Source organism: Antennarius striatus, chromosome 6, assembly GCF_040054535.1.
Source record: "Antennarius striatus isolate MH-2024 chromosome 6, ASM4005453v1, whole genome shotgun sequence".
NCBI classification, from domain to species: Eukaryota; Metazoa; Chordata; class Actinopteri; order Lophiiformes; family Antennariidae; genus Antennarius; species Antennarius striatus.
The window spans coordinates 19548971-19609918 of NC_090781.1; the positions used below are offsets into that span (position 1 = coordinate 19548971).

The window sequence follows — 60948 nt, forward strand, 5'->3', positions numbered from 1 at the left end:
TGTGTGTGTGTGTGTGTGTGTGTGTGTGTGTGTGTGTGTGTGTGTGTGTGTGTGTGTGTGTGTGTGTGTGTGTGTGTGTGTGTGTTTTGGACAGGAGGTGCCAACACTTCTGATGCTGCCATCGGGCTGTGCTGAGGCTGAGGATGGGCGTCAGGTGATCACCCTGGCGACATTACCTTGGCAACTGGGCTGTCGCTACGGGAGACAGTTGATGCACACCTCTGTCAGTGCAGGATGACAGGGTGTCCCCTCAGGACTGGCAGCCGGGAGAGATAAAGTGTTTGTGTGTGTCGGCTTGTGTATGTCGGAGGACTCTAAATTAGCAGAGACCTCATTATATAATCCACATAGAAACACACACACACACACACACACACACACACACACACACACACACACACACACACACACACACACACACACACACACACACACACACACACACACACACACACACACACACACACTCCACAGTGCTAATGACTTGATGATGTTCTGGGTAATGTACAGACCTCTGTCTTGCAAATACACACACATGCACACACTTTCATCTCAACCTATTGCATTGCCTTTCACGGTTGCTGACAGACCCCATCCCAACGACAAAGATCAACACTTTAACTAAAAATGAAAGTGTGTATTCGTGCATGTGTGTGCGTGTGTTTGTGTGTGTGTATGACAATGAGAGGGGTAGAGATTTTGTTGACTTGACAGTTGATTGTTGAGTCCATGCAAAGCTAACAGCAAAGTGAGGATGATATGAAGTTACCTGACTATACCTGTTACACAAAGGAGGGGAACAAACAGCAACACACACACGCACGCACGCACGCACCCACACAGACACACACACACACACACACACACACACACACACACACACACACACACACACACACTACTATCACTGTCACTGAACCCATTGCTTGTATAATGGGAACATCAGAGGTGACACCTAACGCCACCTCATCCAAAACATTTCCCTATCAATGTCAAAGCAGAAGACAAACATTCGCATTAGCTTAGCCAAGTTCATGCTTGTGAATTACAAAAGATATACAGCGACAAAAGTAGAGCAGAGGGCGAGAGATTCAGTGCCAACCCAAGGTAAAGCCCATCTGACACAAGGACAGAACCTCACACACAGCTGTTATTTTTAACTGACCCATCATATACAAAGGAGAATCAACATTTACAAACCTCCATACACACATCTTACACACACACAGCATCAGAAGTGTTGGTACCTCCTGTCCAAAACACACACACACACACACACACACACACACACACACACACACACACACACACACACACACACACACAGTTTAATAACAAAGTTCTCTCTGAGTCTCCCTCTAGTCAGAGAAAAACTCGAGGGGGTCGGGACAGGAGAGGTACTGACCACAGACCAGAACAAGTCAGACATAGAATCCTATGAGCTGGAACCTGAAAACATTTCACTCCGACATGCAGGTCGCTGGCTGAAACAAGTTCAAGTTAGATGAACAAATCAAACTACAAATGCAATATGAACAAAAGGACAAAAGAGCAGATAAAATGAAAAGCATTGCAAAGACACACTGAAACGAAACAGGTAAATGGGGAACCTCAACTGTACTTTAAGATAAAGCGAGAGCTGATGTCTGTAATCCATGTAGGCCTAAAGACAAAGCTACATTAAATCTGTGATTAGGGCAGGCTGAAAGACACAATGATGTACAGCGTTTGCCCCAACTCGCCGCTCTGGCTTTATTACCGCTTGTGCACTCTTCACAAACTGATTATCACGCACCTTCTCTCAGCCAACTGAATTTGTTTGCCTATTCTTTGTTTGGTGCGTGAGCAAGAGTGTGCGTGTGTGTGTGTTTGTGTGTGTGTGTGCATGCGTGTATGCAGCCCCAACTCAAAGACAAAGATGAACAATTCATCTACTCCAGAAGCTCTGCGATCTGAGAGAAAGGTAAAGCGCGGATAAAAAAAACGGAGTGTTACATAACACAGATGCACAGTGTGCTGCACAGACTGGGCATAAATCACAGCTTGAGGATCTCCAGTTAACACCTGTCAAAGACACTGATATGCACCAATAGAGGAAAAACATGTAAGGGAGAAAACTTAGAGGCTATTCTGGTAACCTTCACATCACAACACAACACCAGAATAACCATCAATGCTTTATTCCATGTCAATCCCAGAAGGAATCGTTCACAATCCATTTGTTCTTTTTTCTTGTAAGTGTACCAATTAATTGAGTCAAGCTCTCAGAGTGTGTCAGACATGAATGCCGTCGTAGCCTGGAGCTGAAGCTACATTAATGTGGGAGATAAACTGTAAAACCCTGGCAGGATGTGTACATCTGTTGTACACCTGATAATAATCAGTGACACACCTCTTCAATCTGAGTGTGTGTGTTTTTTTACTTTCACAATATCTACATATGAATGTTTCATCTACCTTGCATCCTTGTCTTATTACTGTGTTAGCCTGTGTTGGCTAAATGTTATTGAATGACGAGCAGCAGGAAGCAAAATACACAACACAACTTGGGTTTTGAAGTGTGGCATTAATCTTAAAAGGGTGGTTAAATATAAAAAAACAGCACTGATAATCTTCAAACCCATCTTGACTGACAAAAAACAAGTTCCTCTGAGTCTAGGCTTCTCCCACACAGCAGTAACATGAGAGAGCTTGGCTAAGCTTTCCTTGACAACAGCTCTGCAACTTTAGAAGAACAAATAACCAGAGTAATGTATTTAAAACGTCCATTATTCATGGAGAACCGCTATCAAATGATACACACAGGTAGCCATGCACACGTCTATCTAAGGAGTGGTGGAGCGGTAAATGTTGTTGTATTTCAGTGTTCATTGTTTCTGCAGTCCAAATGAGACAGCCCTCTACCCATACTGATGAATGGCTTCTTAAGTTGTGCTGAGAAACAAAGTAGTGCTGTATTCTATTCATGTACAACCCCCACCCCACACCCCCAAAAAATGAAATAAATTAATCCACAATTACATTGTGCAATATGCATTTCCTTATTTGTTTGATGTATGAATTTCAACCAATGGAATTGCATACCATAGAAGGAGCGCCTCTCATCATAGCTCTGCTTTAAATCAAGTGATATGGTAATTAGCTCTGCAGACTTTTAAATGTGCGTGTTGTGTATAATATCATTTTATTCTATTAAGCTCTCCTCCATAATTTCCCATTTGGTAACACAACCTGGAGTTATCAATGAAATTGCTGAAGAGGGAACATAACATGGACCAATCACATCAATAACCAGTGTTTGTTTTTATTCATAGCAAGTCGATGCTCTGCTAACACAAGCTGAGATGCCCCTCTGAATAAACCTGCCGCATAATAGTCACAGTAATGGTCCAGGCTCTACTTTAACATACTCTGTAATTAAAGGAGGAGAGTGTGTATTTGCTTAAGCTAGCAATCTGATCCAGTCCGTGTCAATATGAAGATGTGTGCACAAAATGTTCTGAGTTACTCACACATAAAATAGTATTGGTGGAAGTTTATGGTAGCACCTGCTTGCTCAATTTTAAAAAAGCCTGAAGCGCAATGTTCAATCCTGATCAAAATTAGTCCTATAAACTGCAGTATACTTGTCAACCCATCAGGTTTTTATAAATATTAGATCAAAGCTTCATCTGCTCTCCCATTAATGTCTTTTACATATGGACGACATTGTTGAGCATAAATTCCAGGGAATAGAAAATATGAGTATACCTGCACAAGTGTCTGTAGGGCTCAGCTGACCTTTACAATAGCCCATTATATGAGCATGAGCCTTACTCATCTATGAGTGGCTTTTTCAGTTCTCTAACTGCTCCTTTTTCTTTCCATGGCAACCTTTTCTTGACATTTATAGGTAGGGAAGTCATCAACCTGCCCTCTCTCTCATTTAGTCTCCACCTCCATCTATTTCCATTACTCAGTGTCTCCACTTCCTTGTTGCTTGTTATTTTAGAGCTGCTGTTGTCTTTTTTTTCCCACCGTCCTTCCTCACTGGTGAACCCTTGTCTCTCCATTTGTCACCCACTTTTTTTCCTTTGAGTCTCTTATCTTCTAAATTACAGTATTCATCCCTCACACCTCATTTTCTCTTAGTTTTGTTTAGTGTTTGATATTTCCTATGATACACAGTACAGACCTCCTAACATTCAACACAAGAAATGCTTTTCATTTGTAGAAATGCCACTGCAGACATGGCAGACAAGCAAATTCATCTGAGTTTTTTTTTTCTTGTTTTTTGCTGTCTGTTATTATGAGTGTGTGTGAATGCAGAATTATCAGGACAAAACCAGGATGCAAGAGAAGACATGATGGATGTTTCCAATGTGCATACATTTGTAAAAAGAGACATTCCTGCATGAAGTGAATTGATGATGATAGATATGTAAAATATAATAAATGTCAGGTCAGCATGGTCACAGCTAAAGTTGACACAAAGCTGCGTGTTTGGTAGCTGCTAGCAGGATACTACCATTCTGGATATTTTTCAGTACTATTGCTGAACAGGGACATGTGCAACTATCAGTTGAAGATGAAAGAATGAATGCGGAAAATGATTCAAATAAAAAAAACCACAGCTCCAGTAAAAAATAGTTTTCATTAGTAATTTTCTAACTCATTCTTTTTATCCACCCACAGACAGTTAGAACCCATTCTCCCAGTCCCCTCCAACCCATTTCATGATTCTGTCTCTTTTCTCCACATTTTTTCTCATGATGTTAATCTTGCTAATTTTCAAGAACACCATGTCAGTTACCATATTTATTCTCTACCCCTCTCTCCTCCCTCACTCCCTTTTTAATTAACCCTTTCTCCATCTTCTTCTCCCTACTGTCTTATTTACATTCCCTTCTTTCCACTTACACCCGCCACTCTCTCCATCTTGCTAACTTTTATTCTCTTTTCACTTCTTTGTAGTGCAGTACCTGTAGCACACATACTCACCCTCTCTCCTCCTTCTCTTTACGAATGCTCTCTTTCAGCTGTTGCAGTTTCTCCTCCATCTCTCTGCTTTCCCGGGCCAGAGTCGCCACCTTCATCTGCAGTTCCTGTGGGTTCCTATAGCAACATAGTCACGCTCACAAATATGCAGCCAGTCGGCAACAATCTATCATACAAATTACCTACTCTGTCAAATTGGACAGCAAGGCTTTCATCAATATGTTCAATTCATCTGCTGCAGACGCAGATCCCTGTTGCTATGACTGATCAATACTTTAATCAATTAGTCGCTGGATGAGGGTACCACCATGGCAGACATCAATTAAGTCAAATAACCATTGGCAAATGAGACACTACGTCAGAGAGTAGACTGAATTTGAAAATATGAAGAAAACAAATTACACCGCATTGGATCAGAATTCAGACAGCATGTTTAACTTGCCTGAAACTCCATTTAGCCGAATATCCATTCTCCGGGCAGAATTTGAATGGAAATAGATGAAAATATAGCATGCCAGCCAAGTGTCCCTAATGGGCTCCTACCTATGCCTATCACATTACTGATCTTATCTCGTCTTACCTGGCATTCAGCTTGACGGATTTGGCCTTGCTCTTCGGAAGAACCACAAAGTCATTCAGATTCATGCCGCCTCTTTCTGAGGGCTCAGGTATTCCTCCTGCGTCGTTTGCTGCTTTTTTGCTAAGAGTCTGATCTGCAATAAAACCAACAATAATGGCATAAAATTGGCTGTCAGGCTGGGCCCAGGCTAAATCACACACGGCCATAAATGAATACCGCTGCAACAAAATGAGCAAAATTGCAGGGACAGATTTACTGGAATGTGTGAGAGATGGTTAAAACAGGCAATCATGTGTTTAAATTGTATATGGCAGATACTTGACAAATTGCTGGCAACTCTTTTAAGCAGTAAAAGCCAATTAAGGAAATTAGCGAAGCAGTTGTAAAATATTGTTAGAATAGGAAAGCAGCTACACCTGCCGGGATTGATGATAACAGAGATAAGGTGGCCATCGTTAACTATTTAATGTTCACTTTTTTTTCTTTTCAAAGATCGTATCTCACGATGGTAACTTGAAAAAGTGACCTCGAATCAACACTCAATCAATCAGTCAACAAACAAGAGGAGACACAGAGAGAACAAACCTCTGCTGTGACAGCTCAGTTTTCCTCTTAATTCATCGTGTGTAAAAGTAATAGCCCCATGTTTAACTTTCATAATATCCAATCCAATCCAACTTTATTTGTTAAGCACTTTACAAAAACCACAGTCAACCAAAGTGCTGTACAGACAAATAATAAAAACATTATTGATAAAAGACAAAATGGCTCAATATGACCCTTTAACTATGACAACCTATACAAGAATTTAGAATTACATTATTATTATTATTATTATTACACCCCTGTGGACCCACCACCCGCAGGGCAGACCGATGGGGTCAGGTGCGCTGCCTAGTGGGTGGCAGTGACGACAGGGGGTCACGACGGACCAGACCCGGGCGGCAAAACCAGGTTTTGGGGACGTGGAATGTCACCTCACTGGCGGGGAAGGAGCCGGAGCTTGTGTTGGAGGTGGAGCGTTACCAGTTGGATCTGGTGGGGCTTACCTCCACACATAGCCTCGGTTCTGGATCCAAACTCCTGGTTAGGGGTTGGACCTTGTTTTACTCCGGAGTTGCATCAGGCCTGAGGCGCAGGGTGGGTGTGGGGATATTCACAAGCCGCCGGCTGAGCACTGCTGTGTTGGAGTTTACCCCAGTGGATGAGAATGTCGCTTCCCTACGCCTTAAGGCTGTGGGGGGGGGGGGGACTCTGTTATTTGTGCATACGCACCAAATATCAGTTCAGAGTATTCGGCCTTCTTGGGGTCCTTAAATGGGGTCCATGATGGGATCCCTGCAGGGGACTCCATTGTTCTCCTGGGGGACTTCAATGCACACGTCGGCAATGATGGAGACACCTGGAGGGGCGTGATTGGGAGGAATGGCCTCCCTGATCTGAACCCAAGCAGTGTTATGTTGTTGGACTTCTGTGCTAGTCACAGATTGCTCATAACTAACACCATGTTCGAACACAAGGATGCTCATAAGTGTACCTGGTAACAGAGCGTCCTGGGGTCGGAGGTCAATGATTGATCTTGTGATCGTATCATCTGACCTCCGACTGTGTGTTTTGGACACTCGGGTGAAGAGAGGGGCACAGCTGTCAACTGATCGCCACCTGGTGGTGAGTTGGGTCCATTGGCGAAGGAAACCTTTGGATAGACCTGGTAAGCCCAAACGAGTAGTGTGGGGGAACTGGGAACATCTGGAGGAGGACTCGGTCCGCGAGGCCTTCAATTCCCACTTCCAAAGGAGCTTCTCGTGCATCCCTGTGGAGGCTGGGGGCATTGAACCTGAATGGTTGATGTTCAAAGCTTCCATTGCTGAAGCTGCAGCTGAGAGCTGTGGTCTCAAGGTCTTGGGTGCCTCAAGGGGCGGTAACCCTCGAACACCGTGGTGGACCCCGGTGGTCAGGTGAAGAAGGAGGCCTTCAGGGTCATGTTGTCCCTGGGGACTCCTGAAGCAGTGGCAGGGTACCGACGAGCCAAAAGGACTGCAGCCTCGGCTGTGATGGAGGCAAAACAGAGGGTGTGGGAGGAGTTAAGAGAGGCCATGGAGAAGGACTATCAGACGGCACCAAAGTTGTTCTGGAGGACTGTCCAACACCTCAGGAGGGGGAAACGGGGGACCATCCAAGCTGTATAGAGCAAAGATGGGACACTGTTGACTTCGACTGAGGAGGTTGTCGGTCGGTGGAAGGAACACTTTGAGGAACTCCTGAATCCAACTACCCCTCTGGTTCCTCTTTTTAAAAAGGGGGACTAGAGGGTGTGTGCCAACTACAGGGGCATCACACTCCTCAGCCTCCCTGGGAAAGTTTACTCCAAGGTGCTGGAAAGGAGGGTCAGTTCAACTGAAGAAGTCTCTTGGATGAGAGACAAAACAAAGTCTCTTGGATGAGAGACAAAACAAAGTCTCTTGGATGAGAGACGAAACGTCTTCAAGAACTTTCTTAACGTCCAGTGGATCGACTCAAGAGCTTTTGGATAACCATGACTTGGATGACTGAGAACCTACACAGACATGGATGGTTTTTATTATTATTATTATTAATTTGAAAGAAGAAACATTTGTGTTGGGTTTTGTTTTCATTTTGGATGTAACTCAGAGGCTTCTGAATCCTGCAAATTGAAATATCCTGGATTACCTAACTAATTTTTTTGCTCAGATGCATTTGAGTGTAGTTCCTATACCGATGTCAAGTAACTTTTGTCCGAGCATCTGAGTCATTATCCATCCAAAAACCCTGTAACCGACCAATCCACCACCTAGAAGATGATCCAGATCCCCATCAATCAAAACATAAGTCAAATGAGAACATGGCTTAATTTAGCTGGCTGTCCCAGTCTACATGGACTACAAACGTTAGCTAACTGGAGAGAGGTTAGCAAACTGAAGACACAGCAGTATTCAGACACAATATAACGCGACCTGTAAACTACTGGACTTGCCACGCTACGTTCCTGCGACGTAACAATGACGTGTTAATTGTAAAGGTTGTTACGTTGCGTCACGCCTTACCTTGACACACACTTCTGAAAATACCTACGTCACGCTCCTCCTGATTCTTCTTTCGCTTTACGGTTTGTTACGGGACGACTGACATCTCACTTCTGAAGTGAATACCGACAGCACGCTCCGTCTTCAAAGCGCGTGTGTTGGTGCTGAAGTAACTATGGCAACTGACCCAGATCTCGCGATAGCTCCGCGCCTGACGAGATTAGAACGTATATGGCGCTGTAACGCTGCTCAGCGCTCCCAGGTGTTTGTTGCCACAGCCCTTTCCCTGCCTCAATTTGTAAACTAGTTTTAAGTTTTTAAAAAGAATTAATTGGCTATGGTGTGCTTTTGTTTGTGCAGGGAATAAACATTGGATTCAAATACATCTTGTCCCTTATTGCCTCAGTAATCACAGGCAGTGGGAATTCCTATCTAATTAAAATCCTCACAGCATCAAGATAAATGTTATAGCTCTGATTGGAGCTTTGAACTTGTACTTTTTTTTTTTAACAGACTTCAGAGTCGTCTTTAGTCCTCCAAGATGATTTTGTTTAGATCTTTCATGTTGAAAATCATTAGAGATCAGAAGCAAAATAATTTCCCATTTGAGTCATGAGATAAATGTGCTAGAATGAAGTTGATAAGGCCAAAGTGAGGGACACAGTGTGCATGGTGATCACAAGATGTTCTGTGTGTTTGTCCACAGGAAAACTGAGCCATCATTTATCTGTGTTTCATGATGGTCTGCAGATTATGGAGTGTAGAAAGAGAAATCTCAATCATTCAAAAGTCAAGAGAGCACAGAGGATAGACATTACACTACGAGATGGTTATTTAAACTGACAGAATTTAAAAATTCATTGATAAAATGAATATTTTTTTAAAATATTGAATATTCCAATTAGCAGCTAACACTCATTCTTCTTGGTTTTCTTTTCCTTTTGTCTTATCCCATTAGTGGTCACCACAGCCTGTCATCCTTTTCCATGTCAGCCTATCTTCAGCATCCTTCTCTCAAACATCAACGGCATTCATGTCTTCCCTCACTACATCCATCCACCTTCTCTTTGGTCTTCCTCTTGCCCTCTTGCCTGGTAGCTCCATACACAACACCCTTTTACCAATAAACTTGTGATCTCTACTCTGGACGTGTCCAAATCATTGAAGTCTCTTCTCACCGACTTTGTCTCCAAAACATCTCACCTTGGCTGTTCCTATGATGAACTCATTGCTGATCCTATCTAACCTGCTCACTCCTAGACAGAGCCTCAGCATCTTCATTTCCACCACCTCCACCTCGGCTTCCTGTCTTCTTTTCAGCAGCACTGTCTCTAATCCGTTCTTCACCGCTGTCTTCACCACTGTCATATAAGCTTTGTCCTTCATTCTAGCAGATATTCTGTCACATAAGACACCTGACATTTTCCTACACCTATTCCAGCCCGTTTACATGCGTTTCTTCACCTCCTTACTACATTCACCGATGTTCTGGACTGTTGACCCCAAGAATTTAAAGTCCTTCACCTTCACTATTTCTTTTCCTGGAGCCTCACTCGTCTTTTTCCACTTGTCTCATATCTGCACAAATATTCTGTTTTACTCCAGCTAATCTTCATTCCTCTCCTCTCCAACGCATGCTGCCACCCGTTCCCTGCTTTCGCTGCAGATCACAATGTCATCTGCTCCATGGGGAGTTACAGTCTAACTTCCTCTGTCATAGTCATAGTCATATAGTCAACTTTATTGTCAAATGTACCATATATGCACAACATACAGCACAGATGCAATTACAGTCCTTTCAGACCCACAGGCAAAAAAAAAAAACACAAAAGAACTGCTCTAGCGGGAGAGAGAGGAGTCGCTGAGTGTGCACGCACTAACATCCTATCCTATCCCAATAGGCAACAGAACCCAACAGAACCCTCCAGATTAAGCGTAAGCGACAGTCAGTCTATCCATCACCACTGAACCAAACAGGAAGGGGTTCAGGGCTGATCTCTGATCAGTCCCACCCTGAAGTCCTGTCTCTCACTTGCAGCACACCTCACCACGGTTCTGCTACCCTCAAACATACATGTACCTGCACTGTTTTAACATACTTCTCTGCCACTCCAGACTTCCTCTTGCTCTGCAACAGTTCCTCTCTTGGTACCCTGTAATTGGTTTTCTCAGCATCTACAAAGACATTATGGAGCTCCTTCTCACCTTCTCCCTACTTCTCCATCAACATTTTCAAAGCAAATAATGCATCTGTGGAACTCTTACTAGGCATGAAATCATGTTGTTGCTAACAAACACTCACTTCTGTCCTAAATCTAGTTTCTTCTACTCTACTGTCTATGCTTCTTATTAGCTACCACTCATAAGTGAACATTTAGAAAAAGAGAATGGTGTTTGAGCAACTGTTCATTTATATGATGCTTCAGCAGTATAATAAAAATCCAAATGACTAAATAAACTTTTATTTCTCTTTGTAATTAACAAAAATATATGGAAAAGGTTTAGCAATATTCTATTGAGTGCTTTTGTCAAAATGTCGATTTCTAGGGTACTTACTGAAATATTAAATGGCCAGTGCTTTCCTCGAACATTATAATTTTTATTCTGACCTGTACAGTATTCACAGAATCAATTTTATGTATTTTTTATTTGGCACTTCCTAGACTCTGTAAAGTAGTTTGAGAACAAATACTACTACTAAAAGTAAAAGAAGCAAATTTTTGGTTTGATAATGTTGTCTTGTACAACGGTATTTTCCCAACAGCAGAAAAAGAAATAAAATTCATACAGTCTCAACAGTCTATATCACCAATAAATCCCCATTGGAAATACTATTTTGGTTTTGTAGGTTGTTAAATACCTAAAAATCACCAAACCTCTGTTATATTTGAGTTTTCTATTATCTCAAACCTGTCGCCTGTCGTAATCACTTCAGAGAAGTAAAGAAGTCTTCAATTGTGCTTAAAGATAAAGTAACCTAAAATATATTATGTCTTATAAAAATATATTACAGTAATAGTAAATATTGGTTATTCAGCCACAACTGGCCATTGATATAATATTTTGATTGTTTCTTATTATCATAAAATCATTGGGGGGTTTTATCTTAAGATGTGCAAAGTGGAACAGAAGAGGCTACTCTGCCCCCACTAGCCAACAGACCATCCTCCATCCAGGCCTCATCTGTATTCTGGGATTAAAGAAACTTTCTCCCTGTTGCAGAAGCACTCCTGCAGTCCTACACTGCTGCTTTCTTCTGTGTCTATTTCCTTCCTTGCTGTCCTCCCCACAACCACAGGACACATATGGTTCAGCAAGTAGTGAACAAACCTCCAAATGATTCCTAAATCCTGCCCTCCCCCCAACCCCACTCCACCCCTTCCAAGAGTGTTGACATATGACCTATTCCTCCGGCCATCAGGGAAGTGCAGGTATATGACTTCTGGAACAGGCCTGTATGTGTGGATGGTCATTTACGGCCATGCTGCCCCTCCACCCCCAACCCTCCCCAGCTGGATTCTGTCAATGCTGCTAAACAGTTAACAGCTAAACTGCACCCCCCCCCCTTCTCTCCCTTCCTGCGTAGACACCGGGCATGCAATAGCATACCGATTAGCAGACAAGTGAGAGGAAGCGAGAGGTCTGAGCGAGACAGCGATTCAGGGACACAGAAAATGAGGGGTGGAGGTGGGGAGTGGGAAATAGAAGAAGCCAGAAGGCACATGGAAAAGAAATGCAAGATTTGAAAAAAGAATAATAAGAACAAGAGAGCAACAGAATGCATGAAAGGTGGGAAACAACAGTAGAGCGGTTGAAAGAAAAGGACAAGCGTGCTGTGAAATGTCAGGGCTGTTTAATTCATTAGGAGGCAATGATTATGGCAATGTACTTAATGTCATCTGCTGGGTTTAACCTTCCTGGGCTGCCTGGAGCTGGATATTGGTTTGAAACCTTTTTGGCAATGACAGATCGGCAGCCACCGGGACTGAGAGACGAAGGAGGGACAGTCAGTCAGCCAGAATCAACACGTTTCTGTGACTTTTTTATTCACAGAGGGGGTTGCAAACAACTCTTGGAGTCCACTGAAAGAATAGACAGTGTTCAATAACCTTGGACAAGGTTGCTGGGAGCTTTTGCACATCCATATTCTATATCTTCTTATTCACGCTCGAGGTCACGGGGGGAACAAGACAATCCCTGTGGGCACAAATGGCAGAGAGGCAGGTCACCAGTCCATCATCGGATTAACACCGCAGGCAAACGCATGCATTTAATCTGCCGGCTCACCTGATCTGCATGTGTTTGAACTCCATGGGTCACATGAGCAAGCAACAGAAAGGCACTCACAAAGACACAACTGACCCATATTAGCTAGGAACGTCTTTCACAGCAGCCTCACAAACTGAACTGCTATGCAGTTCAGTTTGAGTACTAATTGGAAGCTGACTTGAAACTGACTTGAAATTACCTCCTAAAATTAAACTAAAGTTATCTGAATCAAACGCAATTGACTTCACATTCAAAGTGATGCTGATAAGGGCCACCAGTGTACCAACAGCGATATCTAGAGAGTAGAGCATTTATTTAAAAGATCACAAGGAAAGACTTGTACTAAACTGGTTTCACACTTTAAATGGCTTGCCATTTTCTGGAGTCAGGAATAATTAGTATGGGAAAGGTCACAGCATTACAAAATATAGTAAATCTGTGTTAACCAAACAGGACAGAAAATGCATATTTGAATGTATAATTAGCAGCTGCTCTAAATATTGAATGCATGTTTTGATGGAACTGAGAAAGGACAAGAAGTCAGCAATTAATTCTGATTTTGATGTGCAACAAGAAATCACTGAGTAGCGGAGTCACAGACGTCTTACCCACATCCCCATAGCCTCATTTCTGCAGGCACCTCTCTTGTGTTTCAGTATAAAGAGTGACTATCATCCAGGTCAGGGTGGTTTAATGGGTCGAACAAGACTTATCTGATGAGCCAGGAATGGGAACAAGCATGGTTTTGCATGTTGAAGTAAAAAATAATCATATTTGTGGCACTTGCAACAATGAAAAATTACAATATTAAAAGGTAAAATTATTCAGAAAATGCCATTAAATAATCCGCAGAGCTCTCACTGTACAAGTTGCATCTGAATTTTTGACAGAACTTCCTGGGAATGGTCACAATTATTCTTTAAATCGAAGCGGCTGGTGAATTGTCGAGTACAGATTTCTCAAAATGTGCTCCTAATTCTCCTGCTTAATTACACTTCAGATTGAATTTGAAGAAAAGCTGAAAATTAAGTAAAACTGACTCAGTCAAAACATGAATAATGATTATGAAGGAGTGTCTTCCAAAAGGGAGATGTCAGTCAAGCACATTTTAGTTGTTCTATTGAAGCCTGTAATCTTTTACGTCTTAATATCTGCTTTCAATTTTTTTCCCACTGCTGTCTCATGGCTCGTAACTGAGATTTGAAATAGGTGTGACCTTCCTGTTTTCTACAGCTGTCAATGCAGAACAAGCTATACTTACTTTAATTGTAATGACAAAAAAATGGATAGAATCCAAATTATAGAGGAAAACAGCATTCCTTGTATCATACTGTTTGCACTAAATTTTACACAATAATGTAAAATTTCTCAAAATTTCTTGTATTTATTTTCTAAAACACTAACATAAAGAAAAAACAGTTTGCAGATTCAGTACTGTACTAATGTACTATGAAGAGTAAATGAGTCAATCTAAGCGCTTACAATTACACGATAACTTAAATTGATTTTTCAGTGTTAATCACATTTAGGCCAGTGGACTGAAAACATTATCAAATGATCCATGCAATATCAGTGATAGATAATTAACTTTGGGTACCAATTATCTGGATAATGGAGCTATTCCATTGGCTGAGGTCAACATCAGGAAGGGAAACTATCCAGAGGTCAAAAGGAGAAAATCCTAGTAAAGAATAATCAAATGAGCTTCATGGCAGCAGGGGAGATACTTTATAATAATGGTTAAGGATTGCTTGCCATGCATACAATGTTTAAAAAAAAAAAAAAAGGGAAATAAATTTGTGATAAAACAAAATAATACAATGCACTGAAGTCATTTAGCATGCTCATTGACAAGAAACATAGACCCGTGTGGGCTTTTTATTTTGTCAGCTTGCAAACTGCAACAGGTATAAACCATGAAACGATAGAAATAATAACAAAGATGCACACATATCACATATCATGCATAAAAAATATGCCTGCTTCTAATGAAGCATACTACATTTACAGCAGGATGCTTTCTATTTGCTAGCATATTAAAACTCAAAAGTAACAATATTTCCAATGCGTAAGTACATCTTGTTTAAAACATTGGTGGCTTAATCGCAGAGATGCTGCTGCTGTGAGTAGGAAATAGTAGGAAATATGTTCAATGATAAAATTCTGTTCATGGATGGTTGTTACTCTGCACAGAAAAAACTGCAACTGCTGCAGCGCTCCTTCGTTAAAACCTGAGATATTGTTAACTTCTGACAATGGCTGCTCGGAGGGCTACAACCACATTTTACCCTCACTGCTGTGTGGAACATCGAAGCGCAGATCCCATCCACTGAAAATAATGAGATTCCTTCTCAGTGAGGTTATCATTGCTGAAAACCTCTCAGGCCATGACTGTGAAGAGATACTCAGTGGACATGCCATTCCAGAAGATGTGAGCCACATGATAAGGAGGTAAGGAAAGAAAGAGGAGAGGATGAGGATGAGTGCCATCGCTGTGGCCCACAGTGGGACCAGAAAATGGACAGCAAATCCTTCACTTCATAAAGAGAGTCCAACTTATCCACTCTCCTAATGATGTCTCCATTCTCATTGGACCTGTTGCAAAGGGTCTCTGATTAGCTGGAGTGTGCACTGTGGGCTGGTATACTGTGTGTGGATGTGTGTGTTTATATATGTGAGTGATTTGCTCCTGGATAGAATAACACGCGAAACCAAAGAAGTAAATACAGCAATAAAGAAATAAATGCACATGTGAATAAAAAGAAAATGAACATAAAAAAATTTTAGGTTCAAAAGACAGATTCTGAAAGAGAGAGCTTTCAGTCCGTACATAATGTCCATTCCGTTCATACATGGACAAGCTTGTGGATATGAACCAAACAGAGCAGAACCAGTCGATGTTATTTGAACAACAATAGAGACAAGAAAAGACATCGTCAAGATTGTCAAAATCCCCCTTGTAAGCTATGATGTATTTAACAACCTCACACAGTGAAGACGTTGCTGCTTCCTCTCTGGACAAGTTTTAATAATCGGCTATATCCTCTGTAGCATTGTCATTTTCCTGTCAGAATATTGGACTCTTCATTGTGATTGCAGTCATTTTTTCCCCTGTGTGATACCAGATCTACTCATCTTGACTCGGCATGACATTCTCTGCAGGATAGAACCTACTTATACGTTCAATTTCATTCTTTTAAACTGCTGTGGTGCAGTTTTTAATCCCAAATGATCAAAGTTGACTATCTAGAAGAAGTAAAATCCATAACAAAGTTTCTGTAGGTGAACCTGTGGAAGGATCACCGGTTGCTTGTTTGCTAACCCACTAGCATGAAGCTCCATGGTGGTGATGGAGACGGTCTTGGTTGGTCGACCAGGCCTCTCAATGTTGCTACCACAATTTTGAAAAAGAGTTACGGCCACCGAAGTAGGTTGGTTGTTTGATTACCAGAAAAGGTAAAGTCAAGTTACCAGAAATAGGGTTATAAAAGATAAAAGACTGATGGAAATATGTAGTTGATGGATAAATGGCTGGAAACAGATGCATTACTTCTTGTACATAGAGACAGTGTAAATGAGCTTCAAGACTATTTATCAGAGGTCTTGAATGGAAGAAAGTGAGGAGGTGTAAGTATGGATTGAAGCTAAATGAGAGAGGAAGAGCAAGAGTGAGATGGAGAAAGGAAAAAAGAGAATGACAGAGGGAGAGAGACAAAGAGAGAGAGGGAGAGACGGAGAGAGAGGAGAATATCGAGGTGTCGGGAAGTGATGGTTGGCCCGTCACTGGATGTCACGGAGAGAGAGAGAGGTAATGAGAGCTCTGGAGGGGAGAAAGGCCAGAGCGCTGGACACAAAGGCCAAATGACGAATTGAGAGGTGGAGTACGAGAGGGAGGGATGGGAGAGTGAGATGGATGGACGCGAGAGATGGAGGAGTTGTGGAATGGTCGGTGGGCAAAGGGGTGACGCACGTGACGGGCTGTTCATCACGCAGAGTAGCTTAGGCCAATGCTTCTGTGTCACACCCTTCTTTGAACAATGAAACACACTTTCACACAGAAAGAGCACACACACACACACACACACACACACACACACACACACACACACACACACACACACACACACACGCACACACATATAGGGATCAGTCTCATCGGTCAAAGCTGAGATGAGTATCTGACAGTCGTTCTGTGATCCTACTGATAGTTGCGATGAACCGTATATGAGAAATAGACAGACAGATGCAGCGAAGGTGAACCAAAAGAAAGAAAAGAAAGAAAGCTGATGAGAAAGAAAAAGTTCCATGAGAATTATTAAAGACTATCAAATGTAAACATTTGAGTAAACAATCAGGCAAAAAGAAATGAAGATACAAGAAGACGCAGCCCTCCGATTGACCAGGATGGTGGAAGGTTTGACAAGAGCACCGACTGCCTTGTTAAAGCTGCATCAAAATGAAATAATCTGCCATTCTTTTTCCCCTTTTTTTGTCATCTTATCCCATTCTTTGAAATCCAATCCTTGTAAAGGTGGAGTGTTTGACAGTAGCTAGTGTGCAGGAATCTGGGTCAGACATAAGGAAACCAGCTGGTAGTGTTTGATCACATCAACCTGTTGTTCTGCAGTGGATTATAGAGACAAATGGTGTCGTGAACAAGATTTATAACAGACAATTTTCTTTCCAATATCTGTAAAACAACGTGCGTGGGAGCACAGGTAAAATAAAACTCAATACCTTTCGCTGCAAGACTTTTTTTTTTTCTTCTGCTTGATCACTCTTGCACACCATCTTTCTGGTGCACACAAACACAATCAGGGTTCTTTTTTTTTTTTTGAAGGCTCATGCACTGGCTGTACTAACGACAGTGTGGGAATGAGCCGCGCCTCTACTGCCACCTAGAGGCTGCATGCGGAACATGTCCTCGATCGACTGCGCCACTTTGCTGCAAACTTTGTGAGACTGTCAGCTTTGTGTGCATCACAACAGTATCTGAATGCCGCCTATGTTTGTTTGTGTGACTGTATCTGATCGTTTGTTCTCGTCAGTCTTCGCTCTGGGCGGGTGAAACAGTTTGAACAGTTCTGTGATGTCTGATAACAGTTGGAATGTGTGAGGCTTTTGTAAATAGGGGATGACACAGTTCGGATGTACACATCATGTAGGGAGGTTATGGTAATTTACAACCAAATTACTTATTTAGTTTCTTAATTGTTTAATAATCCAAACAGACTTTGCAGCTGAATACCTGTATCATAAAACCTTGACATGCTCACTGTGTTTTACCACACAATCTCCACAATCCAGGATTCTCTTATGAGGAATAAGATACAGATTCCTCACTAATTACTAGATAATAGAGTCAACTCATACTAAAAAAAAAAAACTATTTTGGGTGCAAAGCATGCCTGAAATATTTCTTGAGGAAAAACTGTTCAAATATGGCTCATTGGTTGACAACAAATGCTCTCAGGTGGGCAGAGGCACAGAGGGTAAGAAGGCTGGGCCGCTCTAAGGCATTGATCCTCATTCATTTGAAGTGAAAGCATGAAACATCAAATCATTGTGAAGCACATTACGGCTATCGTGCTGAGCATTAGACTTTCTCAAGAAAACTCCAAACACCTTCTCCCTAGCTACAACCATCACATATTCTGCGCCACATCCAGCACTATCCCAATCAAGTTTCCGGAAAGTGAACGATGAGTGAAGTCCTCATCATTCCTGACATTATGACTACGTGCAACAGCATATGACGTTTGTGCAGTTGTAGATTCTGTGTAATGTGTTGCCAATTTCCTACATAAACAAGGAGACTATAAAAAGAATGCAAAATAGGAAACTTCTGAAAGACGCAAATAGGTAGGACACTTACTGCTCTTTTTCATTCATCTGTGGGTACGTCTACAGTTTACTACGTGATTGGCGACCAACGTAATTGCAGTCACACTCTGGTCAGTCAACTGATTAATTATCAAGCAAGGAAGTCCCTCCATCACTGAACAACTTATTATCTCTGTGGGTCAATAAACGCCGTGTGTGGGCTGTAGCTCAGGGGTGTTAATCACTGCCCACAAATTTCCATCATGGTAATTTGCTGTACTAGTAGAGGCATTCGCTTCCTTCACCTCATTACAAGCACCGTAGCGAAAATGATCCATTAAAAAAGAAAAAACCCTGCATTCAAAACCTACCAAATGTGATTTAACGTAGTATCAGACATAACTCAGCGATGAATTAAGGTTTGTGACCCCTGGTTTTTGAATCATTTGTTTGACTATACAAAAATTTTGAGAATTTAAATAAATGTTAAGAAACTGTTCATCCAGGCGAAGTCCAGATTGGTAAAGATTTCCAAAATATAAGTGCAAATGAGAGCAGTATTGGTCCTCCCGTCTAGTGCTCGATGAGAAAGGGAGGTGTATTTCTCAGAAATGTCAAATTATTCCTTGAAGCACAAAATCAGTGTCATTGGGGAGAGACGTGAGGAGAAGTAATGCAGACTTCAATCACACCTTCCCTCTTTCACCCTGTCAAACAGCGAGGCATTAACTTGTCTTCTATTTTGTGGTGGCAAATGGCTGTTGATTAGATGTGTTGATCTGCATCCATTCAGGCCTTGACAGTAAACAACCCAGACTGATATTTAATCATCCCAGTATCGGGCCTAACTGAATGCTAATACCTATTTCTATGGATTAATGGCTGTATGTATTTGTTCATGCAAAATCACAGAGAAACTCTGAAGCTGGCATCTTTCAGTTTCCTCTTGAACATATATGATTTTAATCATCAACGCGCGCGTACACACACACACACACACGCACAAACAGCAGACCTACATGCATGCACACAGTGCCCGGGATGGTTTCTGTCATCGCAGCACTTTTCCAAACAGGCTCTGATTAAACAGGAGCTTAGAGCTCTTTAATTTCATGGAAGAACAGACAGCAAAAGAGGAAGAGAGGAGAGAGAGAGAGAGAGAGAGAGAGATGGACACAGGGTTAGAGAGCGAGTGTGAGAGTGAAAGAAAAAGACAGGGGGGTGAGAGCTACAATTGGGGCAGGGGGGCTGATAGGAACAGAGTGAATTAAAGCAGAAGGCTGCAATGATAGACAGGATATGCGGGAGAGTTGAGGGACATGGAGGGGTGGAAGGGCACGGAAGGAAGGAGGAAAGAAAGAAAGAAAGTGAGGGAGAGATGAAGAGGGAGATCTGAGTGCTTGTCCTGAATTAAAATATAACCTTGAACAGGAGGTGAGGAGAGGTTAGGAAAAAAATAAATGGTGCAGGCGGGGCGGAGGGCTTCAATATTTTAGTCACATAAAATATTTAAATGCTGGCTAATATCTGTGAAAATAGCCTATTTGTGATTTGTCTTATGGTCCAACACAACATGGCTTCTGCTCTGATCCCTGCACACACACACATGCAGCACACACGCAACACTTCCATGATACACACATGCTACCAGTTGGTGCTGGAATGGAAATGGGAGGAAGATTATTGGGGGATATCAGCTATGGGGATGTGACCACAGGGCCAAACTGTCACACTGTGTGTGTGTGTGTGTGTGTGTGTGTGTGTGTGTGTGTGTGTGTGTGTGTGTGTGTGTGTGTGTGTGTGTGTGTGTGTGTGTGTGTGTGTGTGTGTGTGTGTGTGTGTGTGTGTGTGTTGAGGCTGACAAATGCAGTTAAGCCACCAGCCTGGAGCAGTTTAAGCACGTGTGTGTAACATTTTTCCAGGTTGTGATGTGATATTCGATGCATTTGCACACTAACATGGTTACGTTTAAGGGTTTTTAGAATTCAGAAAAGACAAAGTGGATAAGTACACACATACACACACACACATACACACATAAGGGGGGCTTTTTAAAATGCAGGGCTTTATAATATATGTTCAAGTACTCTGAAATCCATTTCCTTTGAAGAGCTCACTGTGGCCTTAAGGAGAATGGTGCCGTGGCCCAGCTATGGTACCAGAATAGTAATAATATTTGAATATTTATGCCACATTCTGTATTTTGAACTGCCTATAGATGGCATTGGACATTTACTGCTGGCCATTTCAGTACAGACGACTCATGTATGTGCAGTGATTGTTCACAGAATGCTGATGTGATAGAGAATCATATCTTACCTCACCTCGGCCTTTACCTTTGACTGCTCATTTTAGATAATGTTTAAGGGATTGACAGTGACTTTCATGAAAATCTGTCATGTAGTTTAAATGTAACAGACACAGAAGGTGAAAAAAAGTATCACAGTTTTACAGGAAGTGTAAAAAAATCCAACTATTTTCGTAGAAATTTAATGGTCTCTTCCAGTTTCATGAAAATCCATCAACAGTTTTCATAATCGATTTGTGGGTGCTAAGAATTAATGCCCTTCTGCTTCTGTTTCTAAACTCTGCTCTCCTCTTCACTCTCTTTCTCTAGGTTCCACCTATTTGCCTTTTTCTTCACCTCTAATAAAGAGAGAACTGTAGCAGTGGCGACTTCTTCCATCAAGGCCTGGAGTATTACAAAACTTGAGGCGAGCTCCCCAAAGTGTTGCACAGGTGCAAATGGCAGCACCTGTGCAGCGTGAAACTAAACCCCGTCGCTCGTCCGGCCCTTCTGGGTGTACTTCTTTATTTGAAAGCAGGATGAAATATTTCTTTGCTCAAGTTTTTAGCTTCTCTACATCTCTTGTTCCTGTAGGCAGAACAATCTGTGAGGCTGAGCTTGTTGTGCAGTCGATTGCTTGTATTTCTACGACTCTTCTCTGTGCTCTTTGGGCAAACATATCTACTGATGTTGTTTCCTTTGGTGGATCAATCTGATCAACCTTCGACCTTTTGGACCACTTCAGGCGAGCATGTCCTCACTTCCACTAACCACCTGAGCCTGTCTTGAATCAGCTTCGACAAGTGAGCCTGAAATAGCCTTTATTGAACCATTCAACTCGGGTGTTGGGCTTTAATCCCCATTTTTCTTAGCTTGCTCTCCGGAACAGTCCTGAGGTGTCTTTTTGTAGCCCTTATTAGGTATTTAGTATTTACACAGCTCCTCGGTCAGGCAGATGAGTGTCCAGCTGGGTTGTTTCAGCAGCCCTTCCATCAGGCATGCTTTTAAATCCTGGTTAGGGATCAAGCTTCCCAATGGGGGTTTCAGCATTTCAGAACTTTATTCCTTTAAATCGCCTTGAGCCTGACACAGTCAGGAAGATAGCTGGAGCCCTAAAATATCTTTTAAAAGAATGCAGAAGTGCAAAAATACAGCATACAAAAATAAAGACAAGTCCCCACCCCCCACATTTTCCTTAAACTGCACCTATTCTCTGCTCACTTTCTCTCATCTTAGAAATATCTTTCTGTCCTCCACCCGTCTTTAACCCTCCCTCCTCCACAGTTGGACAGAATGGGGTAGATAAAAAGAAAAGAAACCTGTTGACTATTGAGTATTTACGACCAAAGTGTCTGCATACCTGCTGATCAGTAGCAGCTTCACCCCCCAGGAAGCAGCACACAATGTCAAAGTGAATTTATCTTCCTACATCTTCTCAATGTTAAGACTGTTTGAAACTAATTAGCATACCATTAGCATGCAACTTCCTGTGCTAAGTCAAACACATCCTGCACCGCTTCAATCCAGATGCACACATAAATAAATCTCTCAAGTGCATATATGAATGACGTCTTGCTCTCTTGTGCAAACACACACACGCACACCCACACACACATTGGGTTGGACACTTTAGTTGCAGTTGATAATGCAGATGGGTGTTTCCCATCTAAATCCTGCATGGGGTTCCTACCGCTCATTAAAAAAATATGTAAGATGTGTTTATTTGCATCTTCAAAAGATGCTGCAATCATAATGAAATTGAAATCTCATTCGGGGATCAACAATGAATTTCAAATAACAAAAAAGACAAGAATCTGTAGAAGTGAAAAGGTGGACTGACATATTTTAAACGATAAATCACTAAAGCCACAAATTAAGAGAAAACATGAATGTTTTGCCATCAATTAATAACACTTGTATTAAACAAATCCTTACAAGCCCTGGGTTGTTAATGAAATCTCATGCGTAAGCTACGGGACCCCAGAGGGGCAAGGCTAAACAACATGTGTTAAATGTGATAATACAATACTTCATTTCTTCCAATTTTGGTGTGATTTGCACCTCAGGGCCACCATAGTTGACATTAACAAAGTAGCAGCCACTGTGGCAAAGCAACAAAAAAAAAAGTAATGATTTTTAAAAATTACTTTATAAGTTAATTATAAACGACTGTCAGACCATCCTGTTGGCGGGTAATGCTAATGAGGCAACATTTCCATCGGCAGATTGAGGCTTCAGCTCTCCTGTGTAATTCAAATCAGCTGTGGTTTGTCCCACTGTATAATTTTACAGCTGGTCGGCTCCCAGTTTGTGTCTGAAACTGGATTTATTTTTTCCATCAATAACTCTGATTTAATCACCTTTCTCCCTACTGTATTAATCATTACGTTGCTTTAGTGATTGCTAGTTTTTCTTTTTCTGAATCCAATTAGAAATAATCACAACTGATGTTAGGTAGATGACTTCGCATAAATTGTGTGCACCGTGTGGAAGCGCTGGCCACGAGCCACCATGCACCAGATACTTTTGGATATTTATGAGTGGGGACAAATGGAAATAGCTGAGATTTTGGAATTAAAAACATGCACATTCTGTAGAGTATAAATCAGCCAAGTTTTGAATGTTAAAAAAAGTAGTAAATGTATGTGTGGACAAGGATTTAGTAAGAGGCCCAAAAGTTAAGTAAATATACTTCTTTATCTTTCAATTAAAACCTTAAGAGTTCTTGGAGACTGAAACCTTTCCACCAAGCTTGTGACATTTGGATGGGAATTTTTGAAAGATGTGTGCTTTTTAAAGTTATATATGTACTCTCAGTGTTAAAGAAACTCTTAAAAACGTCAGGATCTAAAGGTGTCCCTCACTCTCAGATAATAAGGAAACACATTTAGGGATTCAGACTACCATAGTTCTCAACAGGAACCAACAGACACAGCTACAACCTCCCCAGAAAAACTTGCTGTCTTTGCTCCTTAGACATGTAGAATCATTCATTCGAAGCTTGTCATTTATTTGACAAACGTTATAGTTACCTAAGGAAGTTTATTTGTAGGTTTTCCCACCTGGCTCCCACCAATTTTATTTTTTGACCCAGTTCCAGGGTCGCTTTTTGCTCTGAGGGCATCTTACTGTGACGGCTAGTAAAGCAGGATTTAGACACATCTGAATCTATAGGGAATGCACGGATATGACATTCGGGTATGTCTAAAGCAATTTACAGCCACAATCAACATGGCAACACTGTGTAGTGACGTCTGTCTCCCCAGCCAAGCGCACATCGGAGCTGTAACACCTGCTTGTGATAAATTAAATGGTAAACACTCGAGGCAGGATGGGTAAAAGAGTTTGGGGAAAAATTGAGGTGAGAATTGGCATATCCAAAGTGTCAGGCAATCACACTCATCCACGATAGCTCCCACATGTAAGTGTTCCAGTTTTAAATCTGTGTGACACTAAATCTTAATTGTATTGTCCCCTTAAAAATAGCTAAGCAACACTAAGATGACGGCTAAATTGTATAACAAATGTAAATCAGATTTATTGTAATTATGCTGCAACAAGGCAGCCGGAGTTGGAATACTTCACCTGCCAGTAAATTCATACATACAAATGAAGACGTTTTTAAAAAAAAATAGAGAATATGAGGTGAGATTTATGCAACGCTAAAACAGGAAACACAATATTACAAGCCTGGGCGCTTCAGGCTAATTACCCTGTGGAAGATGCATGTACAGGTGTACACCTGCATGAACACGCAACCTACTGTTTATCTGTGATTACCATAACTTCCATGAGTTTGAGCCCCCAGTGGGACTCGTCCTTCGAAATCAGTCTATGTGTATCGCAAATTATGCGAACATGAGTATGATGCATAGACAGAGACACACATGCATACACACACAAACATCAACATTTGTGCACACGAGTGTGAGCTTTCTACAACTTGAATGTCGCCCCTAAAAGACGAACTTAAGAATGACGACTGCGAAATTAAACTGAAGCCGAAAGGCACACACACACACAGACACACACACACACACATACAAAAGATAAGCATGCAACACCAAGAGGCCCACATAGCAGTGCACTTTAATCACAGGGTTCATTTCATTTCCTCTCCTTCCTCCTTTATCACTGGCTTGGCTTTTATTCATCTTCATAAGAAAGCAGAGGAAGAGGAGCCAGCTCATAATAGCTCACTGATTTACATGATGAGCATTTAGCCCCACAGACACACTCCTAGGAAAGGGGACCAGAGAAATAACAACTGCAGAGATGCCTCCGCACACACAAACACACACGCAGGGATGTAATTTGTTTTCATATTGCAAAGACAAAGACCTGGAAACAGATATGCACACACACATGCACGCAAATCTGCACCCAAACACACACATCAGCAGGACTTGCCTTGATGAGCTGGCGCTCACGTGCTACTTTTGTTTGTTTAGTGTGCAACTCTATTTGAAATGCTAACACTGTCAAAGGCTCAGGGGCATGCAGCGGTGGGCTAGCATCATCAGCACGCTTCCCAGGAATTCACTCCCCCCCCCCCCATTTTTAACACCAAGCAGTTGTGCAATGACCCCATATTTTGCACACATTGAATATAAGTTAATTGAGCATTGAGCACACATCATTTGCACGCTGGAACTACTTTGACTTGCAGATGAAGAAGAAAAGGGAGCGCCGTAATTCACCGCAGCATATTTATGCACATGGCTGTGTTTGTGTGCTTTGCTGCTAATAGCTCGAATCCAAAGCCCGTCGGGGATGGGTTTTGTTTAAAGGGAATGGGCAGGGGTCATGATGGGATGAGGGAGAAGAAATCAACGATTGGATCCATTATGTACACACTTTGGTACCTTACACATACAAGAGGCGGTCAGTTTTCAGCTATCAACCTGTCTCTATTCTGTACTATTCTATATATAAAACTTAGACTCTTTGTCCAGGATGATGGTTGACTCATGCAGCTGAGAACTCAGAAATTCCATCACAACAACAGTGGTGATCTGTGCTAACAGGCTAACATCTGTAAATTAGCAGTAATCCAAAGTACAGCAGAGGATTTTAGAACTGTCATTAATCTGGCAAATAAAAACTAAACTGATGATGTAGTGATATGGAAAGTCAGAGGATGAAAACCTTTCTGACATATTAAATTCTTAGGGTGAATTGACACGCCACATTTCATGATAGAAGCACAAGATTAGAAGACATGAGTTCACCAAATAAAACTCCCCCAAAACTCTCAAAGTGTTTCCAAAACTTTACATTACTAGATTTCCAAGCTGATATCAGCGGACACTCAATCGGCAATCCTCATAAGACGTGTAAATTTAACTACAGTATTTTAAGTGGATTTCTGCTGACAAATCCATTAATTTTCAAGTAAATAATAAAGCTTTATTTCAGACGATTATTTCGGTGATAATAACAGCTTGTCAAAAGTGATATGAAGCAGAGATACAGAGGAAAGCAGTGCAGATTAGAGCAGAAATTTGATTTCATGTTAAAACTTTCTTACTAGAAACATAAAACCCGTTCTACTGAAGACTGCTGGTCGTACCTTCATGCTAAAGCCGTACAAACAATTAATTACAAGAACTTGGAGGAGGAACTTGTGATTAAACCACAGGAATGGCGATTAAAGTGAGCTAAAGTGTTTTGTGGGGTTGAAAATTCCGCGTTCACATTTGTTGGCTGTTAATGATAACAGGTGGAGCTCGCAGCGAGAGCTCTAATTAAAATCAAAATCAACCTGCCTGCTTGTAATTGCTTTTCCACCTCCACAATACTGTATGTGTGTGTGTGTGTGTGTGTGTGTGTGTGTGTGTGTGTGTGTGTGTGTGTGTGTGTGTGTGTGTGTGTGTGTGTGCTCACGCTGGTGCTAAATTTAACAATTCTAAATTCCACATTTTTTTTAGCAGCCATGTTTCAACTCTTTCATCTAATTATAATTTTCAGTGATTTTTAAGGACTAATTTTTCCTGGTGTGTGTGAGTGTGTGTGTGTGTGTGTGTGTGTCATATTTCTCCTGTGGATATTCCGGTGTTTGTGTTGTCACGGAGATTAGACTAAGCGCCCAGACCCATCAATATCATGACTCCTGCATCGCTCCCAAACGCACACGCTCAGTGATAGAGCGAGTGGTACAGACCTGACGCTCACACTCGCTGGTAAATGGCTGCTCTGATTGATGAACTACTCACAAACACACACACATACACTCAGCTGGTGATGGAGTGAGGCCATTCTATTCTCACCTCATGCCCGGTAGCTGGCTGGCAGCCCGGTTTAGACTTGCCAATTGGCCTTTCCACAAAACCACACAAACTTTTCTGATGAGCTCAGTACAGTCCACATGGATACACACACGCACACACAGACACACACACAAAAACGCACACATATTCATTATTGATTCCTCCAGTCATTGTGAGCATTTTCTCCCCAGGTGTTTCTAAAGTTAGCCATTCTTTAAAACATGGAGACACTTAAATTCTCTTTTTTAAACGACTTCTGAACATTTAAATATGAAATGATTACTCGACTAATTTGAATCATAGGGTTTAAAGAAGAGTTTATATTCCTTCTATCAAAATGGATGTCCTAACAAAATTTTGCATTTTAGTGTGCGTGAACTATTTTGTTAAAACAATTATTCATTGAACATTCTTTACTGCTAACTTAAGACATAACATTCTTCTTCAAAGAGGACATTTTTCTGTCTCGAAACCAAAGCTTGAATGAACATCTCTTAGATGTTATGGTGGCTGTGTTTAATTGGACATCATGAAGGGATCTTTACCAGTTCTCCCTCCCTTCTTTTATGCTGTTTTTGTAAAGACATAATTATAACTGTTGAATTTGAAATTCTTGTAATGTAGTGTCAATGTAAATACAACTGGCTGTGTGTCGTGATAGGATAGAATGGAAATAGTCAATCTGTAACTGGTTTCAGATGATATTCAAGCTTTTCTTCATGTGAATTATCCAAATTAGTGAATTAGTACTTCCGCTAAACATTATACCTACTTAACAGCAGCATTATAGCATCGTCATTATGAGTGTGTTAGAATGCTGATATTAGCATTTATCACAGATCTTATGTGTGTGTTGTTGTCTGTTTGCAAAATCAAAGCCCATTGCAGGGATAGCAGAGAGAGCTCACATAAAAATACAATAATTCTTACTTTTAATATTGTATCCTGGTAGATCGTTAGACATTGACCTGGTCTCTCCTGCCCCCCACTCCTGGATGAGTAACTTTACAGATGTAGATACAAGATCAATACAATTAGTTACATAAATTCTATACACTCAGAGACAACTGGAGTCGTAGTTTATTATAGAATTTCCAAGTTCAGTTATCATGCATTAACACCAAGATCACCTGAAAATCTACCTCACACACCTACGACTTCATGTACATCATATTAGTCTCACCTGAAGTCTGTTAGCTAGAAGAGCTAGCAGAGAGAGGATGCAGATCAGGCAAGTGTGAAAGACAGAAGCTCAATGAAGGGAAACTAACCTTAAATTCTGAACTGAGAGGAGCTGGAGGGTTTCTCAAAAGGAGAATCCACCCTGTTCTAAGTACGTTGTACCCAGACCCAACTCATAGCATAGATAAAGGTTCAGTCATGCTCAATCCAGTCCCACTCTGTCATCTTTCATCTCCAGCTGTCCACCCTCTGCAGAAGTGTTGGTTCCTTCATCAGAGGATGTCTCTTTTGAAGGTGGAGGAGAGCTCTTTTCTCCCTGCATGGCCTCTTCTCGTCCTTTAAGGCTCTTCGAGGCTCCCAGGCTGTGCCCTGGATCCAGCTGAGGGTGTAGCAGTCCAGGTCTTTCCAAACCCCATTGCTCCTCCTAAAGCCAAGGCGACAAATGGCATGAATATTTGGGATTGGAAAGTCTTTGACTCTCCAATATTACTACTGCAAAACTTTACTTCTTGGGAATGCAGAATGGTGCACCTGCAGAAATCTCATCAAGATGTAATGTGATACTCTACCTGTGAGTTGCACCCTTACTCAAAAGAAGGTTCGTCATTAACGTGGTTCCTTTAAAAATCCTAACAGGCTGAAAATTGATGTCTTTGCAAAATTCACCTCTGACCACCATGACACAGACATCGCATGAGTCCAACAGCATCTCATTGAACAAAAATGGGGCTTAACTCCGCTAAAAAAAACCCTCTTTATCTGTCTTGTTGTCATGTAACATGTAGTACTATATGAACTGTATGTAGGATGTATGATATGACACATACAGTCTATTACACAGGTTTACATGGATGTTTGCCTTCAATCTGGTCTGCTTTGGGGTGAGATATACTGGGGTGTGTGGGCGCCTGAGGCAAAATGGAATGAGACATTGCTCAGCAGACACTGCCCGGGGCTAACATAATATAGGTCTTTGACACAAACACACACACATACCCAACCATAGCGCAATGCTGGGTTTCACATCCATTCAGTCAACGGGCTACCACCACCCACCAGGCCGCTGCAGAGTGGGAGGTTTGCTTTATCAGAAGCAGCTTGCGCTACTGTGCATTTGAACCGGGAGGATCTGAGGCTGTTACCTTGACAGCATGAGACCTAACAATACATCCACCATTAAAAAAGAGTTTATTTCAAACAAGCAGTTTATGTTATGCAATCAAAGCCCCCGCCGAGCAAATTCAATGACCCGTGTAAGTGTGTGCTTGTGTACCTGTCCGAACAGACCGACTGTCTCTCCGGGCAGGTAGCTAAGTGCCACACTGCAGTCTGATGATGCTGAGAGCAGGAGGAGGTCATCGCCGTGGACACACATCTCCAGGTGAGTCACACGATCGAGGTGTGGGCGGAAGCGACGCAGTAGTTCTGGAGGTGCTGTTGTTCTTCTGTCATCTGGATCAAGGCAGTAATGCTGAAGAGTAGAGAAGCAAAGTAGTGAAAAAAACTTTTTTGTAGGAAAAACAAAAATATGCATTGATATATTATTATTATTAATAATAATAATAATAATAATAATAAACATCTAAGCTCCTCCCACTCTATGTCGTCCATTCTCTCTCGACACGTAAATCAGTTCACAAAAGCAACACTGGCAGAAAAACATTAATTAATTTCATACAAATAGCAAAAGTTGTGTCTCATGTCACACTGCTGATAGATTAATCAATTTATGGCTACATCCAACATGTTAGCCAGCTAAAGAAAAACAAGCATAGCCAATATTCAATTTATTTTTGAATCTTTGTATTTTTTCATTATGATCCAAGAAACAGAGAATTACAACTAATTTCTGGAGTTCACACACCATAAAATAGAGGAATATCAGTTAAAGATGTTCCTCTCAGCCTTGGAAGTGCAAAATTTTGGTGTTACTGCTGTGATACTCTAGCCAGCTTAAGATGCTAACATTTGCAGCTCATGGAAGAAGAGGTCTTTTATCTCATCGGGACCTTTGTGACAAAAGGAAGAATAAATAAATAAAAATAAACATGAACACTTGAACAACTATTTACCACATCATGTTAGATTGAGATCTTACAAGGAACTCTAAAGCCCTGCATCTGACAGCGAAACACTCCATACTGTGCAATCATGTTAGAAATCCAGCCGATTCAAAATTGTCGCTCCGAACTCAAGGGACAGAATTTCTACCCGAGCACTGAGCTTGTCCAACTTCTTCAACTCTGCTACGTATATACATAAATCTCCATAAATTAAACTGGGAGCCAAATGACACACACCCATCTGAATTCATCCTATCACGTAAACTGTGATGGAAAGCTGAGCTGTGAGTATTGTGGAAATAATACCCAAGAGGGTGTTCTTCTACCGCAATTATAGGCGTGACAGCGATGCAGCTACGCGTCACACCGATGGTGTGACCTTAGGCTTCATACAGGAGTCAAAAAGTCAAAGATCTCCGTGAAACTCTTCTGCTTCTCTTCTTCATGATCTACATCTATATAACATACTCTGACTTTGTGCTCATAGGTGTCCATGACTCTATTTCTGGTCTATTTTTTTAAATGTTTCTTTATAGTCCATTGCAGCTGATAGCAATTCTGCAGCACGCGTGTAAATCAAGTACCAGTATGTCCCAAGTCTTGATTGTCCCCTCTCTATCAGCCGTGATGAGATATTTTCCACAGGGGCTGACCGTCATGACGATAGAACCCAAATCTCTGCTGTGAGCCGCAAACTGTCCCACCAGACAGCTGTGGGTCGTGTTCCAGAGTCTGACCACACCTGAGTCTCCACAGGACACCAGGTCTGCACCACCTGTTAGAAAGGAAGAGACCAGATTGTGAGCCAACAGAGTTGGTCTGTACCATTTGAAAGGAACACTGGTACATGCCTTTGGTCTGGGTTTATTCAGAAAGTTAATGAAGGTTAAATTCAGGGTATAAAATGTTATTTTAAAAAGGGGTCATTATTGTTGCCTCAGTAAATTTCAATCTGAGACGTAAAAAATAAAGATCAGAAATGGTGTTGTACACACCTCACCTGTTAGGCTCCAACTTCTCCTTGTTTTTAACCGGGGGGGGGGGGGGTAAAGTAAAAAATGAATCCTAGAAAAAAATGGGAAAAATATTCCTGCACACTGTGTCCTTCGTTAATTACATTTACTTTGAAGCTATCATCAGCAAAAAAAAAAAAAAAAAATAGAAATAAATACATAAATAATTCATTCAAGAATTGTATTCATTTGATTTGTTTTGACTGATGAAGTTACAACACTGAAATTATTGTGGTTTTGTATTCACTAAAGCAGCTAAAGAGCTACAACTAGAAGTAGACGTGACACTGAAAAATGTACCCCCAAGTGAAATAAACAGATAGTTACAATAAGGAAAGCAAGAAAAGTAAACTTTAGACTTTCTGCAATGATGCAGCAAAATATTGAGAACTTGCTAAATCAAGCCAGATGATCATTGATCTGGAACTACTGTACAACAGCTTGGCACAAGATACAGGAATCCTTCCTGTCTTTGTATTGTAGAAACAGAGTACAGATCATGTGCAAGAGTGCACCTCGGTGTTTTACAGAACTCTATATGGCATTAAAAGAAAGACCATAGAAATGTTTAAAAGAAGTTACTTCACATTTTGTATCAACTGTAACTCTTCAAACAGCATCGCTCAAAACAACACAATGTTCATGCTGTATATACAGCATGTATATACTGGTGGTAGAATATACTACATGTTCAAAGAGGAAGACTTTGGTCTGGAAACAAAAAGCAAAAAATGTTGGGATGACTTGATTTTTCTTACATAGCTCCTGAACCTATGTAGCAATAACACTTTCTCAAATTATGCATTATTACACATCACGTTTTTTCAAATAATCACACTCATTTCATCATACAAACCTGCTGCGGTCGCTGACGTACGTCCCGGTATAAAGAACAATTGAGAGATGGCCAAGGAGTTATCAAAGTCCTCTTTGTCGTTGATGTGACGTTGGCAATCAGGTAAACCTAAGGTGATATACCAAAAAAACCTAGTCACAGACAGATCCTCTTTGCCATAGTAAAAAAAAAAAAAAGTGTATTTATTCTGTGAAGTAAAGACACTTCTTGCCTTTTCTCTGTTCAGCATGTAGCTGCAGTTTCCTCAGAGCTTTCTCTGTGCTGTTGTTCCACACTATAATCTCTCCATCGTAGCTTCCTGCACCAATCACATGTAAAGTGTATGAATCTGCATTGCTCTTCATTTTCTGCATATTTGAATCAGCCTGAACCTTAAATCAACACACACTTTGACTTTCCTCTGCTGAGCCAGACACTCAAACTACTTCCGTGGTGATAAAGCCCAGCTTCCATCAGCTCAGGATTCACCTCAGGAGAAAGTGCTTTATGGATTATCTACATTTTAAATATATATATATAGGTGTGTGTGTCTTCATCATAAAGGAGAAATCTCATCAGGTGACTCAACAGTTGAATAGCTGGACTTAATGAGATGTGTGTGAAGAGTGTGTTGGCTCTAGGGGGTGTGTATGTGAAAGCTATGTGAGGTATAGTATAAAGTTTATGAATGTGTGGATCACCTGCATTATTCATGCAGCCCGCGGCCAGCTCATGTATTTCAAGTGACTTATATCAGGCGTGTGCGCATGTGTGTGTGTGTGTGTGTGTGTGTGTGTGTGTGTGAGAGAGAGAGAGAGAGAGAGAGAGAGAGAGAGAGAGAGAGAGAGAGAGAGAGAGAGAGAGAGAGAGAGAGAGAGAGAGAGAGAGAGAGAGAGAGAGAGAGAGAGAGAGAGAGAGAGAGAGAGAGGGTGAGAAAAACAGCAGAACGCAAAGGTTGACAGGGAGACAAACTGGCTTTTACCAGGTAGAAACCTTGAGTCAGTCCAAATTTAGGCCCAATCCCATCTCCTCCTACGCCATACCCTTTAGCCTTACCCCTTCATGTTGGGAAGTGCATCTAATTTCTGTGGGGTTTGGAGGGTTAGTGGTCATCCAGCCCTCCAGACAACCCTCAAAGTGTTTTCATATGCGACTCACACAGACAGAAAGGAGATGGTGGTGGAGAATCCCAGAAAACTTTGCAAACAGGCAGCGTAAAAAAAAAGGCGGTGATCCAGTTTCTAGCAGTTAAGAAATCTGCTCATAAATTAGTGTGGGGTGAGTGATGTGACCGGCATCCCAGCCCGTAGATAAAGCTTTCAACCACTGGAAAGGTTAGGGTTAAAAAATAGAAATTGGAATTTAGCTTTAAGGTGGAAAACCCTCTGCTTGTACTAGAATCAAACCTGTTTAACTAAAAGCACCAATTTTGATCGATGCAAATGGAACAGCACCCGAGTCAAGAGGGAATGTTTCATTCAGCACCACTGGAGGACTCCTTTTTATATTAAACATATCTCCACTGCCAGAACCTGTGTCACAACACCCCCCCCCCCCAGCAAGACTATAAACTGCAGTTTGATCGGCGGTAATGCAAGCAGGGGTCTACACACAAGCGATAGCTCACAACCTTTTTATTTTCAAACTTTGTAATCTTCAGCCCCAACTGACATTGACTTGAGTGACATCATTTGAGGACATTTATCAGTTTCCTCAGCCCCAAAAGGATATATGGAATTTCTTGTCAGGCATGCTGTTCAATTCCAGAAGACCCCTGCCACAGGGTGATGTTTAAAATTGGAGGATTTTCCCTTTCACTCACTGGCTTGTCACAAACTGAAATATACAGTATGTATAAATAAAAGAGGAGAGCAGTGCTGTCGCTCAAGTTTCTGATTTCTGTGCTTTCCTATTCCATTTTGGACATCCATCAAAGTTCAGATGAGGCGGTCCTTGGTCGCTTGGAAGGTGTTCATCCATGGAGGATTAAGGGATCCGAGGAAAAAGGAAAAGGGGGAGTTTGTGACTGCAGGAGGTGCAGGACCCCTGTCTGTGTGAGTCTGTATTTGTATGTGTGTGTGTGTGTGTGTGTGTGTGTGTGTGTGTGTGTGTGTGTGTGTGTGTGTGTGTGTGTGTGTGTGTGTGCGTGCGTGCGTGCGTGTGCGTATTGAAAGAAGCCATGCAGAACACAGCAAAGACTTTGAATACGAATGAGGAGGCCCTGACTCCACGTCAGCCAAAAGTTCATCCTGCAATTTGATTCAAGACCCAAACAAGACGTGCATTTGCAAACACACATACAGAGTCCCGAGCAATGTGTGTGTCCAAAACAAAACTTTACATTGACTTTTAAAAACTCGTGGCCACGATACCAACGTGCTTGTACTTGGCAGCACCGACACAAAACTTGGCAATGTGCACGCTTCGACATGAAACAGCGCCACTCACTGCAGCCCTGAAGAAGTAAGCTGCCAACAGAAATTAATGCATCACGGCTTCAAGACGAAGCCTTTGTGCTCGACGGATTTAGGACAGCCAGAATTTCCTAAACTAGTACACGTAGAAAATGACAGTAACAGCTAGCATCCACCTTTGGAAATGTTTTGTTTCATCCTGGTTTCACATTTGCTCAAAAGAGATATTAAAGTTTGGAATGAGTTCCACCTTTTTTTGTCGCATTAATCAATCCGGATTCACCTCAAACAGTCCAAAACCTGACCGATCACACATTTCACTCGCATGAAGAACTCATGAAGGACATGCTGGTTAAAAAACTTTTTTAAAACACTGTGCCAACGCCATTATTGTCAGGCGGAGTAAAACATAAAACACCCTTCGTGAGGTGGATCATTTGCATTCATCAGACAAACTGCCAAAATCTCGAGAGACGCCGGTACTGTTAACCAATTGAACCGGCTGAGTGAAAGTGAAACACAAATGCTGTGCTGGCCAATGTTCAATCAAGGCTTTTGTTTTGTCTGTGTCATGCATCAACTATTAAGAAGAGCATTCAGCGATTTGGCAACCATCGCACTTCAGAGAATTATGGAAATAAGCCCACCTTAAAACAAACCAACAAACATCTTTTCATTCTCTCCCTACTCCTGCGGGCGTAAGACACACACACACACACACACACACACACACACACACACACACACACACACACACACACACACACACACACACACACACACACACACACACACACACAAAAGATAGAAGGTACTGTCTCCATTGCCCTCCCTGCTACTGGGAGAGTGTTAATAAACAATTTAAATTGGGTATTCGGATTAAATTGGAGGTGGGATGCGCAACGAGGGGGGCTCTGTGTGTGTGTGTGTGTGTGTGTGTGTGTGTGTGTGTGTGTGTGTGTGTGTGTGTGTGTGTGTGTGTGTGTGTGTGTGTGTGTGTGTGTGTGTGTGTGTGTGTGGTGGGAGAGCGATGATAAGAAATGCAGTAAGCTAAAACTGGACCTGAGAGGAGCCAGACACCCCCCCCCCCCCCCGACAGAAAGTGGGGACGTGAACTCTGATGAAGTTTTCATGTTCGCAGATTCGCTCCTGAATTGTGCTTTTGTTCAAGCTCCAGCTATTCGTTTCCTTCCAAACCATTTCTCCCACTGCTTTGACAGCCCCCACTCTTATCTACCCATCCCCCTCCATCACTCATTTTATCGCTCTAGTCTATACTTATCTCCGGGGTCTCAGAGGTCCAGAGACGGCGACAAAGCTTCGGTCTGCACTCCGCTTACAGATTCTGGTTAACTGACAACAGAACCATCAACATAAATATAAAATGATACAGCTTCACAGCTTGAAGAGCATACTGGACAAAATTGCTTGCAGTATTTTTGCAATTTTGATGGAAGCCAACTTGAAGGTTTGCTAGTTTAATCCACCAGGCAGAAGAGCTGAAGGTGCCTTGTTGGTGTTTCAACATACAATTTTGTCACATCTAAAGAATTCTGGTGTCTTTCATTGAATGATAATTCATGCAGCACAATGTTTGGTCAATCCTGGTCGTCATGCGTTTAAAAACTTGAACCTGAGCACGTGGCTCAAAATTCTGACATCCCCTCACACTTCCGACAGACACACATTGTCATCAGTGTGAAGCTGCTTCAACACGGCTTGTTCCAGACTGTTGCTCCTTTATTGCACCTCCTCTCACTGTTCTTTTGATGGTGGACTCTGAAATATGCTAAATCTCTCTTTGCCTACACATGTGCAACTGACGGCCATAAACACAGAGCTATTTCCAGCAGCAGGATTTGTGGTGCACGAGGCCTTTGATAGCAGGATCATTTACTTTAATCAGCAGATAACTGCTGCAACTTATTTATTTATTTACTTAGTTTTAGAGCTTCTTAACATTCATCATCATTTCTTGGTCTATCTTTCCATCTCTCTTCTCCTCTACATGAGCCCTCATTCTTCATTTCACTCATGACAGTGTCATTTATTATATATGCACACAAGTGTGCACACAGACAACACACACACACACACACACACACACACCTGTGACCAGAGTCTGCAGAGGATGAAAAGCGGCACAGAGAATATCGCCACGATGCTGGACTCCTCCCTTCCACTCCGATGGTTCCACAAAAGACTGAGAGAACGAGTGCAGACGGAAAACTGTTAAGTTTCTGCAGAGATAAGAAAGCAGAGAAGTGGACGTTAGTTTACAAGAGCAGCAGTAATAGTATTGTGTGACTACATAGTAATTACATAATAGTCATCATAAAACACAGTTGGAAATAGCATATCACTGTGGTTGTTATGTTAACAGAAGTAATGTTTGTAGTAGTATTAAAAGGAGCAGATGGCAGTAACAGTAATAATAGTAATATTAATGACAATTGTAGAAATAGTTTTAGAAGCTTTGGTGTTAAATTTGATCCCGATCTCATATTTCAGCAGCGGCTGTCTTTGCCATCAGTATATTTTCTTTTGTCATTCTGTTTTTGAATAATTTTTAAAATTACAGTATAAATTTTAGTTTGTATGCAAAGGATTCACCAAGACAGGGTTTGTAATGAAAACGGAAGCTCTTCCTTTACACCGGGGCACACATCCCATCTGTGATGAGGACTTCTTTAATCATTTGCTTGATGTCAACACAAGACTTCTGTTGCTTTTTTTTTTTTTTTTATTGTTGTGCATGCACTCAAGATGAAATGAAAAAATAATGCACGGTGGTCTCACACTGAGGGATCCGTTTATCATTGGGATGTGGATATTTCAACTCGCATGAGATAATATGAGCAGCAGAAGGCGGCGGGGCTTTGAATCAAATGCAGTGCGACGCCAGCATTATTTGGATTAAACTGTGGCATAGGTGGATGTGAGGAAACAGGAAATTAAATAAGCGATGAAAGTCATAACAGCAGTGTTTTTATTTACTGCTGCCGATCTGTCGTCTGTGTAAAGCCTCGGTGTGTGTGTGTGTGTGTGTGTGTGTGTGTGTGTGTGTGTGTGTGTGTGTGTGTGTGTGTGTGTGTGTGTGTGTGTGTGTGTGTGTGTGTGTGTGTGTGTGTGTGTGTGTGTGTGTGTGTGTTGATGAGGAAGAGAAAGAGTATAACTTGATGGTGGGACACTGAGTTCAGCTCACTGGGTGTGAAACGATAATGAAAATGAAGAGCTGGGTACGACAATGGTTTACAAAGAAACACGCATAAAGAAGTCTGAGGTCTTGTTATAGTTTGCTCTTTGACAGGAATGGGATGCAGGAGAGGACAGAGACACACACATACACAAGCGTTCTGCACACAATCACCAAGTGCTGCCTCTTGCCCTCAGTTATGATGGGCCTTCATCTTTCATTCTGTTTTGGTTTTTTTTGACTGCCCTGATTACAAGTGAACTTTAGGCTCATTCTATGAATGGGGTTTGTCTGAGATGAGGGTTTCCAGAGGCATAACTTAAAAACTGTCCAAAAATATTATTCACATAATTTTATTTCCCTAATTTGAGAAACATCTTCTGACAGTTCAAAAAAAATTTAAACGGGGACGACTAGAAGTAGCTTCTCTCTGGAATTCTGAGTCATTTATTCTTGTTATTGCAAAACCTCTAAACATAAATGTTGTGTGTGTTGCACAGGTCTACCATACCTTTCCCAGCCCATCACCAGTATGCTCCTCTTCAGCAGTAGGACCTGTGAGATCCCCACCGCCCGACCCAAACCAGCATTCATTCTGTGGAGACAGCGGCCATTGAAGTCCCACACCTGCAGTGGATGACACAGAAGACCCTCGTCATGATGTCACACACTGACATGATAACGCATTGAACGCGACAGCTCAGGTCAGTCCACACACTGCCTGACCCAGATCACATGATGGTGGTGCGGTTCAGGTCCTTGTTGTTGCATTTCAGAGTAAAGCTTTGGCCGATGGTTAGTGATGGAATTAAAAAGTAAAAATCTGACATCTTAATTGCCGTGACGACCACAACACAGGCTCAGTGTTGAGGACAATGTCGGTGTAGGTTCTCAGTCATCCAGGTCATGGTTATCCAAAGCTGTTTAAGTCGATCCACTGGACGTTAAGAAAGTTCTTGAAGACGTTTCGTCTCTCATCCAAGAGGCTTCTTCAGTTCAGCTTTGGATGTTGAGGAAAATGAGTCTATAGAAATGTAGAGTGGTCTCACTAACCGGCCCGACACTTAGTAAGACCACTAACTTTTAAGGACTCAATCCATTTTTTCCTGAACAAAATAAGTGCAACCTCTTCCCAGATGCCTACGTGTGTTTCTATGTGTGTGACTATTTCTGTCCACCTACTTTAACCTCTCCATCGGCGCCGCCGGTAAACAGCCGCGTCTGAGTACCGTCCAGAGCCATGGTGGAGATCTCGGCGTTGCCGTGGCAACGGCGAAACTGCTTGACCTTTTGGCCCGTGTCAGCGAGCCAGCAGATCACAGAGGAGGCCGAGTCGCTGCTGACTACCTCCAGAGAGAAGGAAAGAGAGAGAGAGAGAGAGAGAGAGATATTAATCATCAAAAAAAGAGTTTGATCCTTTAAACGCTGCCAGAGAGGCGGCTTCCACTGATGTATTCTTTAATGATGCTCACATAGCCAAACCATTCTCCACGCTTCGTTACACTTTATTTCAGGGCTAAGCCACCACCCAGGGAAGTACGTAACTAATGTTGCTGCCAACGGGGAATAACGGCAGGAGGAAAAATTCAAGACTGGATGCACTTTTCAAGATGAGAGATGACTATACTGGATGCATTAGCTATTTTATTATTTGTGTAGTGTTGAAAAGTAATGCCAGCTGCGTTAATCTGTCAAAGAGTGGGACGAAAACACTAAATCATGTATAATGATGATAAAATATAACGACAGATAAGTTTTTTAAAGAGGTAGAACCGATCAAATGTCTCTGGAGTTTGACTATTTCATGAGAGAATAAAATCAAACTCTCTCTAACTGGGGAATTATAAACCCACAGAAATTGAAATAGCCGTTAAACATTTAATGACATCAGCACATTTATTCATTATAGAACACAGTCTACTATTTTATGAAGACATATATGCATTTAAACAACATTAAGGCGGAAGCAAAAAAGGAACCGTTGATTGCAGTAGACGAGTGATCTGGTTCTCAGACTAAATATGAAACGAACTCAAAGGCCTCTGGGAGCCGTTTCCAGCTCCTACCTGTCTGAACAGACTATTATACAGCACACAGGTGACCGGGTGTTCGTGGCTGCTCGTCCTCTTCTCCTCCTTTGCCGTCTCCAGCAGGATAAGCAGGCTGTTGAAGGAAAGCAGGAGGAGTTGACGCTTCTCGTGGAGGAAGAGAAGGGTGCGAGCGTCCTCCTGCGTTTTTGGGAAGACTCCGGCCAGACGGTGAACACACAGCTGACTCGACACGTCCCACAAACACAGAACCTGGACGATGAGTGAGCGTCATGTATGTAGGGAGAGAGTTTGTATGAACAGGATGGATTTACAAGCAATCAATGTGACATAATCAGATTATGAACAAATACTTATCTATGTGCTACAAATGTGATGAATATCTGGTTTGTTTCCACGTCGGTAACCAATCCAAACCCTTCTACAAAAAAATATTTCCTGTCTATGCATAACAAACACAAATTGAGAAAACAGCTTTATCCCACAATGTTAAAAAATGCTGGAAAAACAATTATCTTTATTTGAATCCACTCCCAATTGATTGATTTCTTCCTCATCACATACCCAACCCTCCCACCGAGATGCACGGAGGTCCATTTAGTGGTTTTTGTGTGAAACAATGTGGTCGGACCTTGGCAGAGGTACGCCCTCTACTAAAACGACAAATGAAGGAGATTGAAGTTTAATTATTGTTATATTCTAATCATGTTGGATTAAGTTACTTGTAAGTCATCACTGGCTTGCATTATATTTAAAAAAAACTTCTCAAAAATTGATTTATCATCAAGACAATACTGGAATAGCAGGATAAATGCAATCCCCTCCAGGAACAGTTGTTACTCTATCAGCTGTTCTAGAGATACTTAATCAGAAATCCTGATGCAGAACATAAACCATGGCGACAAGATGGCTGCTGCTTCAAAAATCCTTGCAGAAGAAATTGAGGTGGGGCTTCAGAGGGTCTTGCAAATGCAGATGGTGTTTTTTTTTAGCAGGAGCCAGATGGAACATAAATCACTTCTAAGCTATTCATTATCTTCAGCAAATCGAAACAGAAGAGGAACATGCGCAAGCGCAGCAACGGGGAGAGGAAAGGCGGCTCGGGCATCAACATCCTCTCTGCGTCCAAATGAAGGAGACTTTAAGGGGCATGTGATCCTAATTTTAACAAAAATGTCAGCTCTTATGACATGAAACAGGCTACAAATCATCTGCAGCACAGTTTCCTTCCTCTGCAGTAATTATATCAGGTGTAGCTATCAATATCATAATGATGGGACTCTTTGCCATGGCTTTGTCTTTTCCTGTGCTGCAGCACACATACACACAAACACACATATAGACACACACTTTACCTTATCTTTGGAGTAGCTGACGAGCTGCTGCTTGGTCTGCATGAAGCGAACGGCAGTGACGGGGCTCGTGTGGCCACTGAGCACGCAGACGGGCTCCGAGGTGACATAAGGGCTCCACAGCAAGACCTGATGATCCACACCGGCTGTGGCTGCAACCAACCCAGAACGTCCCAAATCACCACAGGCGCTAACCGCTATTAATTATGGGCGACCATACAGTTTTTGGTCCCCATCTCAAGCAACTTAACACTCAAGTGAGGCATGCGGCCTTTAGAAATATCTCTAAACATTTGGTTCCATTTGAAAAAGAGATAACTGGACTACGCAAAACCAAACAAATGTATGTAATGATTTATTTTATAGGACATGTATGTTCAAATAAAACTGTTTCAGCACTTTCACAAATTGAATTTAAAAATTCAAGGTTCGAAGGTACCATACTATATATATTATGATAGTGTTGTCAAAAAAGTGAACATTACTACTTTCTAACCAAACCATTTACAGGAATGGAGGAATCCTACTGGGACCAGGTAAAAGTCAAGAGACTGCTGACACGTCCAAACATCTTATGTCAGTCATGTGGCCTCCAAACACATTACCCCCCCCCCCCCACTCCCACTTCCCCCCACCTATGAGGTTGAGTCCACGGTGATGGTCCATGTCCCAAACGCCGCTCTTTGTCACGAATGATGTGACTCGGAGGCTTCTGCTGCCCTTTTCCTTCCAGCCAATCACCAGGCTGCTCTCCGGCCTGGTGCTGCAGGACACGAAGGCTTCCAGCGGGCCGAGATAATGGACTGCAGCGGGAAATAACATAAAATATAATATATATAACATATAGAATATATAGAATATAAAATACAAACTAATACTGTTGTCATTTTAAAACTAAAGGAATCAAAAATATTACATTTCTTAAATTTTGAATTTTTGTTTCCTTTCACCTTGAAGTTAACCGTTCACAAATGAAAGCTTCCAAGCAGGCAAAACTTCAGCAGAGGTTCACCAGCAGAGACAATAAATTAGTTTTAACTCAGGAAAATCTCATGCAGAGCAGCATTGCATCAACATGTTTTGATGATGATGCAGTATTACTTCTATTTCATCTCTTTCAAATGAGATAGTCTACCCTGTTGATGCCAAAGTTCTTTCACTGCCAGAATATTGACCACTATTGACCGATCTGAAGGCCCTCAGCGTGGAACCAGGCCACTTTTAGTCCTGGTAGAAAATGTAATAAATCTTGTATTACCATCGATCTCAATTACATCTTATTGAGAACGGCTAAATTGGACGCAGAACGTCTCTATTAATGGTAGCTTGGCTTTTTAAATGCTGCACAAAATAAGCGCCGGCCTTGAGGTGACATCTGAGAGCCATGGGTGTAAGGTCAGCTGCGTAGCTGAGCCAAATTAGCAACGTTTGATTACATTTCATATTGATTTTTATCTTCTTCCCTCCTATGAATTAAACATCAGACTGTTTTCATATTTTGTTGGCTGATTAATGATGGATCATATAAATCATGAAGTTACATCCTGATATAGTCCTGGGGACCCAACGGTTGTGTAAGTGGTCCTAATGTCACACTTACTGCCATGAGCTTTTCATTTGGTGAAACAGCAGGCGTCGTTTTTTAAACCTATTTTGTTCTGCGACAAATCCCTGCATGATTTGGACGATAACTTCATCCCTTCATCTTTTTCATGTCTTTGATAACAGCACTTTGGAGACGTGATTATGCATTCCTCTCTCACAGACACACTTCCTACTGATCCTTGTCCTTTCAGCGCCGTGTCCATCCCAATTTCCTCCTAATTTCCTCTCAATGCACTTCTTTCCCACCACCTCCTCCTCCTCCTCTTCCTCCTCCTCCTCCTCTCTGGTGGCACGTGAGCCTGAAGGTTTTTAGGTCTGGATAACCAGCCTTGTCTAATGGTACACAGCCCACTCATACTGCAGGGGGGGCAACTTCAAAAGAAATTCACCAGCTCCCTGGAGGTATGCAAACACACATATAGTCGCTCCACCTCCCTCCTTCCCTTTCTCAGACTCTCTAAAGAAACACACACACACATCTGCACACACAAAAAGCCCTCATATGCATCCTCTCTTGTCTCTCTCTCTCTCTCTCTCTCACACACACACACACACACACACACACACAGCTCTAAAACTTCCATTAACCACTGCTTTAATGTTTTGGCACTGCTTCTTTTATTTCCCTTCATTTTTTTTTATTTAGTTTTCCCATTTGTTGTGCTTATTCATATGTACTTTATTCCAATATCAGGATCTCCCCACACAGCCAGTCTCAGAGCGCCACCTCTGCTGAATCATTATCAAACAGCCCGATGGCTCTTCAGCGAGCCGCCACTAGAATGATGCAACCGGGATACAACAAAGCAAACTCTGTTTCTGCTGCTGAGTTTAAGTGAAGAGCCCCAGAGGTCCAGACCCGAAGTCCTTGACTTCATGACTTCATGTACACACACCGAGTCAGAGACATCCGGGTGGGCATCTCAGTACTCGGTGTGTGTGTGTATATGCCATCATCAGGTTTGTCTGACACCAGTTTGTTTTTCGTCTTCTGCCCCTGTCGACTACAACGCAGATTTTATAACACGCCGTTCAACATAGCCAGTAAGTGGTCCATTGTTCACTGAGGTGATGAGATCAATTCCATCCATTGTCTTCCACTTTCTGGGGTCATGTTTCTAGACAGGGTATTCCACCTGTCTTTCTCTCCACCCATCCTAGTGGAGCGTGCAGTGCTCACAGGCTAGATGAGATATCCAATCCCTCCTGCAGGTTCAGGGTCAACCCTGTGTTCTCCTCCCGATCGGAACTCTCAATAAAATCTGCAGGGACGGGCACCTGGGGAGGCATATTGATCAGATCCTGACACAACTTCATCAGGCTCTTTCTGAGGAAGCAGAAGCTCTGCAACCAGCTTCCTTCTTAGCCCGGCCCACCAGCCAAAAGAAGGTCATTTCACCCGCTTATGTCCACGAGTCTTTTAGTAGCTCCACTACTACCTGTCATCTCCACCTCTTCATTTACAAACAATATGAAACATTAGATGTGTACCCAGACTGGCTGCTAATGTCCCAAGTTTGTGTGTGTGCATGTGCCTGTGCGTATGTGTGTGTGTGTGTGTGTGTGTGTGTGTGTGTGTGTGGTTGCTTGTCCTACCTTTCCTCACCCACGCAGGTGTGTGTGCCTGGTACATTACAGTGTAACAGCAGTGATGCTTCCCTTTGACCAGTTCATCCCACAGGACGATGTCTGCCGAGTCTGAGTCCGTCCTCAGATTGAGCCTCTCAAACAGAGAAATATTAGCCGACGTAAAATGCAAAGCGCTGACCTGGGATCAGACACACACATGGTATGCAGACATGAAGGAAATGACTAATGCCTGGATGACTTTCTAATATCCCTTTGCTTTCGTTAATCACCTGTCCTCCAATGTCACCAATGGTGAGAACGGCCTGGTCCACGTTAGCCAGATCCACCCAGTAGTCCAAACACCAAGGGGTGAACTTCAAACCCTACAGATCAAGAACAAACATGCATCCTCAATTTCATCCACTCTTAATACTCAAAAATCCTGGACAGATGTGGTATCAGTCACGGCTGCAACCGTTACCTGGATCTTGTACTTGCAGCTGGAATCTTGTTTAGACAGGATCTCATAAAAACACACCTCCTTACTTGTGAAAGACACAGCGATCTGAGAATAAAGAAATCAGTGCAAATTAGTTTATTCGAAAACAAGACATCTCCAGATGAAAAATAATGTATCTCATTAATGTGATATATGCGTTGTTCAACAAATCTGTTCATCACTATTTGCTGAAACTTCAGACACGTCTGTCTGCCTGACACATTGTGTGTTTTCCCAAATCATCAAAGTCACCTTGTGCACATTGTGCAGCAGCACCACGTCGGTGACCCACAGGTGATCGGGCGCCACCATGCTGTTCTGCAGTCGATGAGCGTTCAGAAGGGACATGTCTCCTCCGTCCCGAAGCCCCACAGTTCCGCCTTTACTGACAGTCAGGTACTGACCTGAAGTCTGCAGGTGCAGCACCTGAGGAAACCAAAGGACTTTAAAAACAACAACAACATTTAATAAATAGATCCGGCAAAGCAGCAGACAGCCTCCGAAGGCCTTTTACACTTTTCCTCATGCTGTTGGTAACATTTTAATCAGAAGTTAATTAGGAAAATGGAAGCTAAAGCCTCTAAGATAAATCTTTAAATAATTCATCTTAAGTATTTCCCTCCCTTCCTTGCTAATCTTTAGCCATAAAGCTACACCAGAATAACACCATTAAACTAAATCGTCCTCCTTTTGGAAGTCCAAGTGAGCTGGGCACGTTCTCCTACGTTGAAACCAATTAAACAAAGAGGATTAATAAATGATGGCATTTCATTGGCCACAGTACAGGATAAAAAATAAAAAAAACAAGAGCTGAAGGGAGAGACTGGAGCTGATGAGAAGGGGACACCAAATATCTTTAATGAAAGAAAGGTTTATTAATACTAAGAGAATGGAGGTCAGAGCCGAGCTGTACTGTCAATTACTGAAGATTGGGTCACTTTTACAGTCAACTGGAGGCTTTGTACAGTAGGACCTTTCAGATTGGGAGATATCATAATTAGTAATTTATCCATTATCTTAAGAATAACTCCAGAGGTCAAGAAGGGAAAGCACACGTCTACAAGTCGGTGTTGAAAACTCAAGAAATAGATACCCTGCATTGCTAGGTAACGAACAAACAGGATGTCCCCAGCTCCGGTAATCCCTTAGTAACCTTATATAACTTTTTCACAACGGATCGTCATGTCATCACGATCACAATAAGTGCAAAAACAATGGACGACTGTTATTTTGAAACTTTAAGCAGCAGTACAGCAGGTTTATCGGCGCTTTAGGGAAGGAAACTGAACCGAAACACTGAAGTAGCAGCTAAAACCAAAAGGAATTTGCAAGCAAAACTTGCTAAACCCCTTGTCTCGTGTTTGAATTTGTGATGATAATGTTGGCGTCTACAAGTGTAGCTTCATGTGTATTATCACGTGTTCTATGCCGCTAATTAGCATCACTCTATTTGACAATGTCTTCAAAGGAAATGAGAGTCATCCACGCGTCTGTCTGTGTTTTTAAAAACCGATCCAAGCTAAATGGGTTGAAACCTTCCAGCTATTTGTGAAACAACTTGCACAACACTGACACTTTGACATTCACAGGAGTGAAACATTAAAGTGGTGACCCATCGCTTTAACCACAGCAGCAGGCACTTTAGTCAAGGCCCGCTTCATTTACATATTAATTGATAGATGTTAAACTTATAGGAGTCCAGAGCCATTTATCTCAAAAGAGGTGTGCCATTTTGATGAGCGAGGCCCTAACACTTTCAAACCTTTCCTCGCACGATGTTTAATAACAGGATTCCACCCACTCAGCAGACTATTGAATCCTCCCGTCGCCTAATAACCAAATGTATTTCAGATAACATCCTGCCAGAGATCACATGTTTAGAAGGTTCTAAGCCTTCTACCTTTTGAACCGGGTCTCGATGCGGACAGGTCAAAGTGCGCGGCAGCTTCCAGCATGGCACGCTGCTGCTTTTGTAGTTCTTCACTTTATCAGAAAGTTCTAGCAGAAGAAAAGAGCACAGGCCTCCCCAGTCGATGCGACCTTCTTCCTTCACAGCGTCCACGTCCAGGAGGAGACCACGGTTCTCCTGGGTGACGACCACGCTGTCAAATAAGAGGCCATAATCCTCCTTGGAGCCACAACCGACTGCTGACTGAGCCAGATGGACGAATTCAATTCTGGACAAGGAGCGGGACGCACCTGAGGGGACCTGCATTGAAATCAATAAACGGTTCAGCGTCTCCCTGATGAGAGCTGGAGATGTACACAACGCTGCTAAACAGACAGACGAGGTACAAATTATGCAAGACTAAAAATAAACCCACAAAAGAAGGTAAACACTTACCAGGAAGAGGCCCTGTAGCTTTCTATAATCCTCGGTGTTCAACCTGCTCTCAAGCTGCGCCACCTCTATCCTCGTTCCCATGGTTACAGCTCAGACCTGTCAATCAATCAACAGCATATCAGACAAGGTCAGGAAGGTAAAGCGCGTGTATGCCAGTCTGTATGGAAGACTTAATAGATTCTCTGCATTGCTGGGTAATGACTAAACAAGATGTTTCCAGCTCCGCTAATCCCTCAGTCACCTTCTGTATGTTTTTCACAGCGGGTCGTCATGTCATCATGATCATAACACAAACGCACAGCAGCAGACGTCCTTTGTTGGCTCGCCTCATTTCATCCAAACACATCTGTGTTGAAGGTCTGCAAAGGTCTTACATTTTCAACAGAGCATCCTCCGCCCCCCAAATGGGGGAGTGGGGTTGGGGGCAGAATAGGATATGCATGTTAGGATGGGATAGGATGGAAAAGAAAAGGAGACAAATGGAGAAGAGAAGAGAAGAGAAGAGAAGAGAAGAGAAGAGAAGAGAAGAGAAGAGAAGAGAAGAGAAGAAAAACTTGTGCAATTAAATTTTAGAGAAATGAAAAAAAAATGTTTTAATGTGTTTTAGGAGTAAATCAAAAAGTCAGAGCCAAACAGAAAAACAACAGACATAAGATAAGAAGGTCAGAGATTAAATTTACGGTAAATAAATGAAAAAGGAAACATGACAGTGGCATTGACCTGTACTCAGCATCAGACACGAAGACTGTTAAATAGTGAGAATTAAATGTTTCACTCATTTAATTAGCCTGAGATCCAAGAGAGGAAAGTGAGATGATGGAACACCTTCTGAGCGTTTTATCAACTCCGCCTGAAAAGCGAAGTGGAGGACGACGAAGCTCTTCATTTTCTTCTTCAACAGAAGAATACAAGTAACTTCAAGGGTTGCTTGTCGTCAGTCTTCGATGGATTCCTACAGAGCATCCTCTGCAAACAGAGCATCATCGGCTGCCGCTGAACTTTCCAAACAACCCGGATCAGAACCGGGCCGGAGGCGCGTAATGACGCACCGCATCCATCCAGCGTGTGGCGCCCACACACCCAGGGTTTCTAATCAGGAGAGCTGAACAGTTTCTAAGGGAACATTCAAACTTACCACGATGGTCAAGTTCCTCCCCTCGGTCCACAGTGGAGTTGGGGGGTGGGGGGTGGGGGGGCGCTACGGAATCACGCACCCCAGAGTCCCTCACGCTGAGTTGAAACACCGCTTTTTAAGCGTCCTATATTTCAAGTTGATCGTTGGGCACCGGTGGCACCCCCCCCCCTCACCCAAACACACACACACACACACACACACACACACACACACTGATGTCTGAGCCAGCGATGTCTGAGAGGCAATCAACGCTAACAGCCCTGGCCCAGCACATACCCCCCAGAGAGAGGTAACTAACTGCCCCCAGAAGCCCAGACAGGAGTACAGGCCACACACACACACACACACACACACACACACACACACACACACACAGATTTCTTTTCTTTTATTAGCCCTTACCCTCAAACACTGGAGCAAAGTTTCCTGGCAACCAAGTGGTCAAAAACAGTTGTGTTGTGTATGTCCACAATGACTGTGTGTGTGTGTGTGTGTGTGTGTGTGTGTGTGTGTGTGTGTGTGTGTGTGTGTGTGTGTGTGTGAACTAACTTATATTACCTTAGGGTGATTTCAGACCTGGATTAGACCAACGTTGTGGGGCCCAAAGACCTTACGCACCCCAAAATGGTGGGCCCCACAAGGTTTTTCATTGCAAAAGGCTCAGGGGACACTCCTGATATGCCCCCTGCCTTTTTTTTGACATGTCCCATAAGGTAGCAAAAGTTGGGTACAGGTGTGTGTGCATTTTCACCCTGGTGGTAGGAAATGGTACTGCATCGCACACACACTCCAGGAAGTGTGTATCCCAACTTCCTGCAAGAGCAGGAAAAGCAGGAAGTGCTGCTGAGCTGCATATATGGACATATTTTTTCAATGCCATTGTGTTTAATCCAACTCTACAGCAAATGTTAATGTTAGATAATGTTAGCTAATGCTAACGGTAGCTAACGCCAACATTAATGCTAACGCTAGCTAACGAGCGTTAGCTAGCGCTAGCGTTAGCGTTAAATAGCGTTAGCTAGCGTTAGCGTTAGCTAGCGTTAGCGTTAGCTAGAAATAGCTAACATTAGTATTACCTTTTATTGCTAACTGCTGGTCATAATGATGATAGTTAAATGACATAAAAATAAACAGATGGATGGATATTTCAGTAGAAATGTAGAGATGGATGGGTGGAAAGATGGATGGACATTTCAATAGAACGCTCATGCAAATGTTTTAACCACAATACATGGATCTCTTGTTTATGCTTTATGTTAGCTAGCTACAAGCTAGTGTTAGCACTCTATTGTTAACTGCTGGTCTTGATGATCATTGGATGAATGGATGGATGGATTAATAGATGGATGGATGATAGATAAACAGAAGATGGATGAATGGATGGATGACATTTGTACATTGATAGTTTTTCTATGCCATTGTGTTTAATCCAACTCTGAAGCAAATGTTAATGTTAGCTAATGTTAACTAACGTTAGCTAGCGTTAGCATTAGCTTGTATTGCTAACTGCTGGTCATGATGATGATTGTTAAATGACAATGATAGACAGATGGATGGATTGATGGATGGATATTTCAATAAACCTCTACAGCACATGTTTAACCACAACTTCAAATGGATCTATTGCCTGTGCTTCAGAGCTTTTTAGCTAGCTACAAGCTAAGGTTGGCTCGCTTTCTTTTGTTAACTGCCGGGCATGATGATCATGATTTTTAAAACACATACATGGATGGATGAATGGATTATAGATAAATGGGCAGATGATAGATAGATGGGTGGATAGCTGGTTGAATGTTTCATTAGAACTCTCATGAAAAGGTTTTCATTTTAATTTAAAAAAAAAAAGTTTTTATTAAGTGTATTAATCCCCAAAGGGAAATTAAGACTCCACTCTACACACAGGTTAGTAGTTACATGCATCTAAATAGTGTGTACAGGCCTGTAACACACACAAGGGGCCTTTAGGCATGCAGGTGAGAGGGAGGTAGAGTGGCGGGCAGCTCCGTCGTGGTGCGCATCCAATGCGCAACTTCTAAGATGATGGCGCCTTGCTCAAAGGCACCTCAGCAGTGCTCCAGACGTGAGCTAACACCTCCCACCATCAGCTCACACTTTGGGTGTTTTTGGGCACGAGCGGGAATCTGAACCCCCATCTCAGAACATTGGACGACCCGCTCTACCGCTTGCTTTACCACTGAGCAACTGCTGCCCCAAAACCACAATACATGGATCTCTTGCTTATGCTTTGGAGCAGCGGTCCCCAACCTTTTTTGCGCCACTGACCGGTTTCATCTAAGACAATATTTTCACAGACCGGTCTTCATTTGCTCGATAATTGTTAATGTTGCCAGGACAACTGTTGTCTAATAATAAATCCTCCGCAGTGGTTTTATATAAAATGCAGACATTGTTGAAACAGACACAGACCAATGGATGGATAGATGGATGGATAGATGATAAATAAACAAAAATGTTGAAATGCTAGTTTCACCGAGCCTTTGTATGCTATTGAGGGTCATTAGCATGAGACACATCACCTGGGTTAATCTGCTGAGACAATCTTTTTTGGAGTTTCGAAAGGACCTGATTGTAAATAGGCGCATAGCCTATCTGTGAACCGCGCGCAGCCTATCTGTCTCCCTAAAGTGGTGTTACAGAAAGTCAGTCGGGCAACGCGAGAGGGGACATGGGGAGACAGACAAACGCTGCAGGTACATTAATGGTTAGAAGTTATAATTTTGCTGTTTCAATATTTAAAACTTTCTTAACTTGTTAAACTAGTGTCAACTTATAAGAGCTCACAACCAGCGCCAGAAAATGAAAGTTATTAAAGGACAGTAAAGTTAATTTTAAATGACATATATGTTATTTATCATAATGAAAAATAGAAGAAAAAATAAATTTTAAATGTGTAGCATCATCAGTTTGGTCAAAAAAGCTTAAAATCTGCACCGCAGCAGCTTCCGCATTCAGTGGTCACGTGGGCGTCACTGGGGCCGAACATAGCTTAGCGGCCATAAGAAACAATACAATCCACGTCGCGGTTAACTCCAAAAATATCATGATTACCTGCGCAGTGAACAGTTGTGTCAACAGAACAGCAAAAAGACGCGAAGACAAGGACCTGTCGTTCTTTAGAATACCTTCTGGGAAGGTATCGCGCTAAAAATGCTAATGCGCTAGCCCATCAATGAGATTGTACATATTATGATAGCATTGAGCTAACTGCATTTATTACTATTGGACTGTGTGGAATGAATAACAACTCTAGTTGTTATTCATTCCACAGTGAATTTATTCGAAAGTCGCGTCTGTTGTGTCAAGTCTGTTGACACAACCGTTCACCATGCAGGTAACCATGATATTTTTGGAGTTAATCGCGACGTGGATTGCATTGTTTCTTATGGCTGCTAAGCTATGTTTGGCCCCAGTGACGTATGATGCCCACGTGACCACTGAATGCGGAAGCTGCTGCAGTGCAGATTTTAAGCTTTTTTTGACCAAACGGATGATGATACAGATATAGAAAATGTTCTTCTATTTTTCATAATGATGAATAACATATATGTCACTTAAAATTAACTTTACTGTCCCTTTAAGTGATGGGAATTCCAGCTCTTTTTTTGTTGCTTTCATCAATATATTATACCAATAATATAAAATTATAATGTAAAATTATGTACAAATGAATTAATAATGTAAAAATCTCGTTATACTTTTTATTTATATATGTTTATTATATAAGTATGCCCTTATTTTTTTCACTCTACAGTGCACTTAAAATGAATTTAAACTTAAAACTTATTTTATATAAAACAAATCGACAGTCAAACAACACAGAATCCCTTAAAAACTCGTAACACAACAAAATATAAATGAAAATATGTAAAACAAAAGAAAAAGATCAGCATCCAAATAATGTGTTTAGTGAAGATTGGCATTCAGAAACACCATGTGTGTCCGCTTTGAGGGACTGATTCGGCTTCTTCTGTCAGTCATGATCTGCCTGGTTTTGGAGAAAATTCTCTGGGAGGGAAATGACGTTGCACCAATGCACAGTCTCCATGTCATCACGTGTGTGAGGTGTGGGCAAAGTGAAGCCTTGTTTTCCCACCAGTTTAGTGGATCTGCACGTAACTGGCAAAGGGGCTCCTCAAGGTAGGGTCTCACTTCCAGTATTGCATCTGCTGAAGGCTTCCTTCTTGTAGTGTCTTCACTTGCTCTTTCTTCAAAGAATCTCCAAACAGCAGATGCTTGTGGCCCCTCTTGCTCATCCTCTGCTCCATCTTGGCCCCCTGGAAGTGGAGTTGGCTGGTTGAACCTTGCTGCTGCTGCAGTTATTCTCTGAATAGCTTCATCAACTGCTTTAGTGTCATTGAAGGTCAGCTTCTTGAATCTTGGATAAAGAATGTTGGTTTCTGACAGAACAGTGTTATATTCCATTCTATGGAACTTTCTGTCCATGGATGCACAGGGAGCCTCTACTAGCTCTTTCACATGCTGTGGTTCCGCTGGTCTGGTTCTGAGCTGTCACTCTCTGCAGAACCCTGCGCAGGATTAACATTTTGGAGGCTGTAACATAGCTGAAAAAGAATAAACAATGGGTGTTAATATTACGCTTTGTTTTATGTGCAGGTGTATTAAAATTATTTCATGTCTACTCAGCCTTTTATTCCAGTAATGCAACAACAATTACTACTACTAATAATAATAATACTAATAATAATGTAACAACATTTGTATACTGCACCTGTCTGCACTGATCTCCACAGCGACCTCCTCAAATTGCTCCAGAACAGTGCATGCCTCCTGCAGTACCTCCCATTCCTCTTGGCTCGGAGGATCGACCGGTACATTGATAACAGCTAGGTTAGAGATGACTGCATCCTTGGACTCCAGAATCCGTTTTATCATATGAAAGGTGGAGTTCCACCTTATCACACAATCTTCTCTGAGCTTCAGCTCAGGCATGTCCATCTGTCGTTGTGTTATTTTGAGCCTGTGTGTGGCTGTTGTGCTCCTGTGGAAATATTCCACTATTGACTTTCTCCACAGCAGGCTTCATCACCTTCAGAGCATCTCTCACAATCAGGTTAATTGTGTGTGCAAGACATTTCATAATTGTGCTGGGTTCATTTCAGGGTTTTAACTGCTTTGGTTATGTTCGCTGCATTGTCAATAACACAACCACCTACTTTGTTTATAACATTCCACTCTTTTGCCACTCTGAGCAGTTCCCCTGCTAAGTTCTCAGATGTGTGTCTGTCACTGAACTCAAAACAATTCAGAAGGCAGGACACCATTTTATCGTCTTCAATAAAATGACAGGTAACTGACGAGAAGGATGTGGGGGTTCAGGATGTCCAGCTGTTGGTTGTTAGAGAGGGCTTTATTAACCCTCTCTTGCAGGGATGATTTTTTTGAGAGAGGGTTTTCATGCTTGAAATGTTGTACACGTGATCTCTTCTTGGTGTATTCTATTGATTAGTCATGCGCTACAATTTTGTAATGTCCTAGAATTCAAATTCTTTATTTGGGGGCCTTTAGCAGGTATGAGATTAAAATGTGATTAATTAGATTAATTACAAATCCTGGTATTAATGAGATTATTTTTGTAATCGCCTGACAGCACTACTTTTTACCGTGTTTAGGAATATCCTTGTCCCTCCCTGTTGCTCCTCTGTCTGGCCTCCCCTGACTCTGCTGTCCTGACCTGCGGTGTGGAGCTGCCGCCGCCCCTCCCCCACCCCCGCTCCCCCCCTCCGCTGTGAGAGACTGGCGGTCACTTCTGAGTGTGAGCTGACAGCGGGAGATGTCACTGAATGCAGGAAGGCCCCTTGTGTGTCTCTGAGTGTTACGGGCCTGTATGCATAACACCAGAACTAATAGTGGGGTCTATACTGTGCTACTAATAATTTTCCTACAGGGATTAATAAAGTATATAAATTTACTTTATTAATCCTGGGCAGAAATTATCTACTATCTGCTGTCATACAATCACAGAATTTACAATATTACACAGACCACAAGACCGCGTTTAATTTGTGAGCATACATTCAGAGGTCATGTAGCTGTTGGGCTACCAGACCTGGTTTCCCTCCTGAACTCCTTCATGTATTCAAGGCGTCAGTGTGGCTGCAGGGAGCCAGTCCGCTGTCACGTGATCAGTGTGGCTGCAGGGAGCCGGTCCGCTGTCACGTGATCAGTGTGGCTGCAGGGAGCCAGTCCGCTGTCACGTGATCAGTGTGGCTGCAGGGAGCCAGTCCGCTGTCACGTGACAGGCACGTGACGCTCAGACGCGCGCGACTGCCGGCGCTGCCAGTCAACTCCTCAGACGTCCGCATCTCATTAGAGTCACGGAGAGAAGTTGGATGAAGAGCAGCGGACACGGAAGTTCTGTTTCTGTTGTGGCTGAAAGCACATTCCTGTGGTGAAATCCGAGGTAAGTGTGTTAATACGTCACGAATCTAACATGGCTTTAACAGAAAGTTGTCAGACAGGCGATGCGTCACTGCACGGTTTTTGACAGCAAGAATAATAACCAGTACTGATGCTAGTTTTTGTGCGCGATGAGTGTATGTACCCGTGTGCGTAAATCACGTTTTAAAGTTTTTGTGTGTGGTATTTGGTCGTATATGTGTGTAATTACACATTATTTTTGACTGATAGCCAGAATAATACAAATATTAATGCTATTTTTATATATTTAGCCTGCGTGCACGTGTCGTGCACGTATATGCTAGCATGCATGTAACGCTCGTTTTGGAAGGCGTGTCAACGTAGCTGACACTCATCCAGAGTCTGAGGCTGATGTTCAGGTGACTGATCCTACTGGATACATCTGTAGTTTCTTGGAGATATGCAGAAAGTGATTGTAGTAATTTAATTTACTGACTTGAGGCCGTATGCAATGTTAGTGATGCATTCAGGGTGTTTGGATACTGTCCATTTGTGTGTGATACAGCCCATCATACAAACTGCAGAAATGTAAATTTGAGTTTGTGGTGATTTCAGAATGGTTGATTCAGCAACCCTTCTACATGCATGTTTTTACCCCAAAGGAGCACTTCTCAACTTACGAATGCTTTTTGAATGACATCATTTGATTATATATATAGCTGACTTTTCTCTAACTGTACTTTGAGTTACAGTGCAGTTTTGGGAAAAAATAAAATATTCATTTTGCTTTAAATTGTGGTTTTGGGTGAATACAGATGCTCTGGTGACAACAATAGAATTTGTAGATGATGTGGCATTTTGCTTGTGAGAAGCATTGAGGTGGAAATTCCTATAAAAGTATATTGATCTTTGCTTGACAAAATGGATATGAGCAATCAACAAGAACATGTATTGCCTTCTCTTTTGGGGGATAAGTAGAAATGTTTATCAGGGAATGTACTATATCTGGTTATGGGTTGAGTGAATCCAGTTCTGAATATTGATCTATTGAAGCTGGAATGTGTTTACATTTGTGTCTCCCTGTGTGTGCACCTTGACAAAACAGATATTTAACCATTATAAAGGACAGTGCCTGTAAAGTTCTTTTGATGAGGGCCAGGTATACTTTGGTATACCTGTAACATAATAAAAATTGGGACAAACTGAAAAAAATGTAATACATAACTGGCCTAGCAGCATCAAATGTTCAGGGTGTGCCATGTGGAGCAAACAAATGTTTGGTGAGGTGCTGACCATGTGGAGCAACCTACTGAAATAATTAGGACTTAAATTGGATGTTGTAGTGTACGCGTTGTAATACAAGGTCATGTTGATATAAAAAATGTTCAAATGAATTAGAATACACTAAACTAATAGTAATGAATGTAGGAGATTGGAAAAAATTGTGGTAAGGACAGGCTGGCTCTATCACAGTACCTTAAAATTTGTGCAACTTCCAAGTATACATCAACATGACTATTCCAGATGATTATGAACTATGATTATGAATATGTCTTTAAATCAGTTATTAGTTTGGAAGGATGTTGTTTGTGTTGTTGGATACATTTGAAACAATTTAACAATATTTTCACAGAGGCCTAATGTCAACAAGGAGAACCAGGATTAGGGCCTGCAGATGATGCAAAATCATACATTCTGTCTGCGAGGGACAAACCAGCATTTATTGAATGACATATTGACACCAATAAAGGTACAAGGCATTATTTGGGTGCACAATACACTGTTATAAAGTTGATATTTAGGATGCATAGCAAAAACATATCTTTGGGAACAAACTTCATTTCAACTGCTAATTATTCAATGTAAAATAATTAAGTTCTTTACCTTACAGTCATATTTCTATTTCTGTCTACACTCACCTCTATGCATTTACACACTCATGTGTCCCTGGTCTTGTCCTTGTGGGGTCTTGAAATCCTGGACACACAGTTTTCTCTTTTGTTGCAGCCAGTTAACTTTACACACTCCGTTTCTAGTCTTATCCTTGTGGGGCCCTTCCGTCTGTAACTTATAATATATTACTTTATAAACAATTGGCAACACCTGTCAACAACCAAGTCAAGTCATTACTGTCATAAAATAGCACTTTATTAAGTATTAGAGGTTTGACATGGCTATGTTGAATGTAACCCATGTTACTCCTTCATTTGTTGTTTTATTTCCTTGTTCCACTAGTATAGACTGAACAATGCTGTTATTTTTGAGTTTACATGTCATTTCAGAAGCTGCTTTCACTTGAACTAGTGCTTTTAAGACAGAAATATCAACAAATAGCAGGTTTTATCTTTACCAGCTTGCAAACGATTGTTTTGATCTGAATTCACAGGTGATAAACAAGCAGCCTCCCATTCCAACATCCGCACCAGAGATGGTACCCTTGGATCTACAATCTCAGACTGATTACATCAGCGCCTGTGACAGCATACAGGTAAAGTAGCAATGCTGAAGCCATCATTCCCAGTTATTTTAACTTGTACATTAACCAGAATAAGAAGGGCTAGTGCTGCTTGTGTTTCACTAATGGTTACTGTCTGGATTTGTGTCCTATTTGATGTAACAGACTTGACCTTAGTCATATTTCTAGTTCTGTCTACATTCACCTCTATGCATTTACACACTCATGTGTCCCTGGTCTTGTCCTTGTGGGGTCTTGAAATCCTGGTCACACAGTTTTCTCTTTTGTTGCAGCCAGTTAACTTTACACACTCCGTTTCTAGTCTTATCCTTGTGGGGCCCTTCCGTCTGTAACTTATAATATATTACTTTATAAACAATTGGCAACACCTGTCAACAACCAAGTCAAGTCATTACTGTCATAAAATAGCACTTTATTAAGTATTAGAGATTTGACATGGCTATGTTGAATGTAACCCATGTTACTCCTTCATTTGTTGTTTTATTTCCTTGTTCCACTAGTATAGACTGAACAATGCTGTTATTTTTGAGTTTACATGTCATTTCAGAAGCTGCTTTCACTTGAACTAGTGCTTTTAAGACAGAAATATCTACAAATAGCAGGTTTTATGTTTACCAGCTTGCAAACGATTGTTTTGATCTGAATTCACAGGTGATAAACAAGCAGCCTCCCATTCCAACATCCGCACCAGAAATGGTACCCTTGGATCTACAATCTCAGACTGATTACATCAGCGCCTGTGACAGCATACAGGTAAAGTAGCAATGCTGAAGCCATCATTCCCAGTTATTTTAACTTGTACATTAACCAGAATAAGAAGGGCTAGTGCTGCTTGTGTTTCACTAATGGTTACTGCCTGGATTTGTGTCCTATTTGAAGTAACAGACTTGACCTTAGTCATATTTCTAGTTCTGTCTACATTCACCTCTATGCATTTACACACTCATGTGTCCCTGGTCTTGTCCTTGTGGGGTCTTGAAATCCTGGACACACAGTTTTCTCTTTTGTTGCAGCCAGTTAACTTTACACACTCCGTTTCTAGTCTTATCCTTGTGGGGCCCTTCCGTCTGTAACTTATAATATATTACTTTATAAACAATTGGCAACACCTGTCAACAACCAAGTCAAGTCATTACTGTCATAAAATAGCACTTTATTAAGTATTAGAGGTTTGACATGGCTATGTTGAATGTAACCCATGTTACTCCTTCATTTGTTGTTTTATTTCCTTGTTCCACTAGTATAGACTGAACAATGCTGTTATTTTTGAGTTTACATGTCATTTCAGAAGCTGCTTTCACTTGAACTAGTGCTTTTAAGACAGAAATATCAACAAATAGCAGGTTTTATCTTTACCAGCTTGCAAACGATTGTTTTGATCTGAATTCACAGGTGATAAACAAGCAGCCTCCCATTCCAACATCCGCACCAGAGATGGTACCCTTGGATCTACAATCTCAGACTGATTACATCAGCGCCTGTGACAGCATACAGGTAAAGTAGCAATGCTGAAGCCATCATTCCCAGTTATTTTAACTTGTACATTAACCAGAATAAGAAGGGCTAGTGCTGCTTGTGTTTCACTAATGGTTACTGTCTGGATTTGTGTCCTATTTGATGTAACAGACTTGACCTTAGTCATATTTCTAGTTCTGTCTACATTCACCTCTATGCATTTACACACTCATGTGTCCCTGGTCTTGTCCTTGTGGGGTCTTGAAATCCTGGTCACACAGTTTTCTCTTTTGTTGCAGCCAGTTAACTTTACACACTCCGTTTCTAGTCTTATCCTTGTGGGGCCCTTCCGTCTGTAACTTATAATATATTACTTTATAAACAATTGGCAACACCTGTCAACAACCAAGTCAAGTCATTACTGTCATAAAATAGCACTTTATTAAGTATTAGAGATTTGACATGGCTATGTTGAATGTAACCCATGTTACTCCTTCATTTGTTGTTTTATTTCCTTGTTCCACTAGTATAGACTGAACAATGCTGTTATTTTTGAGTTTACATGTCATTTCAGAAGCTGCTTTCACTTGAACTAGTGCTTTTAAGACAGAAATATCTACAAATAGCAGGTTTTATGTTTACCAGCTTGCAAACGATTGTTTTGATCTGAATTCACAGGTGATAAACAAGCAGCCTCCCATTCCAACATCCGCACCAGAAATGGTACCCTTGGATCTACAATCTCAGACTGATTACATCAGCGCCTGTGACAGCATACAGGTAAAGTAGCAATGCTGAAGCCATCATTCCCAGTTATTTTAACTTGTACATTAACCAGAATAAGAAGGGCTAGTGCTGCTTGTGTTTCACTAATGGTTACTGCCTGGATTTGTGTCCTATTTGAAGTAACAGACTTGACCTTAGTCATATTTCTAGTTCTGTCTACATTCACCTCTATGCATTTACACACTCATGTGTCCCTGGTCTTGTCCTTGTGGGGTCTTGAAATCCTGGACACACAGTTTTCTCTTTTGTTGCAGCCAGTTAACTTTACACACTCCGTTTCTAGTCTTATCCTTGTGGGGCCCTTCCGTCTGTAACTTATAATATATTACTTTATAAACAATTGGCAACACCTGTCAACAACCAAGTCAAGTCATTACTGTCATAAAATAGCACTTTATTAAGTATTAGAGGTTTGACATGGCTATGTTGAATGTAACCCATGTTACTCTTTCATTTGTTGTTTTATTTCCTTGTTCCTCTAGCATAGACTGAACAATGCTGTTATTTTTGAGTTCACATGTCATTTCAGAAGCTGCTTTCACTCGAACTAGTGCTTTTAACACAGAAATATCTACAAATAGCAGGTTTTATCTTTACCAGCTTGCAAACGATTGTTTTGATCTGAATTCACAGGTGATAAACAAGCAGCCTCCCATTCCAACATCCGCACCAGAGATGGTACCCTTGGATCTACAATCTCAGACTGATTACATCAGCGCCTGTGACAACAAACAGGTAAAGTAGCAATGCAGAAGCCATCATTCCCAGTTATTTTAACTTGTACATTAACCAGAATAAGAAGGGCTAGTGCTGCTTGTGTTTCACTAATGGTTACTGTCTGGATTTGTGTCCTATTTGAAGTAACAGACTTGACCTTAGTCATATTTCTAGTTCTGTCTACATTCACCTCTATGCATTTACACACTCATGTGTCCCTGGTCTTGTCCTTGTGGGGTCTTGAAATCCTGGTCACACAGTTTTCTCTTTTGTTGCAGCCAGTTAACTTTACACACTCCGTTTCTAGCCTTATCCTTGTGGGGCCCTTCCGTCTGTAACTTATAATATATTACTTTATAAACAATTGGCAACACCTGTCAACAACCAAGTCAAGTCATTACTGTCATAAAATAGCACTTTATTAAGTATTAGAGATTTGACATGGCTATGTTGAATGTAACCCATGTTACTCCTTCATTTGTTGTTTTATTTCCTTGTTCCACTAGTATAGACTGAACAATGCTGTTATTTTTGAGTTTACATGTCATTTCAGAAGCTGCTTTCACTTGAACTAGTGCTTTTAAGACAGAAATATCTACAAATAGCAGGTT

At 41.7% G+C, this 60948-nt stretch overlaps 1 protein-coding gene across 1 annotated transcript; it reads right to left on the reverse strand.

Annotated features, from left to right (window-relative positions):
* Positions 1 to 28375: 28375 nt before the first annotated feature.
* On the reverse strand, positions 28376 to 47711 carry LOC137597098 (cilia- and flagella-associated protein 337-like). Its single transcript, XM_068318043.1, has 18 exons — positions 47611 to 47711; positions 47370 to 47465; positions 46926 to 47234; positions 45278 to 45451; positions 45008 to 45091; positions 44817 to 44909; positions 44554 to 44725; positions 41988 to 42155; positions 41356 to 41504; positions 40019 to 40252; positions 39135 to 39299; positions 38464 to 38579; positions 36866 to 36996; positions 32575 to 32661; positions 32364 to 32471; positions 31079 to 31269; positions 29705 to 29902; positions 28376 to 28855 (listed from the first exon to the last, which is right to left on the reverse strand). The coding sequence occupies exons 2-18, from the start codon at positions 47448 to 47450 to the stop codon at positions 28634 to 28636; spliced, it is 2682 nt and encodes an 893-aa protein (XP_068174144.1). The 5' UTR covers positions 47451 to 47465; positions 47611 to 47711; the 3' UTR covers positions 28376 to 28633.
* Positions 47712 to 60948: the final 13237 nt, after the last annotated feature.

Coding starts and splice junctions, on each gene's coding strand:
- LOC137597098 (XM_068318043.1), bottom strand. CDS start 47,450: ATGGGAACGAGGATAGAGGTGGCGCAGCTTGAGAGCAGGTTGAACACC. Junction 44,910..45,007: donor GCTGCAAGTACAAGATCCAG/GTAACGGTTGCA, acceptor CTTGATCTGTAG/GGTTTGAAGTTCACCCCTTG. Junction 40,253..41,355: donor TCAGCTACTCCAAAGATAAG/GTAAAGTGTGTG, acceptor CTCATCGTCCAG/GTTCTGTGTTTGTGGGACGT.